Genomic DNA, 72,089 nt, shown 5'->3' with positions numbered 1-72,089 from the left:
TCTCTCAGACTGTGTTAAGTATATAAATGTTGAATAGTCTAGTATTATGAAAGAACCATGACACACTCATATTTGAACCTTTTTAAGGCTCAAAACTTTATTCATAACACAGAGGACAAGAGTAATTTTGATTCTTCATTCATTAACATGTTCCCTATCTCCACCCTCCTTACCTCCTTACCTTCCCCATTATTCTCATGTACATCATGCCATATAGCCCTATCATATTAAGAAAAGGACATAGAGTAAAAGTATAAATTAAACTAAAGTGCATATTGAAGACATTGGTTTCTTATAGTTCTCTGTATTTTGTTAACAATTAGAGATCTTATTACATATCGTGAACAATGTCTTTCTCTGTGACCCACATATGTGTACTTTCTAAAACAATTTTAGCCAAAGCAAGACTACACCATGTTCCCTCAGACAGTATTTTACTGCCTTCTAATGTTCCCTGGTTATTTTAATCTATGTTATAGAAATGCATACAACAAATATAGTTGTCCTGCTATACTTCAATGGAGCATACACTAATTTATGCAAAATAAAAATAAAAATGCTGCCTTTATATTGTTTACTGGTAAAATAAATGAAAACGCCTTTAGCAATGATGTAAACCACGCAATTTCTTGGTTAAGCAAATGTAGAGCCTCATTTTTTGTCTTATTCCTTAATTATGAAATGCTAGGAGGAGATACTTCCATTCTGGCAAATTAATTTTATTTGCAATCCACCAATTTTGGCCAATATTTAACAGATTGCTTTTTAACGGCAACCCTGTCAGATTCCATAGGGATTCATTTGTTTTGCATTTGAATGAAAATCTCATGCATGTGTAAAACAAAGAGCTTCCACAAGACAGGCGAGGTAAGCGCGGTGGATATCCTATCTCTGCTCTTTGCCCCTCCCGCACCCTGGGCCAGCATGAAAAGGGGTCAGAGAAAGAAATGGAGGCTTAAATACATTATGTCTCACATTTACATCTCCATTTCTGCTCCACCCCATTTAAAATGAGCCTGTGTGCCTCAGAGTGCAGGAATGCAGACAACTTTACCTGATACTCAGGAACAGTCTGTGGCACATCACTTGCCATGTAGAATTGAATGAGTAGGCAATTATAAAATGAGGATATCAAAATTCTCAACAGAGGCACCCTAAACTCATTGGAAAATACTGAAAGTGATCTTGTAGCAGCAGAGGGTCTGCCAATTGTTTTACATTGTTTTAAGGTAAGGGTGAAACTATATTATTTTTTATGTTCTCCATTTATGTTTCAACACAAAAAATAAAGCAAATAATGTTAAAATACCCAAAAACTAGGAAAAACCATAAAACAAATATTTTACTCCACAAAAGGTCACTGAGATTATGTTAATAATAATGTTTGTAATAATACCCCATTTTTATACTTCATGCTGTATTGCTGCCACTTATGAGTGGCAGCAATACAGCATTCAAGCAGTGTGTGCAAGCTGCCTGCCTACATCCTGCTCTGTCATAGGATGGGCTGCTGCTTACTTCAACCAACGACGGACTGGGAGGCCTCCTCTCCTTAGTCCATTGATCTTCGTGTTGCTCCAGTCCTTTCTACAATTGCTGTGTGCGAGGATCTGCTGCCTTGCACCTCGTTCCATTTCATTAATGCCTTTCACACAGACTCCCTGACGGATGCTGGGCTGCTGAAGCCCCCTGGTGCAGGTAGGTGCCATTATCCACGCACCCCTGTACTTTCCACGAATTGTGAATGCATTTCCGAATTTCTTTTTTAAAGAAGAAATAATTTTTCGTTTTTGGTGCCGGAAGGCAGAATTTACAGCGCTTGACAGTGTGCTACTGTGCATTTGTTGGCAAAACATCCTGCTGCCTGCCACCTCTCAATTTGTTGATGTTTCTTTGATTTTGGTCAACACTAATAGTCACCATGTGGTGCATCCATCATGGCCGCCTGAGCACAAAATCTACATTGAGGCAGTGTGTGCAAGCTGCCTGCCTACATCCTGCTCTGTCATAGGCTGGGCTGCTGCTTACTTCAACAAATGAGGTAGCGAAGGGCGAGAGCCGGCCCCTGTTCCAAGGACCACTTTTAAGGGCCCTGTGAGCTTCACTGTCTGCTTACCGGGACGCATGATGCTGCTACTACACCAGCCTGACCCTTTCCCGGTGCTGCCATTTTTCTCAGCGATATAACTGGACTACCAAGACACTCCTACCTTCCTCTCCTGGGCTCAGCTCCCTCTTCCTTCTGCCTAATCTTTCCCTTCCCTTCCTGAACCTCCACTCTCCCCTCTTCAACCTTTCTATATGCTCTGCTCTTTAATGCTCTCATTCCAACACTCTCCTCTACTCTTACATCATTTCACTTACCTTTGTCACCCCAGCCTATGCCATTGAAAGTCCATTCTGCGTGTGTTTTTTTAAGCAAATGTGGGTGCGTTTAAAAGTCAAATCTGGGTGTGTTTTTGTAAGCAAATGTGGGTGCATTTAAAAGTCAAATCTGGGTGTGATTTTGTAAGCAAATGTGGGTGGGTGCATTTAAAAGTCAAATCTGGGTGTGTTTTTGTAAGCAAATTTGGGTGCATTTAAAAGTCAAATCTGTGTGTGTTTTTGTAAGCAAATTTGGGTGCATTTAAAAGTCAAATCTGGGTATGTTTTTGTAAGCAAATGTGGGTGCATTTAAAAGTCAAATCTGGGTGTGTTTTTGTAAGCAAATGTGGGTGCATTTAAAAGTCAAATCTGGGTGTGTTTTTGTAAGCAAATTTGGGTGCATTTAAAAGGTCACATCTGGGTGTTTTTTGTAAGCAAATTTGGGTGTGTTTAAAAAGTCAAATCTGGGTGTGTTTTTGTAAGCACATTTGGGTGTGTTTAAAAGTCAAATCTGGGTGTGTTTTTGTAAGCAATTTGGTGTTTTAATTTTTGTTTAATCTCATTTTGGACCTAAACTGTAACCTGCTAGCCCAGTGACTGTTCCCCACCGCTGTACTTGCATTTCTCTCCCACTGCACCCTCTCTACCTGACCATGGCACTATCTGTCTCTCCTATCTACTCAAACTGCTACATTATCAACTATCCTTCCCATCTCACTAAATCTGGTAAGAAGAACTTCAAAAAGGATATCCTGGCCTCCAACCCCGGACTCCCCATTGCTGATAACTATTCCAGCGCTTCTGCCAGACAAACATTTACCGACATCCTCTTTGTAGTTCCCTCGCCAGATCTATGGACCCCTCATCTGATCTCTTTGCTCTGTCCTGTCTCCTCCTCTATCATTAATGGTGGCACCCGCTGGGAAGTGCGTATGGATTCCTTCGACTCCTCCAGAGTCATTATAAATGTCTACATAAATGGCACTGTCATGGTGCAAGGCCCTCAGGCCAACTCCGTATCTTTGAGAGGCAGTTCCCTCGCCTCATTAACTTCATCACATTTCCTGCTGTACCCTACTCCTCTCCCTTGGCTACCGTGCCCTTTTCTCCTTCATCCTTTGCCCCATCTCATACTTCTTCCACACCTCCGCAGAGCATACCTCTAATATGTACTCCTCCCTGGAAGTTCTTTAAAGCTGGCAACCTTCTTCATCTTGCCACCCTCAATCCTCGCTCCACTGTCAAACACTCATCTGACATCTGCCACCTCCTTGAAGAACTTGACGTTCTTACCGAGGCATGGTTCACGGCCAGCTCTGTCACAGGTTTTGACACCCTCCTCCCAGATGGCTTCAAGATCCTCTCTGCCCCCAGTTCCACTCGGCCTGGAGGTGGTGTAGCCCTGGTCTTCCCTGAGTGGATTCCTGCCTCTATCATCCCCACTCAGACTTACTCCTCTTTCGAATGCCTTGTTTGTAGGCTCTCCTGTAAAGGACCGGTAGGGGGTGTCTGTACTTCTGCACTCTACATGGTAGAAGAGAGGCACAGAAGACCCCAGCCAAGATTCTCTATTACGGTAGCAATGGACGAGCAATCAAGGCCTAGCTTCTCAGGAGGTGATGCAGGCTGGTTCTTAAGTATAGTGTAGTCCCCAAGCCCCCACAAAGGAATGTCCACACACTGTATTGGTTAGAACACAGTCTTTATATAATCAATATTCAAGGTTATGTACACTTATCATAATAACTCACTTTGTACTTAGGAAAATCAACAATGGCAAATATATACAATTCTAAAGTGGTACCACCCTTTGTATTAGATCTCATTAAAGTGCATCAACAATACTGTAGCAATGTCACACAGATCAATAGAGTGAAACCAGCAATAGAGAGAGGAGAGAAAATAAGATGGTTGAGCAATAGGCAGAATACTGGCCCCTATCACTAGACACAGTTCTGTGTGGAGATCCCCCCACCTGGGCAACCTGTAAAATAAAGGTATAGCACAAGCCCAGTCCATATATTGTTCTGCAAGTCTTATTCCCTCCTATAATGTTTTTACCCCCCCAATGTACCTGGTGGAGTCGAGTTCTTCGAAGAGGCATCGACAGATCCTTCTTGAGCGACCCCCTTTCAAGCGGGAGTCACGGATCGTCGAGAGGCATCGAGAAGCGTCGAGGAACTCGGCGTTCGGCGGCGGGGAATCGACGGCCCTTCTTGAATGCCTTCCCTTTCAAGCGGGAGACACGGGGCGTCGAACGTCCGTCGACAAACAGGGTAGAACGGCGTCGATGAGGCGGCAGCTTCGTCCGAGCGGTGCTCGTCGGCGTCGGAGCGTCGGCGTCCTGCAAGGCAGAGACGTGCGGGGCACCTCTTTGACAATAGTTCTGGACCGCAAAGATTGTGGAGACAGAGGCCAAGCAAGGGCGTCGAGTCGTTCGAGTCTTTGTGGTCTTCGGGTGGCGGGAAACCCACCGGCAGGTTTCTCCTCGGCGCGTTGGTCGTCCTCGACTTTCTCTGGCAGGATAAAGCGGTCGACGGTGCGGACGAGGGAGTCCTTCGATTCGAATGTTCTTAGGCAAGGAGCGGACGGCTCCGGTCGTCGGCGGCACGGCGTCGAGTGGTTCCCACGGCTGGGCAACACAACTTCGACGAGCCTCCAGCGGTTACACAAACCTGCGAACCCTGCTCGACGGCGATGGACTTCGACGGCGGCGATGGACTTCGACGGCGGCGATGTCCGGGTGCTTCACTTCGATCTCCTCGGCGGTCCCATCTCGGGTCGGCAGCCTTTCGAGGGTCTGTCTTCCAGGGCGCTTCGGCGAAGATGGAGCAGTGCTCGATGGTCCCTCGGAGCACGGGAAGAGGCCGCCTTACCAGGTCCTCTCTCGGGTCAGTCTTCGACGATTTCGGCAGCCTTCGGATCGGTCGAAGCAAATGCAACAGCAAGTCTTCTTCTTCCAGCTGGACGTCGAGGATCAGCAGTTCCAGTTACTCTTAGAGTGAAGACTCAGCTTCTGAACGCTTCTGAACAATTACCAGTGGTGAGAGGTCCCCAGATATACTATTCTGTCTCTCATCCACACTGCTGGCACACACTCAGCAGCCAATCATACAGAAGGGCATTCATGCAGTCAGTCAGCCAATCAGGCACACAGTGCATTCAGGCCACACTACTCCCTTTCAGACACTCACAACAAGGAATGTGGATTGGGACAAGTACCCAGCCATTCAACACTACACACTGCATTCAGGCCAGTTTCGGGCAGGGCTGTCTCAGTCTTTGTCTCTCATGCCAGAAACCAGACAACCACAACAAGGAGTGTATATTGGTCACACACTCCATTCACCCAGGGCCCACCCACAGGAGGTACCCACAACATACAGTCACTGGGAAGGCTCCAGTCAGTCTAGCTGGGCCTTCACAACCACACCATATATGGAACTTCCACCCAACAGCCAGTCAGGGGGAAGGGACAGAGTCAGGGCTTCCCAGGACTTTGGGAAAACAAGATAACAGGCAATAGAAATCAAGAGGCCACAGGGGCCATCTTGTTTCCTATCAGGAATCAACTGATCCCAATGGCAGGGCCTGGGTATCCCAAAATGGAGGACACCCAGAGCACCTGTCAAATTCAGCATGGAGCTGCCACCAGCCCATACCCTGCTCTGTGGGCCACCCACAGGTGCCCAAAAACATACACTAGGGGTACAGGGTTGTACCCATACCCATGGGTGCCATAAGGGTATCCCATGGGTCTGTTCACCAAACCAAAAGAGAGAGCTGCACTGCCAGGAGTCCCACATGGACTCCTGGGCAGAAAACATGACAGAACACACGATAAAAAGCAGTAAAGGACAAGGATTCAGAGGCCCTGTCCTTCTGATGCATTTCCAGCATCACAGTCGCCCCCCCCAGACTGAGGTGGAGGGTGTCTAATCTCCCACGGGATAGACACCCTCATTCAGACGGTCAACATACCTTCTGGAAAGGCCATCTGCATTATCGTGACTCTTCCCTGGTCTGTGCTCTATGGTGAAGTCTAGCCTTTGCAGGCTAATGGACCACCTGAGCAATTTCGGATTCTCACCCTTCATCTGCATAAGCCATGTCAGGGGCTTATGATCTGTTTGGACCTTGAAGGTAGACCCCGTAAGGTAGGGCCTAAACGCCTAAGGCTCCAAACTATGCTAAAACACTCCTTTTCAACAGTAGCCCACCTAAGTTCTTTACCCTTGAGTTGTCTACTGATGAATATGATAGGATATTCTCTCCCTTTGTCATCTAACTGGGACAAGACAGCTCCAATTCCGGTGTCGCAGGCATCCGTCTGGACGATAAAGGGTCGGCTGTAGTCAGGCGCATACAACACAGGTGCCCTACACAGACTTTCTTTCAAGCCATCAAAGGCCCTCTGACAGTCCTCGGTCCAATTAACCTTCCTAGGCTGTTTGGGTGAAGTTAGAGCTGTCAGGGGTGCAGTTATGGTTCCATAGTCTGCCATGAAATTGCGATAGTACCCAGTGAGGCCCAAAAAGGCTCTCACCTGGGTTTGAGTAGTGGGAGTCTCCCAGTTCTGTACATCCTGTACTTTACTCGAGAGAGGTTGGATTTGACCACCTCCTACCTCATGACCAAGATAGGTAACTTTCCCCTGAGCTATCTGGCACTTGGTGGCCTGGATAGTGAGGTTAGCCCTTTTCAAGGCCTGCAACACCTTATCCAGATGGGCCAAATGCTCTTCCCAGGTGGAACTGTAGACGGCAATGTTGTCTAAGTAAGCCACACAAAAGGCTTCCAGCCCACTGAGCGCATGGTTGACCAATCTCTGGAAGGTGGCAGGGGCATTCTTCAACCCAAAAGGCATGACCCTAAACTGGTAGAGTCCCTCAGGTGTTGAGAAGGCCGTCTCTTCCTTGGCATGGTCCGTCAGAGCTATTTGCCAATAGCCTGAGGTAAGGTCAAAGGTGCTCACAAATTTGGCAGCACCTATGGTGTCCACGAGCTCATCAGCCCTGGGCAATGGGTGTGCGTCAGTTTTGGTGACGGCATTGACTCCTCGGTAGTCCACACAGAACCTCCAATCCTTGGTACCTGCCTGGGAACTTGCCTTGGGGACAAGGACCACTGGACTGGACCAGGGACTGGTTGAGGGTTCAATAACACCCAGATCCAACATCTTGGCGACCTCAGCCTGGATGTGGTTCTTGACGGTATCTGACATACGGTAGCACCTGCTTTTGACAGGCACACTGTCACCAGTGTCAATTTCATGCATACACCACGGTGTAAGGCCTGGCGTCAGTGAAAATAGAGAGGCATACTGTTGGAGTAAAGCCCTGCAGGCCCTCTGTTGCTCTGTTGTCAAATCCGGAGAGAGGTGTACTCCCTTCACTGAGCCATCCTGAGGGTTGCTATGCAGCAAATCAGGAAGGGGCTCACTCTCATCCTCTTCTTGCCCTGAAGCTAGCAAGAGACATGAGACTTCTGCTCGCCGGTGGAAAGGCTTGAGCCTGTTGACTTGGAATATCTGAGGGGCTACCCCAGAGGCTCCCATGTCAACCAGATAATTGACTTCGCCCATCTTGGAGATGATCCTGGAGGGTCCAGTCCACTTGTCTGCCAAAGCTCTAGGCTTGGTAGGCTCCATCACAAGGATTTCCTGTCCCGGAGTCCAATCCACTTGCGAGGCTTTAAGGTCATGCCAGTACTTATTCAATTCCTGGCGGGCCTTGAGATTTGCTGTTGCCTGGCCCATCATCTGTGTCATCCTCCGTCTGAGGCCTAACACATAGTCCCCCACTTGCTTGGCGGTACCTGGAGGGGTGGCTTCCAAGCCTTCTCTGATCAAGGCGAGGGGCCCCCTCACGGGATGTCCAAAGAGTAACTCAAAGGGGCTGAAACCAACACCCTCTTGAGGTACCTCTCTGTAAGCAAACAGCAGGCATGGCAAGAGGAGATCCCATTTCCTCCGTAGGGGTTCTTCCAAAGCCCCTAGCATGCCCTTGAGAGTTTTATTAAATCTCTCAACCAGACCATTGGTCTGGGGGTGGTAAGAGGTGGAGAACTTGTAGGTTACCCCGCACTCTTTCCACATGGTTTTCATGTAACTAGACATGAAGTTGGTTCCTCTGTCAGAGACAACCTCCTTGGGGAATCCAACACGGGTGAAAATGCCCAGGAGAGCCCTGGCAACCACCTTGGCAGTAACAGTCCGAAGGCGTATTGCCTCAGGGTACCTGGTGGCATGATCTACCAAGACCAGGATGAACCGATGTCCACCTGAAGTGGGAGGGTCAAGGGGACCGACGATGTCGATGCCCACCCTCTGAAATGGTGTGCCAACCACTGGCAATGGCTGCAGTGGGGCAATGACACTACCTCCAGTCTTGCCAGACAACTGACAAGTTGGGCAGGTCCTGCAGTGGGACTCCACCTCTACTCCCATCCGTGGCCAGTAGAAATGGGCAGAGAGCCTCTGCTTAGTCTTCTTGGTCCCAAGATGACCAGCCAAGGGCACCTCATGCGCCAACTGCAGTAGGAAGGGCCTGTAAACCTGGGGTACCACCAACCTCTTGAGGGCACCAGGTTCAGGCTTAGTGGGCTCACTTACAAGGAGCTCACCCTCCCAATAAATCCGGAATGTCCTAGGCACTTCTCCTTGTGCCTGGGACAGGGCCTGTTTCCTCAGTCCCTCGAGAGAGTGGCACTCTCTCTGTCCCTTACAGAAGTCTGCCCGGGAGGGTCCCCCTTCAGCTAACAAGCATTGAAGGTCGGGATGATCCTCCGGGTTGAGAACCTCTCCCACAGGAGAGTCTTCTGTCTCTTCTCCCACAGGAGTTGAGTTTGGGTTTTCCACTGGACCCAGCGCGTCCGGAGCATGGATCCCAATGGGTGCTGTCGGAACAGCAGGAAGAAAAGGTGTTCCCTCCACAGAGGTGGCCTTCTTGGTCTTCCTTCTTCTTGCCTTCGGCCTCGCCTTTGGCTTGGGTACCTGACCCACAGCCAGACCCGGTGTCACCTGTGACCTAGTGACTGCAGCAGCAGTCATGGGAAGACCATCCGAGATCAACCCCAACTGTACTAAATCATTTCCTAACAGAATGTTAGCAGGGACATTGTCCTGAACCAGGACAGGAAGCTTTGCTGTCTTGTCTCCAATCATGAGTGTGACTAAGGCTACAGGTGATAATTTGGGAGGCCCACCAGCTAACCTGGTGGTTCTCAGAGGAGCACCTACATAGTCCTCTAGCTTGAGCAGGGTCCTGTCCACCACTGTCATGCTTGCCCCAGTGTCTCTCAAACCAGTAGAAGGCTGGCCATTCAAGAGGACACTTCTCAAAAACCTACGGGTGTTCTGTGGGATAGTCGCCAGTACTTCTGCATACTGGTCCCAGGCCCCAAGGGACACTAAGGAAATCTCTACCGGAGCACCAAATGTGATCCCGGTAGAGGAGGGGAGGACAGTGGCCTCCACCTCAGACACGGGGTAAGGGTAGGTCAGGCTGACAGCCTGTACTCCAAGTGCCTTACCTTTACACTTGGAGTCACCCCTTTTGTGATCCAGAGCCCCACAATCCCAACAAGCGCCAGGAGTGCGGGGTACGGTACTGGAACCACTGGGAGCCTGCTTTGCAGCAGGTGGACCACTACTCTTATTCCCACCCACAGATGACTTATCCCCACTAGATTTTTGGGTCTTGGGAGAGGAAGGTTTAGGTTTACCCGACTGTGACTGCTTGTGGGACTCCTCAGCTTTCTGAGAGGCCCCCTTTTCTTTGTCCTTGTCCTTCCCACTGGAGTCCTTAGGGGACACCCGGTGGGAGACCCACTTGTCAGCCAATCTAGCCAGCTTAAAGGGGTCCAAAATGTTCTGGTCAGCCACATACTGACGCAGCTCTGGTGAACAGGCTTCAGAAAAATGCTCAAAAAACAAGAGGTGGGACAATTCAACAAAAGTCTTAACCTTGTATCCATCGATCCACCCCATCATGTTCATGTGCGCAGCACTCACCCAGTCAACCCAAGACACATTCTCTCTTTTCTTAAAATCCCTGAACCTTCTAAGGTATTGGGTAGGTGTCTTGCCAAACTTGGCAATCAAAGCAGACTTCATACACTCATACTGACCCCTTTCTTCCGCACTCAGCTTCAGAATACAGTCATATCCAGTTTGAGGCACTCTGCTTAACAAACACTTAGCCCAATCTCTTTTATCAACATCATGAATCGCACAAGCCATTTCAAACGCTTCAATCCATTGGAGGATATCTGAACCCTCCACAAATACACCAACCAAATCTTTCATATACTTGGTGGCTGGGGACCTGACACTCTCACTGGTTTTAGCTGAAGTCTCCACTCTAGCTTTCTCTAGCTGGATTCTCTGACATTCAGTGTCCTGGCTCTTGAGTTCAAGGTCCTTATTTCTGAGTTCAAGATCCCTATACTTGAGCTCCACTTGTTGAGCCAACTCCTCTTTCCTAAGTTCAGCATCTATTTCCAACTTGCGGTATTCAAAGGCCAATTTCATCCTTAATAACTCAAGCTCCAAGGAATTGCTGGGGTTTGGAACAGAGGCAGCAGGAATGGCGGCATTCCCAGAAACAGATTAAGCAGAAACCCCAGTGGCAGAGTCCTCATTGGTTGCATTCTCCCCCTCATCAAGAGTTTCACCAGCAGTCTGGTAGTCCACCAGGGCAGCTATCAGCTCAGCCCTAGACGTATCCACAAAGTCTAACTCCCTGGCTTCACAAGCACTCTGGAGAGCCTCCAAGCTCATCCGAGTCGATTTGCCATTTGCAATAGACTCCATTGTTTGTAATGCAGTTATCTTGTACACAACTAAACCTTAATTTAATAAAGTGCAGATATCTTTTGTAAGTGGCACGGTTATACACTGATTCTTAAAACCATAAGCATCCCACCGCTGCCACCAGTGTAAAGGACCGGTAGGGGGTGTCTGTACTTCTGCTCTCTATATGGTAGAAGAGAGGCACAGAAGACCCCAGCCAAGATTCTCTATTACGGTAGCAATGGACGAGCAATCAAGGCCTAGCTTCTCAGGAGGTGATGCAGGCTGGTTCTTAAGTACAGTGTAGTCCCCAAGCCCCCACAAAGGAATGTCCACACACTGTATTGGTTAGAACACAGTCTTTATATAATCAATATTCAAGGTTATGTACACTTATCATAATAACTCACTTTGTACTTAGGAAAATCAACAATGGCAAATATATACAATTCTAAAGTGGTACCACCCTTTGTATTAGATCTCATTAAAGTGCATCAACAATACTGTAACAATGTCACACAGATCAATAGAGTGAAACCAGCAATAGAGAGAGGAGAGAAAATAAGATGGTTGAGCAATAGGCAGAATACTGGCCCCTATCACTAGACACAGTTCTGTGTGGAGATCCCCCCACCTGGGCAACCTGTAAAATAAAGGTATAGCACAAGCCCAGTCCATATATTGTTCTGCAAGTCTTATTCCCTCCTATAATGTTTTTACCCCCCCAATGTACCTGGTGGAGTCGAGTTCTTCGAAGAGGCGTCGACAGATCCTTCTTGAGCGACCCCCTTTCAAGCGGGAGTCACGGATCGTCGAGAGGCGTCGAGAAGCGTCGAGGAACTCGGCGTTCGGCGGCGGGGAATCGATGGCCCTTCTTGAATGCCTTCCCTTTCAAGCGGGAGACACGGGGCGTCGAACGTCCGTCGACAAACAGGGGAGAACGGCGTCGATGAGGCGGCAGCTTCGTCCGAGCGGTGCTCATAGCCTCGGAGCATCGGCGTCCTGCAAGGCAGAGGCGTGCGGGGCACCTCGGTGACAATAGTTCTGGACCGCAAAGATTGTGGGGACAGAGGCCCAGCAAGGGCTTCGAGTCGTTCGAGTCTTTGTGGTCTTCGGGTGGCGGGAAACCCACCGGCAGGTTTCTCCTCGGCGCGTTGGTCGTCCTCGACTTTCTCCGGCAGGATAAAGCGGTCAACGGTGCGGATGAGGGAGTCCTTCAATTCGAATGTTCTTAGGCAAGGAGCGGACGGCTCCGGTCGTCGGCGGCACGGTGTCGAGTGGTTCCCACGGCTGGGCAACACAACGTCGACGGGCCTCCAGCGGTTACACAAATCTGCGAACCCTGGTCGACGGCGATGGACTTCGACGGCGGCGATGTACGGGTGCTTCACTTCGATCTCCTCAGCGGTCCCGTCTCGGGTCGGCAGCCTTTCGAGGGTCTGTCTTCCAGGGCGCTTCGGCGAAGATGGAGCAGTGCTCGATGGTCCCTCAGAGCACGGGAAGAGGGCGCCTTACCAGGTCCTCTCTCGGGTCAGTCTTCGACGATTTCGGCAGCCTTCGGATCGGTCAAAGCAAATGCAACAGCAAGTCTTCTTCTTCCAGCTGGATGTCGAGGATCAGCAGTTCCAGTTACTCTTAGAGTGAAGACTCAGCTTCTGAACGCTTCTGAACAATTACCAGTGGTGAGAGGTCCCCAGATATACTATTCTGTCTCTCATCCACACTGCTGGCACACACTCAGCAGCCAATCATACAGAAGGGCATTCATGCAGTAAGTCAGCCAATCAGGCACACAGTGCATTCAGGCCACACTCCTCCCTTTCAGACACTCACAACAAGGAATGTGGATTGGGACAAGTACCCAGCCATTCAACACTACACACTGCATTCAGGCCAGTTTCGGGCAGGGCTGTCTCAGTCTTTGTCTCTCATGCCAGAAACCAGACAACCACAACAAGGAGTGTATATTGGTCACACACTCCATTCACCCAGGTCCCACCCACAGGAGGTACCCACAACATACAGTCACTGGGAAGGCTCCAGTCAGTCTAGCTGGGCCTTCACAACCACACCATATATGGAACTTCCACCCAACAGCCAGTCAGGGGGAAGGGACAGAGTCAGGGCTTCCCAGGACTTTGGGAAAACAGGATAACAGGCAATAGAAAGCAAGAGGCCACATGGGCCATCTTGTTTCCTATCAGGAATCAACTAATCCCAATGGCAGGGCCTGAGTATCCCAAAATGGAGGACACCCAGAGCACCTGTCAAATTCAGCATGGAGCTGCCACCAGCCCATACCCTGCTCTGTGGGCCACCCACAGGTGCCCAAAACATACACTAGGGGTACAGGGTTGTACCCCTATCCATGGGTGCCATAAGGGTATCCCATGGGTCTGTTCACCAAACCAAAAGAGAGAGCTGCACTGCCAGGAGTCCCACATGGACTCCTGGGCAGAAAACATGACAGAACACACGATAAAAAGCAGTAAAGGACAAGGATTCAGAGGCCCTGTCCCTCTGATGCATTTCCAGCATCACATCTCCCTCTCTCTGAGCCACTCCCTTACTGTTGCTACACTCTACCGGCCACCTGGTCAATTCACCTCTTTTCTTAACCTTGACCTTAACATCCATCTTGATTCTCCCTGTTCCTCATCTGTGCTCTTTCCCGACCTCTGCGATTCACTATCACTTTCTATCGTCCCCTCCGGCCCGACTCACTCTGCTGGCCACACACTGGATGTCATGATTTCCTCTGGGCTCCCCTTATCGCCCCCCCTCACCACTCCTCTTTCCTGGAGCGATCACTGCCTCCTATCCTCTAATCTTCCCAACTCCTCCCCTCAAGCCAAGCCTACCCCAAGACTGCCACCCACCTTCTTGGATATCCGGCCCATGAAACGTGTGTCAGTCAAAGCTCCGGCCCATGAAACGTGTGTCAGTCAAGGCTTTCACTGCCACCTTCTCACCCCTTCCTCCACTCCTGGCTGACTCACACCCTGACACAGCCCTATCTCTCCTCCACTCCTCTATTTCTGATGCTCTTGATGCTCTTGCCCCTGTCATGAGGATCCTTTTGAAGCCCAAAACCAAGTGTAATTCTTGGTTTGACTCCAACCTAGCTACACTCAAAAGTAAGTGGAGGGCGGCCGAGAGGAAATGGAGGGCCTCTTGCTCATCCTCTGACAAACTGGCCTGCCGCCTATTCCAACGGCAATACTGTCTCTCTGTATGTACCAAGAAGTGAGTCCATATTTAAGCCCGTATCTTTGCGGCATCTAACAACTCGGGCGAACTCTTTAAAATCTGCAAGGAGCTGGCCAACCCTGATGCAGTATCCACCGCTCCTCTCGCCTCTCAGGCCCTTTGCAATGACCTTGCCTCACACTTTATCTCTAAAACCCAGGACATCTTGTCCTCACTCTCCTCCTCTCCCACTCCTCTCCCCTCTCTGCTTGTTGACCCACTCTCAGCTACCCCTCCTCCCTCTTTCTCTGCCTTTCCTCTTTTCTCCCCCGATGAGGTTGCTAGACAAGTCCGATCTATGAAAGCCTCCTCAAGACAGGTCCATCCCTGCTCCTCCAAAACTATTAAGGACCATATCGATACCCTTGCTCCAGCCCTTGCCGACTTCCTCAACCTCTCCTTTGCCTCTGTATCTTCCCCCTCCCCTCTGAAGCACTCCCTTGTGCATCCTCTCCTCAAGAAACCCACAGCTGATCCCTCTTGTCCGGCTATCGCCCAATTTCCATTACTCCCTTTTTGGGTAAACTCCTGGAAAAGCTTGCTATCTCTCAGCTTAACCTTCACTCTGACTCAGTTGGCTCTCTCCATGACCACCAATCTGGCTTCAGAGCTCCCAGAAGTACGGAAAATGCTCCCCTGAACATCCGTGAGGTCCTGCTCTCCAACCTTGACTCTAACATTCCTCTGTACTCATCCTACTTGATCTCCCCTCTGCTTTTGACTAGGGCTGTACCGAATAGCATATTTAGTATTCGTCCGGATACCAAATAGTTTGTCAACTATCTGGCCGGAGCCGAATAGTGAGCCGAATAGTTGTGCCGAATAATTATTGCGGTGAGACCACAGGGGTGCAGGGCACCCCCGCAGCCTCACCGTGATGAGAGGGCATGGGGGGGCACATTTGAAATCGAGGCCGCCGGGGTCGGCAAAGTGCCCCGGCAGCCTCATGACTCTGGGGGGGGGTGCTAGGAGAGGCCCCCCAATGCAATACAATGTCGGGCCACCGGCTTTGCACCGGTGGCCCGAAAAACAACAATATAACTGCGGTGAGGCTGCGGGGGTGCAGGGCACCCCCCGCGGCCTCACCGTGATGAGGGGCATGGGGACTCATCACTTACCTGGTGATCTCTCCGGGTCTGGGTGCTGGCATCTGCTGGAGCCCGTCCTTTGGCATAGGAAGCAAGGGAAGGGAAGAACTGTTCCCTTCCCTCGCTTCCTATTTCAACACGTTAGGCTGGTTCCTCTGTGGTCAGGCTGCAGAATCCAATAGGCAAACAGCTTGTTTGGCTTCTGCAACCTGAACACTGTCAAACTTTCTATGATTGGATGTCATCTCCCAAACAGGGAGAGGGCAGCTAATCATAGAAAGTGGACTTCGGCTTTGAGTCCCTAAACAGAAACTATTCTGCCAAAGCCGGATAGCTGTATTTCAGCCGAACTTCGGCAGAATAGGGACTTGAAGCCGAAGTTCGGTACAGCCCTACTTTTGACACGGTCAACCATACCACCCTGCTAAATCGTCTCTGTGACAACCTGGGTATCACTGATCATGCTCGGGCCTGGCTGACCTCTTTTCTCTCTGATCGACCCTCCCAGGTATAACTTGGGTCCTTCCTATCCTCTATTTCCCTTTCTAGCTGTGGTGTTCCCCAGGTATCTAACCTTTCACCCTGGCTTTTCAATCAATATCTGGAAACTCTCTCCTACTGCATTTCCATTTTCTGCTCAAATTGCCAGTGCTATGCTGAAGACACCCAACTCATTTTCAGGCTTCGCTCGGCCACCTCCTCTCCTTCCCTCATCACTGACTGCCTAATCGCCATACAAAATTGGTGAGCTGCAAATGATCTTTGTTAAAACACCAACAAGACTGAGATCCTCCTCATTGGTACACCCCTCCATCCTTTCCCCTCACTCTCTGGCCGGCCTCCCTTGTCCCTCCTCCTGCCCCTACCAGCGAAGCTAAGAACCTTGGGGTCATCTTTGACTCCACACTTTCCTTCTCCGCACACATCTCTGATGTCTTCAAAAAGTCTAACTTCTTACTGCACCCCCTTAAAGGCACTCTTCCTTTCCTCTCCTTCCCTCAGAAGCTCCTTTTCTCCCAAGCTCTGATTCTCTATAGGTTGGACCACTGTAACAGCCTCTTTCTAAATCTACCTGCCTCCACTCTCCGCCCTTTACAACTAATCCAGAACAGGACTGCAAGACTTGTCCTTGGCCTCAGGCCCTGGGATCATATATCTCCAGCTTTGAAATCCCTTAATTGGCTCCCTGTGGTTGCAAGGATTACATTTAAAACCCTTTGCATTGTCCACAAGGCTTTCTAGGGCCTGGGTCCAAATTACCTTCAACTATCCCTCCGTAAATACCTCTCCTCTAGAGCCCTTCGCTCCTCTACCTCCTACTCAAAGAAACAAGCTGGTGGTAGATCTTTGTCTTCTGTGGGGGCCTCCTCCTGGAACTGCCTACCTGCTACCTTGATACTTGAGGAGAACCACCTACGGCTCCGGAAGCTCCTCAAGACCTTCCTCTTCGCCTCTGCCTTTCCCCCTCTTCTCCCCTGCTGATCTGCTTTCTCTCTCAGCAATGCTGCACCTGGCCACCGTATGCCCTTTGGGCCCAGGTACCTGCTCACCCTGTCACCCTCCTGCACTGCCCCCTGGCCACCCCTTGCACTGGGGCCTGTATTTACCCATACAGCCCCCCCACTCTTTGTCTGCACTGATCAGATACTCCCTATCTGACTAACCTTGCACTTCGCCCGCACAGGCTGCACTACCACTGTTTCTGATCACCGTATTTATTTATTGATTTTACTTATTCTTTATCTTGTCCTCTCTTATGCTCTGCACTTTCCAATTTCTCCCCCATCCCATGCACTTCCCCCTTTTTCCCTTCCCCATGCACTTGCGCGTTCTTAAGTCACTGGGCCTATTAAGATTGTTGTGTTTGTTCTCTCCACTGTTCCCCTCCCTTTGCCTGGTCGCACTCTGAAACACCTGTGTATGAGCTCGATATAAATATAAATAAAATATCATATCATATCATATGAGGGATATAAATAAGTAGGTGTTGTAATTATCAATATCATGGAAATTGATGTCAAAGAGATGATGTGCCAGGTCATGAAGACTAGTGTTAGATGTGATTGCAGATGCAATTGCTTATGTTCCTGAAGTATCTTATTCTAAATTACATTTATTTTTTCCATCATATACCTGAGATGCAGGCAGGCCTTTTAGGGAAGATCTTTCAAGTGCAGTGCAGTGCTGTATGCTCTGATATCTTTATTTATTTTTGAATTTGACATTTGTATGGCGCCTATACACAAGTGTTTCCATTCGCCACAAGACACATTGTGGAGGGGAACAAAGGAAGAAAAAGAAAACAATTGTTAAATTGGCCCAGTGGCAACACAGCCATACAAGTGAAGAATGAGATTATAGGTGCAGGGTGGGGGGAAAAGGGAGAAGTGTAGGAGTGAGGTGCCCAAGGGAGGGGGGTTTGGATGGTAAGTGCTAGAATGAGCAATAAGGCAAGTACAGGGGGAGCCAAGAAGGCTAGTGCAAGGGCGAAAGGGGGTGAGAAGGGAGGGTCAGTGCAGAGGACAGGGTGCATCAGTTTGGGGCTAGTCCTGGAAAGAGAGCCCGAAGGCAGTGCTGGCAAGAGATGCTGAGGGGACTGGTGGGGGGGTTGTGGTCTGGTCCTGTATAACTCTTGGGGATGTTAGCATGGGAGGGCGAGAGTGAAAGAAGAGGAGGTGGAGCTAGAAGTTGGACTTCTTGCTGAGGTCCGTGATGTGTGGAGCGAAAGAGAGAGAGGAGTCAAAGGTGAGATTTTTTGCCTCTCAAGTGGGTGAAGGGAGGAGACCCAACAAGGCTGACCAGAGGGTGGGGTGGAAGTAAGGGGCAGGTGTACTAATAAGAAGGATCTCTGTCTTACTGGTGTTATGGCTTAGATCATGGGCAGAGTACCATGCATGAATAGCAGTCAAGCAGTCAGGTATGTGAGAGGAGGAGGAGGAGGAGGTAGATGATGGCAGCTTGAAGGAGAGTCGTGTGTCATCTGCGTAACACTAAAAATGAGGGGAGAAGGTGGCGATCAAGTTTGCCAGGGAGGCCAAGTAGATATTCAAGAGCCATGGAGATAGGATAGCGCCCTCAGGAACACCACAGGTAGAGAGTGAGGAGGAAATAAAAGACCGATTTGCACTTGGGAGGATCTGTTTGAGAAGAAGAAGGTCAACCACACCATTATCCGATCTGTGATGCCAATCACATAGACGGTTTATGAGGATGGAGTGTTTGACTGTGTCAAAGGCAGAATACAAATCAAGGAAGATCAGAACAGAGGGTGTGTTTGAGTCCAGGTTAGAGAGCAGGTCTTCACAGGTATTCAGGAGAGCAGTTTCCATGGCTCTGGATGCCCTGAAACCAGATTGTTGGTCATGGAGGCAGCCAACCAGTGCTGTGTGGAGGGTCAGTTGGGGGATGACCAGCTTCTCCATGGGTTTGAACAAGAAAGGGGTGATAGTTAGCGGGGCAGCAAGGGTCTGCTGACAGCCTTTTTAGGAGAGACTGCACAAGAAAGTGCTTAAGGGATTGTGTGAAGGAGCCATTGATGAAGAAGCGGTTGCAGAGGTCAGTCAAGGCTGGAGAGAGAAAGGCAATGTTGTCCTTGATGGTTCTGGAGCAGGCATCAGAGCACCTATTTAGAGGAGACTTCATAGAGGAGACAACTTTAGAGATCACGTCTGGTGCAATGGGAGAGAAGGAGGAGAGTATGGGGGAGGGAACGACGTAATAGGAGGCAAAAGAAGGGAGGGTGGATTGAGGGGGAGGAGAGGTCAAAGAGAACAGGATTTCCAGACATTTGGAGGAGAAGTGGGAGGCCAGTGCAGAGCAGAGGGCATGAAAGGGAGTAGGGGAGGAGGAGACTGCGGTAGGATTGTTAAGTTCCTTGCAGATTTTAAAATGTTCAGCTGTGTAATTGGAGGGTCCAGATATGCAGGCTTGGAAATGAGCCCTCTTTTTGGAGCAGATGGTGAGACAACATTGCCTTTGGAGTAGGCGGCAGGCCAGTTTGTCAGAGGATGCATTAGATGACCGCCACGTACGTTCTGCAGCCTTGCGCTTGCGTTTCAAAGCTGCTAGGTCAGAATCAACCAAAAGTTGCATTTGGCTGCAGGCTTCACGCAGATCTTCATTACAGGGGCAAGGATATCCAGGGTATTGGAGATAGAGAGATGGAGTTTAGCCAGAACAGTGTAAGACAGAAAGTTAAAAGGCAAATGCAGCAAGTGATACATGCCTCATTGGTCGAATGATGGAGAAGGAGACTGGCAGTCCAGCTGTAGGTACCGTTAAAAGACAGGGGACGTTAAAGCAGGAAGAGAGGAGAAAGTGCTCAGACCAGGAGAGAGGGATAGTATGAGGGTTGGAGAGGGGGATGTTTCATGAGATGGGAGCATTCATGGTGTGCCCAGCAGAGTGGGTAGGGCCAGAGAGAAGGATAGTGAGGGAAAGAGTGTCACAGAGGTCACAAAAGAGAACAGAAGCCACATCAGGAGAGTCAAGATGAATGTTAAAGTCCACAAGGAAGATAGGTTTGGAGGAGGAGGCAAGAAGAGTGGAGTCCAGGTCGGCCCATTGTGAGAGGAAGACAGAGTAGGTCCTGGGGGCCTGTAGATTGTAGCAAGAGTAAGAGAGAAGGGAAGCAAGACAGACAGCCTGAGGCCATGGTTTCAAAGGAATAATAGGTTTGAGGTGGATGATGGAGGCAGGAAACCAATAAGGGAAGATCAGATCCAATCCACCACCAGGCCGGGAGGGCCTGGAATTGGACAGGATATTGTAGCCCTCGGGAAAGAGAGTGTCAAAAGCATTGATGGAGCTGGCCTTGAACCACGTCTCAGTGAGAGCAAGGATGTTGAGGTCAAGGTCTTCAAGGAGGTGACATATGTCTTCAAGAAGGTGACATATGTCTGAAGAGGGTTTGATAGTAGAGCAAGAATTTCGAGTGGCTAAGTGAAGCTGGTTTCCCCTTTTAAACGATTTGTAAGGGGGAAAAGAGGTGGGATGTCACAACTGGGGGATGGGATGGAGGAGTGGCAGGAGACTGGGGGAAGTTTAAGAGGGTACACCAAAACCTGCAAAGAAGGAGGAGGTTGGGCTCAGAGCAGGGGAGAGGGTCAGAAGCACTTTGCAACAGTAGAATCTCACCAGGTGGTCAGGCAGACAATAACAATGAACACCTGGAAATGCCCAGATTTATATATCATTAAGAAATTGGAAAGCACACCTAAATCAGAAATATGCCAGAAAGCACTAAAATCAGTTTTAAAAAAAAGGTAGATGCACAGTTGGAAGCAAAAACAATTTCGAATTATGCCAGAAAACACCAAAAGCAGTACAAAAAATGTCGATGCGCAGTTTGAACAATATCAGAGAGCAGTAGAGTTTTAAATTAATGATTAATTCCAGTAGATTTATGGAACAGTCCAGTTCAGATTATCCAAATAACTTACAGTGGCACAATAGGTTTAATGGGGTTTAGAGCAAACCAGGCTGAGGTTGCATTTCAAAACAAACAGCAAAATGCAGTGCAATTGAGGTATGGCCGGACAGATAGCGAAAAAGGAATGCATATTATGTATGGGGAAAATATGCGCAGGAAGTCCGGTGAGATACTTAGCTGTCTAAAGGTGGGCAGTGGACGGTTTCAGAAGAAGGATTGTGGTTCCCTTCAGGGGAACCGTCCACAGATGGCGCGACAGTCTGGAGATTACTGAGACAAAAATAGGCCTTGGAAAGTTGTACAAAGTTTCCAGATCAACTGAGGATGGCTCTATGAGCTCTGGAAGGGTACACTTTAAACCTGAATCATATTATATTAGCCAAAAAATGCACTTTTGAACTGTCCACCGTGACGGACGCCGTCCATGCACACGCCATCATGCCAAACTTGTGAAGTCACATGATGATGTCCCACTGCGATGGTGGATGTCCGCAGACACACATCGGGCATGAGCCGCAGTGCCCATGCGCATGGATTTCCGCAAACGGGCACGCAATTAAAAGTGCATCATGCCAGAACGGACATGACTGGACATGGTGCGATGTGCGGGGATATCCCATTGAGTAAACGGCCACCCAAAACAGTCATATAGAACATGGATTAATAATTGTGTTCTTTTTTAAAAAATGATGTCATAACAATGTACAAGATATTCATTTTTTTTATTTATGAAAGGGATGGAGAGTATCGGAATGGGAAAAATAAATGGGAATATTTTAATTTCTATACAATGATTATGAGGCCAGGGAGGAAGAGAAGTTTCATCAAAGCGTCTTTCGTTTATATTTTGGGAATTTGATGGGGATGATTGCTGGGGGCAAGGGGAAAAGGTACAAGAAGGACAGTGATAATCAACATTTCTAATAACATGATTTTCAATCTAATTTAAAACGTTCCTTAAAGTCCTTACTAAGTTCATCCAATTTTGCAGACAAGATCATGATTTTATTATGTAACGTTGGGGGCAGAGATTGTATTTGTGACTCTTGGGATTCTCCATAGTTAAATTGGGCTGTTGTTTTGTAATGATTATTAATAATAGAGAATTAAATACAGTGTACTTAATATTTGGTGAGAGGTGTTCTGGAATGTGCGCCTGGTGTATGTGAGTCTGTATCAAGAGTTGTACTGAAGTGATAATATGAGGTGTACAGTTATGGTTTGTGCTTGGTACCTTGCATTAAATTGTGTGCTAAATGAAAACATTATCTGTACTTTTTCAAATGATGATTCTGTATTAAAAGGCATATTTGGGTATAGTAAATATTAATGTTGTTTTATGTACATGAATTTGGTGGTTGAAGGGTAGAACAGTTTTTGATGTCCCCTGTGCTTCTGGGCTTTGTGAATGATACCTGATGTCCACAGACTTTCGTACTGTCTGCGTCCTCTACATCTGTTACATTGGGGTCAGTATAATATAAGGAACCTGCAGCAAATTAAGGGTGCCCTGGTAAAAAACTATGAAATTCAGTGAAAAACTTGGTTAAAGACATGTTATGGTTAAGTTGCACTGATACAAACTTATGAAATTCAATGTAAAAATGTTTGTTAAAGGGACATTATGCCTAAGTTGCACTGATAAAAACCTATGAAATTCAGCGAAAAAACACTGTTAAAGGGACGTTATTGTTACAAGTAAAACCAAAAAAACACATATATTCACCAGTGATGGTAAGCTAAGCAACCATAACTTGGGCCACCCCTGTGCACTGCTAAGACTAATACCCAGGACATCAAAGATGACATCACAAATGTTAGGAAAGCATTCTAAATAGTACCAAGGTTACTACAAATTGTGTGTCCCTAATGCTCAGCACCATACAGGGCAGCCTGTCTCACTTGAGTTTTAAGCACCTGTAGGAATGGGCCCATCACCCCATCCCCATATTCATATGAGAATTTGGTGATGGCTGCACAGTATCTGTAGAGCGTTCCTATGTCTCTGATCATGTGTTGGTCACATTAACAAGAGACAGCACACCTTACTCCCATATAATCATAGGAGCTCACTTGCACTTGTTCAATGCTTTTGTTGCCCCTTGTTAACTTGCAAGAGATTTGTTTCCTTTTCTTTTTAAACTCTATATTTAGTTTTACTAATGCTAATTGACAATCCCTTTTTGTTACAAAACTGCAAATAACTCATTTGTGAGAAAATAAATTGCATCATCTGCAAATAATAAAACTGGATATTTATCCAACAAGCAGGGAAAGGGCATCTGTTGGTGTGGTCAACATTGTATTCATTGGCCCACTAATATAGAGCAAAAAAAAAGGGTTGGGGCCAACACACAACTCTGACACACACCTTTCTGGATTGAGATGGGATTTGTGCCCGCCCCCAAACCTCACCTACCAAATAGCTTAAATATCCTCGTATAGTATTAGTATGACTAAGAGCAGGGTTTGTGGGATGCCATAGATTCTCATGGCTTCCCAGATTGTTTGCGTGGCGTACAGTGTCACATCCTGTGCGTAAACTGACAAACAAGGCAAAAATATGTACTTTTCTTAGCCTGACATATTTTTCTATAATTAATGTTCATCTAAAACATTGATCTATGGTACTAATGCCCTCTCTGAATCTTGCTTGTTGGTGGTCAATATGCTCAAGAATAGAGACCCAGATGTTCTGACGGCCTAGAACTACCTTCACAAAATGACATCGACTTTGCACCAAAATTGCTACTCCCTTCTTCTTTTTATCACCCGAGGCAAAGTATACTCTTTCTATACCAGCTCCCTTCGAGGACGTTTCCCGACCCCTTATCACATGAGTTTCATGTAAGCATAACACATGTAACCTCCTTAAATTCTCTATTACGCAAAGACCACTTAGTGGGTGAGTTCAAACCTCCAACGTCGATTGTACCTAAATGAAGGTCTTGCATCCTTCCTGTCATTACTGGATGAAAGTTAGTGCCTTAACGCACCTCAATATTCCCCTCTTAACATAGCAACTATTGGAATGCATGTCCTGTTTACCAAAAACAGTGGCATTAAGGAAAAATGTGCGTTGACTCTCCCAGGAGCCAGAGTCAACCAACCAGCACCTCCCTCCTTGTCCCAGTACAACCTAACAACACATACATCAAATACAATGCCCACGTACATTACTACCAAAAACCAGAACCCAAACCAAAGCAACAGAGCCACAACCCCAGACCTTTACAACTGTACCTATCAGAGAATAGACAAATTCTCCCCTTCATTAAAACCAAAAACCTTCCCTTTGGCTAGGTGTGGGCAACTTAGAATCTACCATACTAAATCACCATCAATTAGTCTGCAAATCCTTTCCATCAGTCCTATACTCTGCACCAGAGCCGAATCCTTCATGTTCCATAGCAACTTTCGAATTTACTGATTATTTAACCTCTTAAATTTCTTCGCCCCCAACACTTTTCTTCATCCCTGGCTCTTTTCCAGTTCGTCGCGACTGGCATTCGATGGAGGAACCAAACTCCTCACAGCATCATCACTAACAATCAAGTCTTCCATCACACTGTCTATGGTCACTGTGACTGCCTCTTCATTACCCATCAAAGTACTCACTATGTCCTGAACCACTTTCTCAACAGTCTTGGGTAATTCATAATCTTTCTCATCCACCTTTAGCTGCATATATCCTCCTCACAGTTAGTTCAGATATCGAAACATCCATCTTCTGAGTCTTGAGAACATCAAAAGTGGTTTGATTTGCCACTAGAGTTTGAAGTTGTTCCCTCCATATACTGCACCTTCTTATGTATTCCATCCTGTCATAGACTTATAGCCGCTCAAATTCCTCTCAGGTTTTCTAGTACTGGCAGTATATTGCTCTTAGTTGAGCCGTGATCCCACAGAATGTGGAAGTTGTGCTGACTAGTTGCGCAAAATCCACGTCCACTTACTGAGTGCATTGTCTTTTAAATTGCTGTAGGGCACATTCCAACTCATCCAGGCCAAGGTTCCTTCAGTGTAAAGAGGACCACATAATAGTCTACACACTTACTACAGTCTAAAATGTACATCCACATATATACCTCTCAGCTCAACAAGCATTGCTAACATAGCACTGTATAGCACTGTTAGTTGCATCCTCATTTCCTCACTCATAGAATTTTTGCTGACCTGAGCATCGACTGCAATCCACGTCCTGAATGGATTGTCTCTTAAGTTACTGTAGGGCGCTGTTCCAAACCATCTGGGTTCACATGGGTTAATGGTTCTTCCATATAAAGGTCTACATAGTAGTCCCCTGCCGGGTCCTGAAGCGCCCCTATGGTTCCGCCAGTACAGGTACATTGTCACTTAACAGTATGATATAGAGATTATGCCATTACAGAGAGATAACAATTATATAGGCTTACGTCTCGTCCACGGGTATCAACACATCCAATTCACAAAGTTCACTGCTGCATCTCAAATTGAGCATCCGACAGGTATGCTCGGAGCACACTTCCCCTGGTTTCGCAAAGCTGTACATAAAAATTGCTAATAACACATCTATATGTGTTACCAGCACTGTTTACCATCAGAGACATTTCATAGGGCTGCCAAGCCCAAACATCTTAAACAGCGCGCAGAGTTCTTCGCGCGACCGATGCAATTATCTCCATTGCCTCCAAGATGGAGGTCTGGGCACCGCTCCTCCTCACAACCCTCTCCAAATTGTGTGGTCTTTGGCCTCTACATGCACAAAAGCAATCAGATAAGCCGCTTAGCCGCACTCTCAACACACTCTCACTGCACTACAACCCTGCCTCCAGTAGTGAGAAAAGTGATGGTCTTTGATGGGAAAATAATTACCTTCGTGTGAAAGTGCCTCTTGCAGCAGTTCCAGGAGTTCTGGAGCAGGGAATCCATGAAGCCATCATGACGATGAGGAAGAGGTACAGGGTTGAAGAAATGTATGAAGACAGGATTTGCCAGCAGTGGCAGAGAGTCAGGTGAGTAACAGCCTTGGACTGAAAGAGCAGTCCAGCAGGATGTGGTTGTCAGTTAACATTGACGGTTGCTGTGCACATTGTTCAGTGACCACTACGGACTGCAACAGTAACACACCAGTAGAGGAGTGAACCAAAAACCCTTGTGGAGAGTGATTATTCTTGATCCAATGATGCCCAGGACAGGGGTTAGTTCCAGAAAATTGGAAATGGGAGTCAACTGCAGTTGGCAGTATTTGTCAATGCAGAGCTCCCACGTCATCCTTGGGCAGAGGCTACATTTTTTGAGGATGGGATCAGCTTGGGTAGACCCCAAGGAAGAGCAAATATTGAAAAAAGTTTTAAAAAGTCACACTAGAGAGGAGCCAGTGACAGAAGAAGGGCCAGGAATGTGAGCCTGGTCGTGCTGTTGCAGGATTAGAGGAGGCAAAGGCCTCTGGAGCATCTCGGGTGGGTGAAGGGAACTTGGGTGCTTTCCTAATGTCCTGGAATGAAGATACTCTTTTCAGTTCAGTCCAGAGAGTCGTCACAGTCCTGGTAGTAAAGGGCCACATGCTCTTGTGTCCAGCAAAAAACAATTGTAAGCAGCGAGATGAGGCCTTTAATCAGGATCTGTGATTCAATTGTCCTCATTGGAAGAGGGGAAAGGTGCGGGTTCATTCCCATCATCTCAGGGAGGCACAGTTTTAATTTCAGATTATTCATAGCATCAAATGATGCTGGAGCAGAGCTTTGATCCTTCCTCGAGCAGCAGTTTTTCCATAGTGCAGGTTCAGATTTCCATCTGTTAAAGACGTGAGTGGGCAAGGGGGTCTCCTTTTATGCATGTCAGGAAGCAGTGAGTGAACCCAGCACCCAATCAAACACCAAACATCATTCAGAGTGCTGATCAGCCAATGGCAGCCATTCCTTTAAGCACACCCATGGGAACAGCGCTCTCACCAATAAAACAGTGAATAAAGTTAAACTCAATGTGCATATCGCACAGAGCAATCCACAGCTAGGATGCAGAATTCCTAAATGAGAAAATGTTGTTTACCACCCAACAAGACCACCCAGATTGAGCAGCAACATTCGCCTGGAACCAAAACCGTACAACAAAAGATAATTCTGAGGATCATCTTTCTCTCACCTGGCACCAATAACCTGGAAGGAGCTACCAAAAAACATACGTAACGCAAAGGATCAACTTGGCTCTCTGCTCCTGAACCAGAAGGAAATGACTAGGAAGTATATACACAGTGGCAAACAGAATCCCATACAGGGAGCCCATCATCCATAACTTAATCTTTCCTAACCAGAGGGTGGGGTGGGGGACGCCATTACTGAATGCCCTAGCCAACAGAGAAAAAATGGGTGGCTCAGAACATCACTTGGAAGTGGGCAGGGACGGAGGAGGTGGGCAGGGGGGTGGACGCCATGTCCACATGCAGCTGGTCCATGGAGGAAACATGGGTGGGTGGCGACCACCCACATGGGAAAGGTTACAATTTCAAAAACGCAGGATGGCCACAGATGTGGAGCAAGGAAGGGCGGGGACCCAGAGGTAAAAAAATAATAATAATATACAAACCACTAACCCAACTAGATAACCTCATCTTTCCACATACAGCTCTCACACAGAAACCCACACAACCATTTCTCCTCACAGCAACATGCACGCACTTCACCACACTTAACAACAGACAAACAAACCGTAACCCATATAAACAGCACATGGGATCTTGCATCAACCCGATAAACACACTCAAGCTCAGCGGACGGTGCAAACCAAACTGAAGCTGTCAACAGGACATCACAGCTCTCTCTATTCTCTTCCCACTGCACCCAACTAACTCACCACCCCTCCACCACTCCTTTTCAGATACCCCAGAGAGCCTGGGGATCACTTTGGTGGTGACGATCCGCGATACATATGCCATTAACATTAACATTAAAAAAGGAATGAATCCACATTATGCCGGACAGGCATCTGCAGTCGGAAATGGTTTCTGACTGACCATAACCCTCATCCTAGGATTCACCCATTCCGTGGCCAAGGATGGCCAACTCCTCCTACATAAACCAAAAGGGACACAGTATAGTCATGTGAACCGCCACCCCACAGCTCACTTGGTCTTTGAGGCAAACAAAGACAATCTCCATTTTGACTAATGGATGAAGGTGGATTACAGACTGTGGAACCATTTAACACTTGTGGAATATCCCAAACCAGCCTAGTCGAATGACTAACAGAGAGAACATACTCTTTCTGGGAGACCTATGAGTTCATTTGGGGCACCCCTGCCTTAGAAGTCACGCTAAGACAAATCACATACAACACAGAGCCAGTCAGTCTTTGGATTTAGCTTGGCTGGGAGAGAAACACAGTAAAAAAAACAAGGCTCCTGTAACAATAGGAAGGGACACTCCATGTAAAGCAAATAACCCCAAACTTTTACTTTGGCATAACACCAACCTGCTGTTTCTAAAACTGAGTTTCAGTAATAGGATCTGTACCAGGATAGCCATCTGGTTGGGATTACACTGCTTGGCGGTGGGAAGGGCATACTAGCCTTTATAAGATAAAAGGGCAATGTATTGCTTAATACTGGAATGTGAACTGTATCACTTACAGTTAGGAAGAGCACTGAGTTTCTTAGGTGTGAATCTGGGGGACGCACAGCTTCAATGTTGGATTTTTCAGAGCATAAAATGATGCTGGAGCAGAGTTTTGATCCTTCCTCGAGCAGCAGTTTTTCCATGGAGCAGGTTCAGAGTCCCATCTGTTAAAGAGGTGAGTGGGCAAAGGGGTCTGCTTTTATCCCTGTCAGGAATCAGTGAGTGAACACATCACCCAATTAAACACCAAACATCATTCAAACAGAGTGCTGGTGAGCCAATGGCAGCCATTCCTTCAAGCACACCCATGGACAAAGCGCTCTCACCAATAAAACACAACCACTACTCTGCACAGCAATCTGCCCGCAATTCACCACACTGCAACACCAGACAAACAACACATAACCTGGATAATCAGCACATGGGATCTCACATCAACCCGATAACAGCACTCAAGCTCAGCGGACGGTGCAAACCCGAACTGAATCTGTCAACAGGACATCACAGCTCTCACTATACTATTCCCACTGCACCCTAATACCCCCTACTCTTTTTCAGATCTGCCAGAGCACGGGGGACCACTTCAGTGGTGACGGTGTGCGATACAAATACCTTTAACATTAACATTAACAAAGGAATTAATCCACATTATGCTAGACAGTAATCTACATTTGCTAGTCGGAAACATTTTCTGACTGCCGATATCCCTTGTCCTAGGATTCACGCACTCAGTGGCCAAGGATGGCCAACTCCTCCTGTATAAACAAAAGGGGACACAGTATAGTCATGTGACACATTCCCCTCCCCCCCGCCTCCCCAGCCCACTAGGTCTTTAAGGCAAACAAATACAACCTCTTTTTGACTATTGGATCAAGAGGTCAAAAAGAACCACAACATGTTAAATTCATTGCATACTGTGGACCATTTAACACTTGTGGAATATCCCCAACCAGTCTAACAAAATGACTAACAGAGATAATATAATATTTTTTCTTGGAGATTTATGGGTTGCTTTGGGGCACCGCTGCCTTAGATGTCACACTAAGACAAAGCACATAAAACACAGAACCACACGCGCTATCAGTCTTTGGAATTAGCATGGCTGGGAGAGAAAAGGGAGATACAAAACAAGGCCCCTGTACAAGGATAAAGGGACACTTGATGTAAAGCAAAATAACCCCAACACTTTTATTTTGGCCCAACAACAACCTGCTGTTTCCAAAACTGAGATTCATTAATAGGATCTGTACCAGGATGGCCATCTGGTTGGGATTACACTGCTAGGTGGTGGGAAGGGTATAATAGCCTTTATAAGTGAAAAGGGTATTTTATTGCTTTATACTGGAAAGTGAACTATATCGGTTACAGCAAGGAAGGGCACTGAGTTCCTTGGGTGTGAATTGGAGCACGTAAGCCTACTATCAGGAAGAAGTGGGTGAGGCATTATCCAGCTGGCTGGATTACAAATTGCAAGCTTGCTGCTAAATCTCTGTTAGGACAACATGTGCAAATTAGCAGAGGTGCTATTTCCCTGCTACTAGAATCTAAGCAAAGACGTACTTATGTGCTATATCGATGTGGCAGTGAGTTTGATCCAAGAAGCAGCTATAGTAGGGCAAGCTTGGACCAATATTTCAGATGTAATGTAGAAAACACATCAACACATATTTCAGCTGAATATAGCACATTTCTATTTACATTGCTATACAATAGATTAAAATGGCAAGCATGGGTCATTAGAGGGAATATATAAAGTAATTGATGCAAAATAAAACATTTTGCCTTCATAACATTTACTGATAATAAGAAAATGCATGCAGCTTTAGAATTGGTTTATCCCATGACATTTCTAGGTTATGTGGGTCACTCACTAATGTAATGTAGAACACCAATCTTCATTATTTGTTTTATAGTCCTTTATCATCATGAAATGTGTACATTATCCCTGGATTATGTAATTCCATTTTGTTAAATAAATTCTGTCTGCAATTCACCAATTTGGGCCAATATTTAACAGATTGTTCTTTTAAATCCTAAATGCATCATTACACGGTTTAATCTAGGTTGAGCCAGTGCATCTTGAAGCTCCTCAAGAGAACCCACTTTCCCTCCATGGAAAATCATTTATAAAGTATCATTCTCATTAATCTGCACACGTTTGGCATTTATTCATGTAAATGCTATACGTTGAAAAATATTTTCCAAGGCTGGGAAGTATAATCTCACATAAAATAATGAGCAATATTTCAAAATTATGAAAAGTGACAAATATATTTGACACATGTTTAATCGGATGCCCATATAGTTTGAGTTTATTAAATAAAATATCTGTTGGCATGTCAGATTCAGTTTAGGAGCTTATGATCACATCACTTCATTTACACTGAACTACCCAGTAGTAATCCGGAATGCTGGGTAGTGCCCAGCCACCTTTAATTTTAGGGCAACATCATTTCCCTCATGTTGCTTAACTATTCATGATTTTTTAATTCAGCTATCGTTTTTATCTTTATCCTTGATATTTTCTCTATTAAAAGTCGTGCTTTCATAATTCCAAGAGTGCAGGAATTCTTCCCAGTTTCTTAAAAGTTGAACAGACCAGCTTCCAATCTCCATCGTGAATCCTCACTAAGCATTATTTTACATTGCAATGTCCTTCTTTGTTTTTCAAGAGGCAAATGTCTGGGGTAAACAATAACATAAAATAGAGCTGACTGCTTTTGGCCAATTTTCCACTTCCTCCATACCACCCATACCTTCCCGCATTTAGGCATTCCCTGCTCTCTAAGAAATGTGATAAAATCTTCTGCCTGGTTCTGAGCACATATGGTGGGATGACAAAGGGGAAGGTACCACGCCAAGCTAGCAGATGACGGCAGGGGTGATATCCAGGGGATCCACCAGTTACCCCGACTTAGTCATAATCTGAGGGCAGGGAATAGTCATATTGCTATGAGAGCCATTCCTGTCCATTTGTGAAATGAGGAATGGCAGGCTCACAGAGCCAGCAGCGACTATATGCTGGGCGTTTCTCAAGCGTGTACAGAATTTGTTCCTAAAGCTACCAGAAGCCTGAGAGGGATCTGAGCTAGTCCATGATCTGATATGCAGGCAGACAGGTCCTCACAAACAGCCATCACTCTCATACTGCTACAAAATGATAAACTAAGGAAATGTACACTGAGGCCAGGGTCAGAGTGGGACAACCAGAGAGACAACCCCCAATGGAAGCAAAGAGTCATACCCAAGTTCCATTCCCATTCCCAGGGGTGCAGCCCAAAAACCCATCCCACCCCAGTTAAATTATGTGAATCCACGTACACCAGAATGATGCTGCAAGGTGGGGACAAAGCCCATAAAATTCTCAAAATCTCAAACTGGCCATGTGGGTGTTTGGAGCCGAAGCTGACAGAAGTTTGGAGAAATCTGGAGACTAGAGCAGAAGTCAAGAATCTTCAAGAAACAGGTTCAAGAGGCAAAAACGGGACTGGGGCCTATACTCAATGAGGACAGAGGCCTGGATCAGGAGCAACAACCAAGTCTGGATTTGAAGTACATCCACGACCCAGAGAGTAGAGAGTAGAGGAGTGACCCAGAAGATTGGCAGAGAAAGTAATCCAGTTGATACCAGAGGTAAGTGGGTAGAGAGTGGAGGCCAATGGAAACAAAACTATCAAGTGGTTAAAGGAGTCACACATCATGATGAGGTGGGAGTAAGTAACCCACAGAAAGGGGTAAGAGTATGTGAATACTAGGATATTGTAGCAGAAAGGGGAGACTGCAAGGTGATAGCAGAAAAGGAACCCCATGAGGAGGTAGTAGAAGGTGAACATCTGAGAGTGTTTATTTTATTTATTGTATTTTTATATGCCGCTTATACACAGGTGCAGTGCTTCAAAGCGCTTCAAGTCGGGAAGTTAAAAAGGGAATACAGTAATCAAACTAGCCCTGATGACATTTCTCCTAGTTCAAGTGCATGAAGTGGTACAGTTGAGACCAAGCTCGGGAGGGATGATGGAAAACAGTGGGGGTAGGGGGTAGGACAGACAAGCTAACTGGTCCTAGTGCATTTATGTCATGCATATGTACAGACGGAGGGACAGAGACGGGGGGAGAGTAGGGGGAACAAAGAGTCCAGTTCAGCAGGGCCCTGGGTTAAGTGCCAAAAGGTTGCCGCGCTCAGGGAGCGTAAGCTGAACGTGCAGTAATGTTGAAAAAAGTGCAGCAGCTTGTAGGTAAGTGCAAAAAACTGGCAGGTTAGTAGAAGTCAACACCAGTAGTTGGTAGCAGACATGATTTTTTTGTTTTTCTGGTGGGCACCCAGAAAAATGCCAGAGACTATGATTCAAAACTTTCTAGCCATCACCTTTCTGTTTTCCTGAAATCACCGCTAGTGGGATCAGTATGCCCAGACTTGGGTCCTAACATTGCTGTGCCTAGTGCCTGTAAGTAACTCCAATCAAGCAATCCCACTAAGTCAGTGCATTGTCTGGGATGCCCAAGGGAAGCCCTTATTTATATATTCTTATGGCAAGTTATAATCTGGATGATGAACCCTTGTATAACACCCCTCTCTTAGAATCCCCCTGACCCCACAGAGCCAAGAAGTAGATTTGTTTTGCAAATGTAAAAGGTTTATTTGAAAAATTAAAAAATATATATATATATCACACTTTTCTAATAAATTAATAATTGATATCACACTTATGAATATAATGTTGATCAACAATGGGTAACCTGACACTAGCACACTTCTTTACAATCAATGAGGAGTTGGTGTAGGATGGATAAGGCAGCGAAAATACTTTTATGGTTTCAAGGGAAAAGCAATGAGGAATAAAATGCAGTACGGAAATAACTTGATATAATTTTAGCAAAAGATAATATAATCACTTTTTCTCTGGCAATTCACCCCCCCCATGCAATGTAAGAAATGGAAGGAGAGCACACAGTCTTCAAGAATCCCAACAAAATGCAATACGAAATGCAGTTCCCCCCTAGCAAGCTTATAGAAAAACAGGTATTATTTTAAAACACAGGCCCAAAATGCTTGAATGTGATGACAATGAAGTGAGAAATGTGCTAAAAAGGCTTTTAATTCCCTCTAGAGATTCAGGGTGGGTGATATCTAGTTTATGTTAGTTCAGGCTCACTTTAGCAATGCTCTATGAGTAACTAGCAGGTTAAAACGAATTTTAGCAAAGGAAAGCAAGAAGCTGCTGATTTTTATACGTGGCTGAAATTGTGCAAGTCGGTTCTAGGTTCGTTGGAAAGCCTAGAATCTTAGCTTTAAGATAAAAGTTAAATGTCGCTCCTAGCACAAACGGTTCCAGAGATACGGCCGATTTAGTCAAGGTAGTTTTTCGGATTTGAAATTTTAAAGCTCAGAATGACAGATGACAGTTTTCAGTTTTAAAGATGACAGAATGACACGATTCTAGGAGGCAGTTCTAAAAGGCTAAAATAGTTTGGATTAGATTATTTTAAACTACGAAATTGGTTTTGGCACAGTAAGTACTCACACTATATTTTGAAATAAGCCGTCAAGGTCTGGTCAGGTTGGACGGGACTTCTGGCGGGTGGTTCTGAACAGCGGTCTGGTCTCTGGTTCTGCTCTCAGCACTGCACAGTTCTGGTCTCTCTGGATCTCTGGTCTCTCTGGATCTCTGGTCTCTCTGGATCTCCGGTCTCTGGAGGTTGATGGATTTGAAGTCTGGAGTCTCCCGGCAAAGCGTCCCGCAAGAAAGTGGAAAGTGAATGTCCCTACCTGGGTTTCAATGTTCCTTTAATGTGTTGAGAAAGTGGGTGTGTGCGTGGCATAACTGAGCCTGCCCCTCTCTACTTGTCATTGGCCCAATTCTCCCCTCTCCCTTGATTGGGGGAAGGAAATGGATTGTCATCATGATGAGGTCTGTTTATGGGTCAGAGGATCCTCCCCTGGTCAATTTGCCCACAAATCTATATTTGATTCAAATACATATTTCCCAGATACACAAGTGGTTGACATTACATGTACATATTACAGATGAATTAAGACAGGTCTCTGTTCAAGCCCCATGTTCCTGCGAGCTGGGATTCAGAAATGACAACATTTTGCGCTTTTTGGTCAGTTTACCAATATCGGACATTTACCAAAAATGACACAAATGTGCGCAAGGAGTATGGACATTAATTGATGAAGTGTCAGATTTTTAACATGCAGACATTCGGATTAAGACCCTATTTTCCACTAGCAACCCCCCAGAATACACCACAGGGTCCTAACACCTCTTAAAATGTGCACGGAAAAATCCCAAGAATAATGATATTATTTATATAATTTTGACCAGTCCGCACTAGGAGTTATCTATCTTTTTAAAATTATGCCCTGGTCAAAAAGGGGTGTGGCATCCCACATCACATGGTGGAATAACTGGTTTATCCACTTCCCCCAAGCTCAGCTTGCTAGCAGAGGCACTGCCCCTCCCAGTTTCCCCCAAGAGGAAGCCATTTTACGACCCCCCCAATATAACATTTGCCTGAGCCCAGGACAGGGCTTTGTTCAACCTCCTGCAGTCTGCAGGTACCCCTCCCTTAATTCAATCAGAGAGGTGTCATCCCCTTTTGGCAGGGGCAGCAGGATGCAGCTAGGCTTGGGAAGAGTGGCTTCGCAGGTTTCTCCTGTCGGGGGAAGTTGTCAGGAAGAATTCAGCTAAATGTCACTTTAGTTCCCAGTTTAAGTCAAACTTACAATTTTTACATATACATTAAATAATTACTTCCTTCAAGTCATTTCAGAATATAGCTTTACATTGTATCCACCTCTTAGCAAGTATTTCCTTGGCCTGGTTTGGGTGCATCTGTTCAGTTTTACACAAAAGTCTGGTGGTTTTAAAACGCTGGCTTTCTGATAGTGGTGAGTACCGGTATTGCATCCATTTTTGACATTAAGAAAATGAATTCCCCACAGTTCTGGGTAGCTTTTGGCAATCAGCATTGCCATTCCCAATGGTTTCAGGCTACTGTGTGTGTAGCCCAATGGTGGTTTTAGGCAATGCCCTCCTGTGCTCACAACATAGGCAAAAATGGGTGGCAGTCTATTCTTCATGTTTACCCTGTGCACTCTCTGGGGAGTTCTGGCCATCATGATGTTTTCAATGCCAGTAACGCACAGTTTTATGGTAGGGCTTGGATGCATGGGTAAAAACATCCCACAAGCCCCCCCTCTTGTGATGGCCATTCTGACCTTTCACTGATGGAACTCGCAAGATCTGGGATGTTCGCCTCATCTTCTTCCAATTCCGTAGATGGCACAGTTCAGCATCTTTTCCTCCCTCCAGTCGATCAATCAGTTCTCCTTGCTGGTCCTGATGGGAGGATTGGGCGGTACCCCGGGCCCCTCGGATCTTTGCTCCCGGCCCCTGGGTCGTTCTCCTTGGTCAGTCTCCATGGTTTCATCTCTCCTAGGATGATAAAGCAAAGCGGCAATACACATTCCTAGACATTTTTCCACCACTATTAATGGTGTGGCGAACATATACATTTTATAAATCAGAAGATATGAACATATACATTTTATTTTTTAAATTAGGAGACAAGAACATATACATTCCAGAATCACAGAATTTTATATGCTATATGTGGAATATTTTAGGGTTGAAACTGAATTACTCTTTTGCGGCCTCTCTGGGATTCCAGTGGATTCCTCCAGTTGTTGCAGAGTGTGCTTGGGATGGCAACACTTCAGCTGATTAATATGGACCCACTTATCTTCCCCTTCCGCCAGACTACCTTTGGGGATGCAGATCTTATACGCTACAGGGGAGATCTTGTCTATAATTTCAAACAGTCCCTTCCATGTAGGCAACATTTTTCGCTGTTCGGCCTGGTTCCTTTGGAAATTGTATAGATAGACCCGGTCCCCCACCTCGTATACCTTCTGGGTGGTTTTCAAGTCGTAGTTGGTTTTCATGCTATCAGCTGATCTTTCTAGGTTCCGCTGAGCATAGGCAAAAGCATGTTGAAGGTGTTTCCTTAAATTCTGAGTTGTGGAGGCATTTATCAACGTCTGCTCTTGGGTCGTGTAGAGCAAATGCTGGGGAAGCACCATCTTGCGTCCGGTCATCAACTCAAATGGTGACATTTTAGTATCAGATGAAGGGGTAGATCTGATGGCCATTAGGACCAGAGGTAATCGGATATCCCAACTTGGCCCAGAATCTGCCACAAACTTTTTTAAGATGCTCACAATGGTTCGGTTGTAGCGTTCTACTGCCCCAGAAGAAGCTGGCCGGTAAGCAATATGTAGCTTCCTTTTAGCCCCCAGTATCTCCCACATCTTTGTCATTACTTCACTGGTGAAGTGGCTACCCCTGCCCGACTCAATCCTTTGAGGTAGACCAAAACGGGAAAAGATGGGGTTAATCATCAGGGCAGCTGCTGTTTCTGCCTTGCAGTTTGGGGCTGGGAGACATTCCATCCACTTGGTAAACAAGCATGTGGCGGTCAACATGTACTTGTTTCATCTAGAAGAGCGAATCACAGGGCCTACAAAGTCGATTTGCAAATCTGACCATGGCAGTGTCATCCCCCTCTTTTGGAGAGGTGCACGGTGCGTGAGGGATGATGGATGAAATTGTGCACACACAAGACAGCCCTTCAAGAATTGGTCGAGGTCCTGCCCCATGTGTGGCCAGTATGCAATCTCTTTTAAGATCTCAAGTGTTGTGTGAAATCCCCTATGACCGGCGGTGGCCGCATCATGGGCGTGACTTAACATCAAGCTCCGGAATGAGGTAGGAACCACCCACTGATCATGGCCATCTTGGGATTTCCTTACCAACAAACCGTCTTGGATTCGGAACATTTTTGGACATTTCATCAACACTCTTAGGTCCTCTTTCCCAATGTAATCGGTATCCGTCAGGGGAAAGTTCTCAGGGTCCTCAAGGTGTTGGTAAAACTTACCAATTATTGGATCCCCCTTCTGAGCTGTAATTAAATCAGCATCAGGGGTCTCCTTACTCCATTGGGCAGTTGAAAGATCATTGTGAGCATTTGTCTGGGACCTAGTGATAGCAGTGACCTGGATTTCCCCCAACAGGGACTCTATTTCTATTAGATCCCCTTGGATGGCCCTGGTTTTGGCCAGCTGATCAGCTAAGTCATTTCCAGTTTTGTCTGGTCCCTCTACTTTGGAATGACCCTTGATCCTTTTCCAGTAGATGGTCATCCCATTCGATGTGACCAGATCATCAATATTTTGGATTAGCTTCCCATGTTTCCGGGGTTTGTTATTAGCAGATAACATGCCTCTGGTCAGACATTCCAGGATTTTGCGGCATGAAATGGCAAAGTTTGCGGCAAGAAATGGCAAATTTTGCAGCACAAACCTTTATTTATTGCGGCATTTTTGCAGGACATTTTGTATTAACTGGAGGGTGTAAGATTGCCACATTGCAGGAAATAGGCAGAGTGCAAGGCTAGAAGAGAGCCAGGGTATCATTATTATGTATCTTTTGTATTAATTTAATAGGAAGAGTCCCAGATGTCTCTGGCTTGGCAGAACAGTGTTTGCTTTGGCTACATTTCTGGTTTAATGTTCATGCCTATTTAATAGTATTAACTAAATTGACCATTATCAATTGTAATGCTGAAAATATTCCCCTTCTATGTTCTCCAATCCCCCAAACACCCACACACCTCTCTCACCAACACACATCTCACCAACTCTCCATCACAACTTCCATTCCTTATCCTCTCACTCTGTCATACAAATACTCACGTGCTATGTCACACTGTCAAGTCACAATTTGCACTGCCCAGCCACTGCCACACTCCAAATCATACTCCCAACTCACACCTTACGCTCTACAATTCCTCCCTCAATATACAGTCCTTCATTCTTTTGTGCTGCTTCTGCATCTTGCATCTTTTCTCCGATTCTATCGCATTCTTCCCTCATCCTTTTTCCCAATCTGCAGCTCACTGCCTATTTCTGGCCAACCGCTTCCTCTCTGCTTTCTGGCTCACTGACCACACGCTACCTCTACTTTCTGTACCTCTGCTCGCTCTCAGATTTCTGGCCCACTGCATCACTGCTTCCTCTGCTCTCTTGTGCAGCACTTCCTCCTCTGACCCACTGCTCTCCCTCTGCTTTCTTGCCTATCACTTCACATCTCACCCATCACTCTCCCCCTCTCTCATAGTGTAACCATTTTTTTATTTTTTTTAAATGTAGATTTTGACCCAGTTCCTCAAATAATGGGGCATTTAAAAAAAGAACGGAGGATATGCTATTTTTAGACAACCCATTTTTGGAAATGAGCAGGTCACCTTATTCTCAAAGGTGACTGGCGCATTTCCACAGGCTTGAGTTGTAGCGCAAATTGTGTGCTGGCAGCTGCCTTGAATGGTGTTCTGGGTTGTTTGACCGAAGTGTAATTATTTGCGGCGGAATTGACCGTAGTCAATTTTGCTGTGAATTGATTTGCACTTCAGCCAAACAACCCAATATGTACCTTTCACCACCACCCGACCCCCTCCCCTACTTAATTTCTTGGTCGCTGCCGCTTCCCCTGCAACCCTGCGGTGCCAGATCCATCCCTCTAACGCGGGTCGGATCCGACTCCGCAGGATCCCTTTTTCGTTATTTTCATTTTTTCTGTCCCCGCGCCCAATTTTGAGGAAAAAGGGGAAACACTTCTGCAACCACCCTAGACCAAAAATACTGAACATGTGGAGCGGGTGACACCCCCGCAACACATGTTCAGTATTTATAAAAATCGATCGAATAGTACTGGACGAAATTGGTCAAATTGTAACATTCGATCGATTTTTGTCATCAAAAGGGACAGTACTTTGCATAGAATCGCTCTCCCGACAGTTTTCTGCAAGCTCCCAGCGCCTTTCACAGGGACAGGCACTCCAGGTGCCTGCCGCTGTAAAATGCGACCCAAAAAATGCATTTTTATCCTGTTTGAGGAACAGAAATGCAAGTGACTCAGCAGCGGTTCATACCTTAAAAGAAATGCATGACAGGGTCAGGAAAGACCCTGTCGTGCAGTGGCAGCCCCACATCCCGTGCGCGTAGGGTTGCCTACAATTTCTGCACATTTAAAAGTGCATCTTGCTTGGAAATGAGGGATGCGCTTTTAAATTGACAGAAACACCACTTTATTTGATCAAGGAGGAGAAAAAGGCCATCTGAATGGGCGCACATATAAAATGTGCCCATTCATGTGTCCCTTGTGGATTGGGCTGCACTTTTTTGGGGCGCAAGTAATTTCATTTCTTGTGTAAAAAAAAAAAAAAAAAAGTTGAGGACCTGGCACCCTGAGGATTTGTTTTCTCAAAACAGTAATTTTTGCAGATTACTTTAAAAAAAACATTTTTTTTTTTTAAAAGATGCTATTTTTGAACAAAACGGCCATTTTTGCGGCATTTTTCGCAAAACGGCCGTTTTTGCAGCATTTTGCGGGATCGCAAAATCGCTATGAGCTGGAGGGTCTGTCTGATTTTCCAATTGACCAGGTGCTCCACGAACCCGTTCCGTACATAATCCGAATCTGTGATTATGAACAGTTTGTGGAGTTGATGTTGGACAGCAGTGAGGATGGCCTGATGCACAGCCATCAATTCTGCCACCTGACTACTTCGGGGACCAATTTTGTATCCAGCGGAGGGTTCTGGAAACTCCTTCACCCATGCATTCTCTACGCCGGCCACCAGTTCTTTCTCCCCGTTGTTGTCAACATGGTAAGAGCATCCATCCACATAGACAGTGGGCATTCCCTCACACTTGTCTTCTTCAAAGACTTTGTGTGGGGAATTAAGGTATGCTTCCATGTTGTCATTGATTTTTAGACTTTCGTCCTCGAGACAGTTTTCTCTGGCACAATCATGCAAGTCAGCCAGACCTTGCACGAGGGGACTCTTCTTGTTTTGGCCATATCTGACCTCCACAGGAAAGCCTTGCATTGACAGAATCCAGGAAGTAATTTGGGAATTACTCACATTTCCGGCCCAGATTCTGTCACTTTGGAGATATTGCAGAGGCTGGTGTGGAGTCTCCACTATGATGTGTTCCCCCTGGATAAACGGGCGATAATTCTTCAATGCCCACACCGTTGCCAGGAGTGCCTTCTCACAATCGTAGAATTTTTCCTCCACAGAGGATAAAGTTTTGCTCGCATACGAGATTACTTTATTGACCTTGTCATGCTTTTGGTATAATACTGCCGTCAAGCACGTATTAGAGAACCCTGTCTCCAGGAAAAACTCCTTGTTTCTGACAGGGTAAGCTAGGCAAGGCGCTTGTGAGAGGCTCCTCTTGAGTTGTCTTATTGCCTCGGATTGTCCTGGACCCCATTCCCACTTGACCCCACTTCAAGATATGAATCAGGGGTCTAGTGATCTCTGCGTAGCCTTCAATGAACTTTCTGCTGTAATTAGTCAGTCCAAGGAGGCTCCTTAGTTCCCGCAGAGTATTGGGATCCTTCAGTTTCTGAAGTGCTTCCACTTTCTTTTCTTGGGGACAGAGACCATGAGGAGTAATCTCATGCCCCAAGAAATTAACAATGGTTCTACACCACTGTGCTTTCTGAAAGGAAAGTTTCGCTCCGCTGGCCCTCAACTGTGTCAGAACATAACGGATTTCCGCTATGTGTTCTTCCACAGATGAACATTTGATGAGGACATCATCTACATAAGCCAGGTTCCCCTCGCACCCAGGTCGGGCATGACCTTATGTAGGAAAATGTTGAATTCATTGCCGGAGTTGAGGTATCCGAAGGGAGTCCGGGTCCATGTGTACTGCTGGCCCCCAAAAGTAAAAGCCAGTTTGTATTGGTCCTCCCTACTGACAGGCACGGTCCAGTATCCATTGGTCAGGTCTATTGCTGTGAATACCTCTGACCCCTAAATCTGGGCCAGCCCTTGGTCAATGTAGGGCAGAGGCCATCGGGAAGTATGGACCCGTTTGTTGAGCTCCCTAAGGTCAGCGCAGAGTCTCCACTGGCCGTTTGTCTTCAATATTCCCAGCACCGGATTATTGAAGGTGCTGTGTACTGGACGGATTATTCCCCAGCACTCAAGGTTCTTAATTATTTCAGTAAGGGACTCCATGGATGCGAGAGGCAAACTATATTGCTTCACAAAGACTGGAGTCATTCCAGGGTCCGTGGGAATTGTTGTGGTGTGGATGTCGGTGCGACCACAGTCATATGAGTCTACCGCAAAGAGATCTTGGAAATCCAAGAAAACTTGTTTCAACTTTTGCTTCTGTTCCAGAGTCACACAGGCATCAGCTAGGTTGACTCTCTCTTCCACCATCTGCCTGAAGCCTGGAAAGACTTCTGGTTTGGCTATCTCAGCGGCCTCCTCCAGCTGTGTGGAGAAGTCCCTGGTCAGAGTGCTGATTTGGACTGGAGGCTTCAGGTGGGAAAGGCAGCCCTCATGGACCTGGAAAATCACCTCGTCCCCTCTGAAGTCACAAGTCACATCTTCCTTAACATAAGGGCAAGAAGTGTACACCAGGAAGTTCCCCCCATGCCGGGTGAAAATCCTGTCTGGTGTTGTATTGTCCTCACTGTCACTGTCAAAACAGTCCTTGGGGTTCGGTCCTAACAGTTCATTTCCTAAATCAATGGAGAAATGTCGGCCATCAACCGCCATTCCAATAATGGTGCCTGCGGCTAGAGCGGCTAGAGTAACACTCTGTAAGTCACTGTTATCCACCTCTATTGGAATGGTGTCATGTTCTATGTTGACTAATGGTGTTGGGTTTACCCCCAACCCTTGCTGTTGGAGAGAAGCATTTAGATGAATATAAGCATCAGGGTTTTTCAATTTTTGTCCTCTTTTAACTTTCACTTCCAGGGAGAATTGTCTGGTCCTTTCTGGGATGGTGACTTCCTCTTTAATCTGAATTTCAACTGCATAAGGTAGCAATTGAGCTGACCTAAATGCTTTTTCTGAATCATCAAAGCCCATGGGATTATCCGCTAATCGGGACCAAGCTTTGAAGTTTATTAGGTCCAAACTAATGGCAAAGCGATTGAGAATTTCACTGCCTAAGTAAAAGGCGGCAGTGAAGTCTCGCACAACCCAACAATTATGGACTATGCTCTTGTTGCCAATGGAGATTTTGAGCATACACCTGCTTGGCAGGAGATGTTTGGAATTGGTTGCTTCCAGGTCCATTTCCCATTTGTCTATCAGTTTGAATGTGGGAATGGCTGGATCTTTTGGGAGATGGCGGAACATGGCTTCGCTGGTGAAGCTCTTACCGTTGTTCACACACACTCGAGCGAGAACAGAGTCCTTCCCATCATTTAACTGAACAGGGATGAACAACTGCTCTCCAATTTGCTGAATATCAGCCAGGCTCTGAGCTGATTTCACATCTTTTTGGACTATAGGAGTGGGAGTGTCTGATTGTGGATTGGTAAAGAATTTCAGAGTGTTTCCCTCCAGTGTTGAATACCACCTTAAACTGGAAGGAAGGTTGATTTTCAGAAATAGAGAGGACCCCCCATCACCAGTCTGTAGTCCTACTGCTATTACTGTCACGTCTGGAATTTGGTTGTTCTGGAAGTGAAATTCTACTTGGTCATATTTTTGTTCAACCATGTGGCAGGTGCCATTTAAACTAACATGGTTGACACTCTGTTTTAATTTTATTGGTCGGCTAGTCTGGGTCCAGAGGACCTTGTTTACACAATCTATTAGGGGTGACAACCTTCTCAGGAGGTCGTTCCCTAGTAAACAAGGGGTGCCCTCTGAAGTCACTACTATGACCGGGTGTTTCAACCTGTGACGCCCAATTTTAATGTCCAAATCTGACGTCCCCTCGACGGGAATTTCCTTCCCATCAAAGTTCTGCAGTTGTCCAGGAAAAGAGGTGAGAGGAATACAGTAATTCTCCCCCCTTCCTGTATTTAGTTCATCAAAGGCCCTTTTGGACAGAAGGGTAGCTTGGGATCCAGTGTCCACCAGTGCCGAAATTGTACCCTGCCCCTGTACTTGTACTGGGGCATAATATCTTCCCTCCTTCTCCTCAAGGGGGCACAGATAATGCACATTTTCGGACAACTGGTGGACTAATTTTCTGGTTTTGGACATTGCTAGCAAAGAGATTTGGGCAGAATTCTGTTGAGAGCCTTGGGAATCTAAAAGAAAAAGTTGGCAACTGGAGATCAGAGCCATTGTGGGTTCCCCTGGTTCCGGTTCTGGGCCGCCCCCCCTTTTTGGAGGCAGTCACCAGGATGGGTTTGAACCAGGGGATTTTGGTATTGTGAGTTCTGGGATGAAATGATGGGCGGCGGTAGCTCAGTCTCCATATCTCCCCAGTCTGGATTGGAATCCCTTGGGACCCATTTTTCTTTGGGAGGAGTTCCCCCATCTCTAAAGGAGAAGATCCTTTTCCCAGGATCCTCTGAGGATCCCTCTCCCTCGAATTGGAAGATCTGCACATCCTCCACAAACTGGGCCTGTTTGGGTCTTTTGTTTCTCCTACCTCCTCTCTGCTCCTTGGGTGGCAGACTTTCAGGGGTAGGAGATTTTGTTTCCGGTTCCTGGTTTTCCAGGGGCTGTTTACAAGTGAGGAAGGAAGCTTCCTCCAAGGCTTTACACCCACCTTCCCCTTGTGCCTCCTCCCTGGTAACCGGTGAGTTATCGGGGTGCTTCCCCCGTCATTGTTCTGGAGCACCAGGCCCAGAGTTTGGGGCATTCTGCGGTGGCATGCTCATCTGAGGGTTCTGTTGAGCCCTCAGTATGTGACCCAGATCCCGTGCCATATTTTGGACCTGGCGCTCAAGTTGTGAAACCCGCTCAGGCTGATACGGGGCTCTATTTTCTCCCCGGGGCTGATCCCAGGAAGGGTGTAGCTATCTCTTCTCTGGTAATACCCCGTATTGGGAAGATTTGGGTACCCCTCTACCCTTGGCCTCACCTCTCCCGGATTAGGTTGTCTGGGCACAGGGAATTGGGGAAAGAAGGATGGATGAGTTTGGGGCTGGAAATTGGGTGGATACCTGGGAAAAAAGTTCTGCCCAGGATTTGGTGAATTTCTGCCCTCCTGGGGGAAGTTAGGAGGGAAATTCCCTGGGTCAGGTGCTTGGCTGCATCTCCCCCCTTGGGCTGGAGGAGTCCACACATAACCCAGGATGGGTCGGTATCCCTTGTAACGGGGACTTACATAATCAGGGGAGCGGGGGACCCCATTTGTGGGACTACCTCCTCCACTCCCTGTCTGTGACTGGCCCGAGGGCCTTCTGAGCTGTGAATTATTTGGTGCAGGCAGGTTTTTAGGCCCCCCCATCTCCAAATCTAAAACGGGGCAACCTTTACCTCCGCCACCTTGGCAGCAGCGGGGGTGCTGTTGGTTTTGGGGTGTTTTTCTGCACATTAATTTTATTTTCTATGGGCTTCTGCACCTCATAGATCCGGGTAGCCTATTCAATGACCCAGTCTAGTGACCTCTTCTCGTGAAAATCTCTCACTAGCTGGGTCATGATGTATTTGGGCAAGGCATGGAAAAAAGTATTGACAAATTCTCTGCTGTCTGTGCGCACCCTTCTGGTGGTCTGCGCAAAGGCACGCTTCAATTCTTGCACAAATTCTTGTGGGGCCTGATCCTCCCCACATTGCAAATTGTAGGCTGCCTTGCAAGCCTCTTGAGGATTTCTATGAACAGAAAAATGTTTCAAGATGGCCGCCCTATATGCGGAACATCTTGAATGGTTTTAGTCCTCCAGCCTTGCAAAGAAACTGGAGTATTCTGGGGGGAATGTCCATTTGACGTACTGGATGCAGCTACTGCTGTCCTTCAAATGGAAAGTCTCCATCATTTGCTCATAGAGCTCCATATGTTCCCAAACAGAATACTTGGCGTTCTTATGATAAGGCGTGATGACACTCCTTATTGCCTTTATTTGTTTCAATGGGTCCTTAAGCAAGGCCCTTTTTGACTTATTGGCCTTTTTGGTTCGGGTAACCCTGGTCCATTCATCCTCTGACTCCGAAGCACTGCTCCCAGAGGTGCCCGTCTGATCTTCCAGGTTTTCCCAGATTCTGCGAGCCTGGGAATAGCTGGCAGAATGTGGGGACCTGGTCTCCTGTGTCCTGTGACGCTCAGAGGAGTCTTCAGATCCCTCCTTGCTGCCAGGATTTGATTGGTACCCCCCCCACTGACCTAACTGGGCAGAGGTTTTCAGGATGCCCTTAGTGGGCCTACTCTCCTGGGGTTCCCCACTAAATTTCACTGTGCTTGGGTGCCCATACCCGGATGCCCGCCCCTCCATTCCTGGGTGGTACTGGCCTATGAGCCCCATACTTTTAGCTGGATAAGAATCTGCCATCCCTGTGGCCCCGTGCTCATGTGCGCCAGGGAACATGGGGGTGGCAGAGTCCAGGGACTGGTAGAGATGAAGGCCTCTGTTACTAGGGCTCCTGAGGTTAGGCTCAGGCGTTTCCCTTTCCCAGCGAACTTCATCTCTATCAGCCCCTGCTCCCTTTTGCAATGCAAGAGCCTGGGTTTTCAGCTCCTCAACCAAGTCCTTACTCCACTCTATCGATCTCTCCTGCATGGCTACCTGTTGCTGGAGCCTATCATTGTGCTGGCAGAGAGCCTCATTCTCTCTCTGTGCCTCCTGATTGGTCCTGGAGTACTGGGCCGGTCTTTGCTGCAGGAGGGTTACCTCCTGCGTCCCATTCCTACTGGCCTGCTCCTTTCTTGCCAGAGCCTCTTCCACCCTCCTGGTGTGCTCTAACAGGTTCTGATGCTCTTTTTGGAGGTCACCCAGCCCCTGGAGGGCCAAGTGATTTTCTTCAGTTTTTCTTTTTAAATGGCAGAGTTCCTGGCCTAAGGTGTCCCTTTCCTGACTAAGAGTCTGCATCTGTGCCGCCAGGTCGTCCCTTTGCCTTTGAAGGGCACCAGCTTTCTGGCGCTCCTGATCAAACTCTGCCTGGGTATTCAGGTCTTTCATGATCAGTTTATTGCTCTCTGCCTTTTCCCTATCTAGGTGGCTTTGCAGGGTGACTACCTGCTCAGCACATGCCCTATTGAAATCTAATTGTTGCTCCAGCTTTTTCTGGCTCTGCAGTAGGGAGTCCAAACCCTCTTGGTACTCCTTCTGCAAGGCAGAAATCTGGTATCCTGGTCAGACTTTTCCTGTTGCAGGATACACATGTCCTCTTTGATTTTATTGAGATACTGTCTGCTCTCATTTTCTGACTCCTGGCTTCTGTGCATCCTCTGCTCAGAAGAGACCAGGTCAGATTGGGCCTTCTCTAACGCGATCTGTTGCCTATTTGCCAGATCTTGGCCTTCAGCACATTTGTCCTGCATGGCTCCCATATATAGATACAAATATGCAGCTATCCTAACCATCTTGTCGTGTTCATCTTTAGCTTTAGGAGCCATGTATAATTCACTCAGGGCCACATGTAAGGGACCCTGATCTCTCCAGATATCTAACCCAGTTGCAGTGACCTGTCGTGTGATTGCCTGCAACCATGCATCCTGGCCCTGCTCAGTCCATTCACCTCTCACAAATAGCTTATGTAAGAAGTGCTCTCTGGCTATTTTGATGTCTACCAGTGTCGTCATTCTGGAATTTGAGTTCCTTCCTGACTTACAGAAGTTTGTATTTTATTTTGCGAAACAGACCGTTTCCTTAGACCGTTCCTTTGAGGAGTGCTTTACAGCATACCACAGCCTGGTGATCCGACCGGATGTATGTATCCCGTCAGTTAGCACACTGTATTAAGCTGCACAAGTGGTAAATCTAACCCAGAAGGTCCCGGCTACGAGCACCCACTCTGTAAGTAACTCCAATCAAGCAATCCCACTAAGTCAGTGCCTTGTCTGGGATGCCCAAGGGAAGCCCTTATTTATATATTTTTATGGCAAGTCATAATCTGGATGATGAACCCTTGTATAACACCCCTCTCTTAGAATCCTCCTGACCCCACTGAGCCAAGAAGTAGATTTGTTTTGCAAATGTAAAAGGTTTATTTGAAAAATTAAACAATATATATATATATCACACTTTTATAATAAATTAATAATTGATATCACACTTATGAATATAATGTTGATCAACAATGGGTAACCTGACACTAGCACACTTCTTTACAATCAATGAGGAGTTGGTATAGGATGGATAAGGCAGCGAAAATACTTTTATGGTTTCAAGGGAAAAGCAATGAGGAATAAAATGCAGTACGGAAATAACTTGATATGATTTTAGCAAAAGATAATATAATCACTTTTTCTCTGGCAATTCACCCCCCCCATGCAATGTAAGAAATGGAAGGAGAGCACACAGTCTTCAAGAATCCCAACAAAATGCAATACGAAATGCAGTTCCCCCCTAGCAAGCTTATAGAAAAACAGGTATGATTTTAAAATACAGGCCCAAAATGCTTGAATGTGATGACAATGAAGTGAGAAATGTGCTAAAAAGGCTTTTAATTCCCTCTAGAGGTTCAGGGTGGGTGATATCTAGTTTATGTTAGTTCAGGCTCACTTTAGCAATGCTCTATGAGTAACTAGCAGGTTAAAACGAATTTTAGCAAAGGAAAGCAAGAAGCTGCTGATTTTTACACGTGGCTGAAATTGTGCAAGTCGGTTCTAGGTTCGTTGGAAAGCCTAGAATCTTAGCTTTAAGATAAAAGTTACATTTCGCTCCTAGCACAAGCGGTTCCGGAGATACGGCCGATTTAGTCAAGGTAGTTTTTCGGATTTGAAATTTTAAAGCTCAGAATGACAGATGACAGTTTTCACTTTTAAAGATGACAGAATGACACGATTCTAGGAGGCAGTTCTAATAGGCTAAAATAGTTTGGATTAGATTATTTTAAACTACGAAATTGGTTTTGGCACAGTAAGTACTCACGCTATATTTTGAAATAAGCCGTCAAGGTCTGGTCAGGTTGGACGGGACTTCTGGCGGGTGGTTCTGAACAGCGGTCTGGTCTCTGGTTCTGCTCTCAGCACTGCACAGTTCTGGTCTCTCTGGATCTCTGATCTCTCTGGATCTCTGGTCTCTCTGGATCTCCGGTCTGTGGAGGTTGATGGATTTGAAGTCTGGAGTCTCCCGGCAAAGCGTCCCGCAAGAAAGTGGAAAGTGAATGTCCCTACCTGGGTTTCAATGTTCCTTTTATGTGTTGAGAAAGTGGGTGTGTGCGTGGCATAACTGAGCCTGCCCCTCTCTACTTGTCATTGGCCCAATTCTCCCCTCTCCCTTGATTGAGGGAAGGAAATGGATTGTCATCATGATGAGGTCTGTTTATGGGTCAGAGGATCCTCCCCTGGTCAATTTGCCCACAAATCTATATTTGATTCAAATACATATTTCCCAGATACACAAGTGGTTGACATTACATGTACATATTACAGATGAATTAAGACAGGTCTCTGTTCAAGCCCCATGTTCCTGCGAGCTGGGATTCAGAAATGACAACATTTTGCGCTTCTTGGTTGGTTTACCAATATCTGACATTTACCAAAAATTACACAAATGTGTGCAAGGAGTATGGACATTAATTGATGAAGTGTCAGATTTTTAACATGCAGACATTTGGAGTAAGACCCTATTTTCCACTAGCAACCCCCCAGAATACACCACAGGGTCCTAACACCTCTTAAAATGTGCACGGAAAAATCCCAAGAATAATGATATTATTTATATAATTTTGACCAGTCCGCACTATGAGTTATCTATCTTTTTAAAATTATGACCTGGTCAAAAAGGGGTGTGGCTTCCCACATCACATGGTGGAATAACTGGTTTATCCACTTCCCCCAAGCTCAGCTTGCTAGCAGAGGCACTGCCCCTCCCAGTTTCCCCCAAGAGGAAGCCATTTAACGACCCCCCCAATATAACATTTGCCTGAGCCCAGGACAGGGCTTTGTTCAACCTCCTGCAGTCTGCAGGTACCCCTCCCTTAATTCAATCAGAGAGGTGTCATCTCCTTTTGGCAGGGGCAGCAGGATGCAGCTAGGCCTGGGAAGAGTGGCTGAGCAGGTTTCTCCTGTCGGGGGTAGTTGTCAGGCAGAATTCAGCAAAATGTCACTTTAGTTCCCAGTTTAAGTCAAACTTACAATTTTTACATATACATTAAATAATTACTTCCTTCAAGTCATTTCAGAATATAGTTTTACATTGTATCCACCTCTTAGCAAGTCTTTCCTTGGCCTGGTTTGGGTTCATCTTTTCAGTTTTACACAAAAGTCTGGTGGTTTTAAAACGCCGGCTTTCTGATAGTGGTGAGTACCGGTATTGCATCCATTTTTGACATTAAGAAAATTAATTCCCCACAGTTCTGGGTTGCTTTTGGCAATCAGCATTGCCATTCCCAATGGTTTCAGGCTACTGTGTGTGTAGCCCAATGGTGGTTTTAGGCAGTGCCCGCCTGTGCTCACAACATAGGAAAAAGTGGGTGGCAGCCTATTCTTCATGTTTTCCCTGTGCACTCTCTGGGGAGTTCTGGCCATCATGATGTTTTCAATGCTTGGATATAGTTCACAACAGTGACAGTTTCACAATGGTAGGCCAGCTTTCCTAGGTTGCAGAGACCCTACTTGGCCTTTGGGCAGAGTCAGGAATCAGACATTGCCACAGTAACGCATAAAGTACCTAGTGCAAAGCAGGCAGTGTTAAAGCAGACACACAAAACAGCCAGCAGCTACAACCATGGAAACAATGTAATTCTCGGAAGAAGTGCTGTTAAAATTAAGTCAAACCACAGCCTACACAAGGAGACAGTTTTAATCCGTTTTAATCACAGGCTCTTTATCAGCCTCTCGCACTGTTCAACTAGTAGTCCCTCATGTTTTCGCGCAGCTCTAGGAAAAGTGAGGCCACACAAATTGGCAGAAGGGAGTTATAAAAGACTACTGCCATTGGCTTGCATCACATACTGAAGCATACATGGAAATGTTTTAGTTAGCACAGCTATCCACCAAATTGCATGCACTGCACCCTATTTGGTCAGGCTTTAGACAGCATAGCTATACCCCTAAATCACACATAACAACCTGTACGTGGTCAAGCTTTAGATATGAGAACGTTCCCCCTAAATCTTACGCCCTGCACTATTCATGGTAAGTCTTTAGAGTACAGAGCCACCCCCATGTTGCACGTCCACCACTGTACATGGTCATGCTTTATACAGCAGAGGTATTCCCATTAAATTGCACATATATTACCATTCATGGTTGTAACTATCGACCAAAATGCATACTTATGTATTTATTTTAATTCAGTTCAAAAGGAACTTTAATCAAACCGTCAACTATTTTAACAACAGTATTACATTTACAATTACTATAAAATATACTAATTCTTTAAAAGAAAAGAAAGATAAATCATATCCAATAGCTAAATAAATAATCAATCCCTCCAATCCATAGAACTGAGCACAGAATAATCAGAGTTCACAAATTGGAAGTAATCACTCCCAGTTTCGAACTTGCACACAACCATTCACTATAAAGCGTGAATTGCAGTGCTCCACTTTTTTAATTTAAGCAATAGCTCCAAAAATCATTGCTTTTTATCAAATCGTAGAAATGGATAAAATTCCCATGAATTGGTCATATAAATCACACCCATCTCAGGACATTCAGTTCATTCAACCCACTAACCAATTCCAAATCTATGCATACCTAATTCATCAAAAATCCACACAACTATCTCTTGCCCAGCAAACTGCACGCACTTCACCACACTGCAACAACAACAAAAAAACAACACATAAACAGCACCAACAGCACACAAGGTCTCGCCCCAGTCCGATACTCACACCAAAGCTCAGCGCACGGTGGAAACCGAACTGAAGCCGCCAACAGCACACCACTGCTCTCACTCTCCTACTCCCTCTTCACCCGACTAACCTAACCTGCCTTCCTTCTTGTTTTACAGATCCACCTGAGCGCCTGAGGACCAACTCCGTTGGTGATGGTGCGCGATGTAAATACCTTTAACATTTAACATTTACCATTTAACATTTAACATAACATGCTTGTTAGTTTCGGAAATATCGCTCAGCTTACATATCCAGCAAAATCTCCTTATCGGCCGAAACACCATTTCTTGAGGCATCATTACTAAGTAAGGGAAACTGTCTAGTTAAAAGAGCAGTAGGAAGTGTCATAACGTAGAACAGGTACAAATGAGAAAATACTTTTGCAGGGACACACATGGGCGTAATTTTAGAGGGGGTGGGGGTGTGTGTCCCCCCCAACTTTCATGGCACACCATTTTGGCCCCATTCATTTGGCTGGGGCAACTTTTCCTCAGATGTCATGTCCCCCCCAACTTTTTCAGCAAAGTTACTCCACTGGGGACACATATCTGTGCTGAAGATTCTTGATGTCAGCAAAGTGTTTCAACCTACTTAAATGTGAATAATCCAATACTATTTAGTAAGTTTTTTCTTTCAAACACCAAGCATCACAGGTAAGTCTGAGTCCCCACATGGGGTCCAACCAACCATATCAAACAATCTGAGACAGTGTTCAAAGAAAGAAATCTATCCAGCCTCTCTTGGCCCTCTTCGTGCTGCCACTTGTGGGGCTAAGAACCTTGATGTCATCTTCGACTCCACACGTTCCTTCTCTCCTCACATCTCTGCCGTCTGTAAGAAGTCAAACTACCTGCTGCCCCTCCTCTGAGGTATTCTTCCTTCCCCCAGAAGCTCGCTGTATCCAGAGCTCTGGTTCTCTCTAGGCTGGACTACTGCAACACCCTCTTTGTAAATCTGCCTGCCTCTGCTCTCTGCCCTCTGCAACTCATCCAAAACAGGACTGCAAGACTTGTCTTTGGCCTCAAGCCCAGGGATTGTATCTCTCCAGGACTGAAATCTCTGCACTGCATCCCAGTGGCGGCGAGGATTAAGTTCAAAACCCTTTGCATTGTCCACAAGTCCTTTTGGGGCCTGGGACCTCAATACCTTCAACTCTCTCTTCCTAAATATCTTCCCAGTCGAGCTCTTTGCTCATCCGCCTCCAACTCCCTCAGGGTTAGTCGCTTCTCCAAGCAGCGAGTTGGTGGTAGATCTCTTTCTTCTGCTAGGGCCTCCCTCCACTCTGAAACAGCCTCCTTGCCTCTCTGAAACTTGAGGAGAAGCATCTACGGTTCCGGAAGCACCTCAAGACCTTCCTCTTTGCTTCTGCTTTCTCTACTCCTCTCCCCTGCTGATCTCCTGGCTAAATCTGAAATTGCACTGGTTTACCAGGCTACCCTCTGATCTCGGGCCAAGGTCTCCCCCCGTCAGTTGCACACCTGCACTGCATCCCTGGCATCCTTTGCACTATGGGACTTTTTCTGTATTCCTACAGCCCCTACGAGCACTTGACACCTGATGGCTGCACTTACCCTTGCACTTGCCACTAACTGGCTGCACTTATTATTATCTTATTTATTTTACTGTCATCCTATAAACTGCACCACCCCCTCCCTTTTGCCCCTGTACTTTTCCCTTTCCCCCCTGCCCTGCACTTGCACGATCTCACCTGTCCTAATAGGATCGTTGTCTCTGTCTTCCCTCTGTTTCTCCTCCCTTGCCTCGTCGCGCCTTGAAAAACTTGTGTATAGGCACATTATAAATGCCATATCATATCCCCACCACAATTATTCAAGTCAATAAGCGTTCCAATAAGATTCAGTATAGGACATATCAGCTCCTTTATGGCCTTAATAAACAAGGACCCTTTTTTCAAAAGCAGCTGCCCACCAAAGAGGGAAACCAAGGAAGTGCCAGAATTCGATGCCAAAATGTGCCCTCCAATATGCTAAGCCACTTCCAATTATTAATGGTTATGGCTTCTAAGCCATTAAGAACTGCAGGGCAATAGCAGTGTCCCTACAAGCTTCAGTCCCCCACTCACGGAGCGGGCAGGAGCCTCCAGCACCCCCACCTCATGCACAAGCACAATTACAGATGCCATTGTGAGCCCGTGGAGTGGGCCGCCGGATTTCCCCATCCTCCTTCATCAAACGACGTCTGCCACCAGACCTGCAGCCAACAGAACCTGATTTGTTGGAAATTGGGTGAGATTCTAGCTTTCGCAGCAAATCAGCACATCCCCATCAGCTGTTCCTCTTTGTATTATTGTTTTCGCTCTATCTCGCATGCCTGCACCTTAGATGGCCGCCCCCGGAGCGTTGTCTAGTTGCTAGGAGACACATTATACTTAATCACTGAGTATCCTCCGGCGAGGTGGAAGCTGCCCTTCGTCAGAGAAGGCCCATGTAAAAAAAGGCCCTGTTCTGCGCCTGTTCACGCACTGGTTGCGCTGGTGCGAAAGACTTCTATGATACTAGACACCACCACTCTGATTCTATATCTGTGGTCCCATAGCCTGTGGACTATTGCAACATTATCCACACTCCATCGGGTCATCTAGGCCCTGGTATCGCTTTGAACACACTATTGGTGAAGTATATCGAACTACTGCAAAGCAAAGTATGCCCGCAGCTCTTTACATTACTGAGCATGTCTTCAGTCACAAATAATCAATTGTTGTTGCTCCAGCGAACTCTTGCTATTCTTGGTCGTGTACACATTTAAGCTTTTCACGGGTGGGCAGCTCGCCCCACAGTCTAATTCCTTGTTGCCCCTGGTATGCTATCTGGTGCTTTTATTGCACCTTGGCATTCGCAATGTTGTCTGGGTCTAGTTATTGATAGCTGCTGCTAACCTAAGGGTAGCTATACTCATATAGCTAGACCTACGTGGCGTATTTGTTGCCACTGAGGAATGTCTGCCTAACGCTGTATAGCTGTCACAAGCCTCTCTAAAACTTTCTTGTGTACATCTACCGCCATTTTGATTGACATAGATTGGATTTACCTGCACTACAGAATCTCTTTGCCTACATTTACCAGTTTTTTATAGAATGTTTGTGTTTGCATTCACCTGCATTACGAAACCAATCTGTCTACATTTACCAGTTATACCGAACTACTGTGTTGCATTTTTGTACCAAAACTGAGTCTGCATTTTCGTGCTAAAACTGACAATTGCTTATAGGCTACTAGGACTTGTGTTATCCGCCACTTTGCAATTTAACACCTTATATGTGTAGGTAGTGTATGCCACTCTATGCTCTTACCATAACACTGGACTATGCACGAATATACAACTTTTTTGTCACCTTGCAACTAAAATCCTATTCTAGTTTCATATATCACCAGTACTATTTCTACTCATGGCAAATGTACTATGCGCCACTTTACGAAAGTATTGAACTATTTGCAAGTTGTTAGTATCTCGCTACATTGATATGTAACGCAATGTGCCAAATCATCACCTCTAATCAGTTTACTCAGGCATATTACCATGAAGTTTCATAGAAACTAACATTCACACCTCTCAGTTACTTGCCCTTCAAGCCACCATGCACAAGCTCCTGACACGCCTCATTCCCATTCTGCTCCTTATTATAAGGCACATCTCTGTGTCCACCTTCAACATTAGGACTTACATATTGCACTCCTATTTGGACCTCCTGCTTAAGGCACATCACAACTCTGTCAGTTCGTCTTACACTCCCAACTTCACAACTCCCCATCACTGGCCTCTTTTTTCATTAGCTATCTCTACCTCGCATAGCCTCGCATAGCCTCAATACCACAGTCACCATGTCTTGCATCAACCCCTACCTAAACGACCCTGCCCTTTGGCTTCAACAATTCGCCACCAAACTTAAACCTAACCAACCGTGCAATACCCATCTCAGAAATCTGAGATTAGGTTCTAAACTCAGTCCAAAAATTCCTTGCCCACATCCCTGGATTATCAGCAAAAAATCTATGCACCAGGACAACTCCAAAATTGATACTAATCAGTCTAAACCAACGCCTAACCAATTTAGTATTACCTACCACAGAAATCTGAGATTAGGATCAAGACTTAGCCAAGAAACTCCTCACCCACACTCTCACACGAATACAAACCTCCCATGCAACAGGTCACTCCTATGACTGTCACCAGTAATACTGGCACTACAACTGTAACCAAAAATAATGCCGCAACCCACCTGGATAACAGCAAGCCCAGTGCTAAAGACACTATGATCAAAGGTGCCCTCATTAATGCCAGATCCCTCCCTGCTCATGCACTAGATATTGCTGATTGTATAATAACTGAAGACCTTGACTTCCTTGCCATCACGGAAACGTGGTTACATGCAGCAGCTGGTCCATCACTGTCCCTTGCTATTCCAGATAACTACACCATCATTCGATGTGATAGGAATACCAACCAAGCTAAAGGTGGCGGCATTGCCTTCTTCTTTAAGAGTTCTCTCGAATTTAGAACTATCCCTAATCTGCAGATCCCCTCTGCTGAATTATTATTTATCAAACTGCCTTTATCACCAAACCAAACCGCCACAGTGCATCTTATCTATCGACCACGAGGACCCATTTTCACCTTCTCAGAGGACATCTCATCACTCCTCGCAGCTAACACAAAGCCCAATTCTCAAAGCATAATACTTGGAGATTTCAATCTTGGCTTCCAAGACCAGAACAACATCAAAGCCCTTGATTTAGCCAGTCCATTATCGGATCTCGGATTTACTCACCACACCCAGGAGCCTAACTCACATCAAAGGGAAAACCATTGACTGGCTTGTGGATCTGAATTGCACGATTAACCTGATGTCGTCCCATCATGTATCTGGTCTGATCATCATAAAATAACTTTCTAAATTAAATCCACCCCACACAGCCCTAAACCGAACATTGCACCCTCCATCCTTAGCATAAACAAGAAGGACATCTTGAAGGAGAAACTTCTCCCTCTAATCCTTCCCCTTCTCAATAACACATCATCCTCTTACTCTGACCGTACAGTTCTAGTGGATATATACAATCACGCCATTCTAAAAGCATTAAACACTATCGCTCCATTAAAACTGTGCAAACCCAAACCACGCCCCCACCTCAACTCGTGGTTCACACCACATCTAACAGATCTTCGCAAAGCGAAAAGAAATGCATAGGCACATTGGAAAAGTCTCCCCATCAGAAGCCAATAAAAGTATTTTGACTATTGCCTCCTCCAACTACAAAGAAGCTGTATTTCTAGCAAAAAAGCCACCTAGAATAAACAAATTGTACAAGCTGAATCTAACACAAAAGAGTTTTTCAAGATCCTTTAAGAACGTGAGTCTCCCATAGCCCCCCAAGACAAGTGTATCACTGACACCTCTTGGCACACTAACATCCAAAAGGCACTCCTTGATCAAATATCCATGCTGCAAACTAAAATCAACACCCAAAAATGCATCTTACTCTCAGATCCAGAATCTAAATCTACCACCTATAATATCACTGCCCAGAGCACTCATTCAAACCTTTCAGTTTTTCACCTATGTCTGCATGGGAAGTTGAAAACATGATTAAGAAACTTAAACCTTCCAACTACAAAGGTGACTTATGCCCTGCACCTGCCATTAAGGCGACTGCGCACAACCTCGCTCCCTTCATTACCACCTTCATAAATGCATCCTTTAAATCAGGGTCTGTCCCTGATAACCTTAATGATGCGTGGGTCATCCCCTTAATCAAAAAACCTACCCTCGACCCTGGTAACCCTTCTAACTACAGACATATTACTACAGTGCCCTTTCTTTAAACAATCTTGGACCGTGCAGCCTACTTACAAATCCAGGACTACCTAGAGTCTAACAAACTCCTGGGCCTTCGGCAATCAGGCTTCCGCCCTAGACATGGTACGGAAACTGCCCTTATTGACCTAATAACGCAAATTGAAGACATAAAAGACAAGGGCAAACTATCCCTCTTACTTAGGCTTGACTTATCGTCAGATTTTGACTTGGTTAACCACCAAACTCTCTGCCACCACCTGAAACAGCTGCCCACTTCTCAGATGAAGCTATGTCCTGGATCAGATCCTTCTTGCCAAACAGAACTATGAGGGTCTTGTCACCTTCTGCTTCTGCTGAACCGTCCCCTGTGGGGTCCTGCAAGGGTCGTGTTTCTCCCCCACCCTATATAATGTGTTTACAAAGCCACTCTTTGACATTCTTGACTATCTGGGTGTCACCTACACGAATTATGCAGACGACACCCAGATACTCATCCCTATCACTGGTGACTACGCAACCAACACAAAAGCGATTAACAAAGTTTACACTGTCATTCAAGCTTGGATGGCGCATCATGGGCTCTGCATTAATGATGAAAAAACTGAGTTACGGATTCCCCGGCTCACACTTCAGACTTAACAAATTGGACACTTCCTTCAAATCTTTCATTATTAATGGAAACACCATCCAGGTCTCTAATGATACTAAAACGTTAGGTATCTACCTCGACTCATCATTGTCGCTCACGAGACAAACAAATGCTGTGGTAGCAGCCTCAGCCTATACCTGGAAAGGGATTACTGCATGTAGACCTTTCATGACTGCACCTAACTGCATTATCCCTGCTAAAACCCTTGTTATGGCCAAAATCGCCTACTGTAATGCCCTCTACTTTTTTTTTTTTTTAAACTTTGTTTATTGAGGGGTACAATTCACAGCAAGACAGTTCTCATAAACAGTACAGTATAGCATATGTATAATATCGACAGTGGCATATATCAATGGCAGTAAGACAGGTATCGTTACCTAAGGCGACGGGGTAGGTGTTACATCGGAATCGGGCATCAAATCACATAAATACAAACATAGTAGAGATCATATATCTTTAGGACGACAGGGTGTCAGGACTGATAAAACAAAGAGTTCCTCGTCATCGTTCACCATACACAAGTCTTTCAGGAAATTGGATCGGGTAGGCCCTGCAGTGGATTTCCAGCATTTGAGGATGTAGCGTTTGGCAATAATACATGAAATGTTAAATAGTATCCTCGTGGTCTCCTTCACCTTCCCAATGTCACCAAGCAGGTATATTTGGGGGGATAGGGCGGCTGAGATCGCCGTTATCTCCTCAAGGAGCTCAGCCACTTCTCGCCAAAAGTTTGCAATAACAGGGCACGACCAGTACATATGATATGCCCCAGCTCCAGGAGCACCACATTTCAAACATGTCCCTGCGCAACCCTCCACAAACTTAGCCAGTCTAGCCGGGGAGTAATGTAGCTGGTTCAGTATTTTAAATTGGATCAGTCGGAGTCCAGAGTTCATGGAGACCGATTTGGTGAGTTGACAATATCGGGCCCATCTCACGTCATCGATCTGAGTACCCACATCCCGCTCCCAGGTTTCTCTGATAGTGTTTCGTGAGGGGGAGTGTGATTGCACCAGGATGTATAGTGACGAGATTCCTTTGCCATGACCGTCCGTCGTCACCTTGGCTTGATACACTCATGTGCCTGGGGTTCCACCAGGAAGCAGGGCCATTTGGCGGCAAAAGCGGTTCTCATACGATAGTATTGGAGACGTTTAAGCTGACCCCCTCCAACCGCCCCCGTGAAATCTGCAAGTTCACAGAACGTGCCATCAGGGAACATATCTCGTAACCTGAAGAGTCTATTCGGGTCCCAGGTCCGCTGAAGGGCCCTGTCGAAGGTCGGGGAAACACTGGAGAAGTTCCACAGGGGTATTTCTGGGTGATAGGGGACTTCCAGGCCAATCCTTTTATAGACCCTGGACCACGCCCGTATAGGGAAGTATACCGGGTCAAAAGGGCAGTTGTTGCTATAGGTGGGGTTCAAAAGGATCGAACGTATATCATTAGGGCGGAATCTGTGCTTTTCGAGAAGAATGTGTGGGGCAGTGTCCTCGGGGTCAAACCAATGTTTTGCAAATTGTACCTGTGCTGCTATGCAATACAATTCAAAATCAGGGGCCGCAATACCACCCTGTGAGAATGGTTCCACCATTTTATCCCACCCCAACCTAGCAGTTTTACCGTTCCAGATAAAGGAAGATGCCAGTGACCTAAGTTTGACAAAAAAGGGTTTACCGGGCCATATCGGGATGTTATTGAAGAGGTACACAAGTTTAGGTAATACAAAAATTTTAAGTAGGGCCACTCGGCCGTATAGGGACAGAGGGAGGTTAGCCCATAGGTGGAGCTTGGTCGAAAGGGTGAGAAGCAGTTTGCGATGATTGTGTGAGTGCAGCAGCTGTCTATCTCTAGGCACCATTATGCCCAGGTATCTCACCAGCATAGGGGGCAGGCTTAAACCCTGTGATGCAAGATAGGTCACCCATATTAGGGGTCAAAGGAAAGATTTCCGATTTGGAGACATTGATTTTGTATCCCGAGTATTCCGAGAACTTGTGTATGTCAGCCATAATGTGTTGCACATTCTCATGTGGGTCCCGGACATACAACAGGGTATCGTCTGCATACAGAGATATGATCTGGGGAGGGCCAGTCATCCTGAGTCCTCTATGCGAGTGATGTTGACGTATATATTCCGCCATTGGTTCAATAGTGAGGGCAAACAGAATAGGGGAAAATGGGCAGCGCTGCCTGGTCCCCCTGTGTAGATGGAAAGAAGGGGACAGGGTGTTGTTGGTTAGGACCTTGGCAGATGGTTGAGTATATAGCAGCCAAACGCCTTTAATAAAATACGGCCCAAGTCCAAACCTCTCAAGTACAAGGAAGAGGTATGTCCAGGAGACGGAATCAAAGGCCTTTTCGGCATCGAGGGCCACTACGGCCGCCCTAGCCTCCGGGTCTATCTGCGCCTGCACATTGAACAGTCGTCGAAGGTTTAAAGCCGTGGATCTAGTTGGTAAGCCGGCCTGATCAGGGTGGACCAGGATCGGCATGTATGGAAGGAGCCTGGTGGCCGGTACTTTAGCGAAGATTTTTGCATCAGTATTGATGCAAAAGCCTGTAAGAGGCCCTCTCCTGTGCTGGTCTACGTGGCTTCAAAAGGACCGTAATAATTGCCTCACGCATCGAGCCTGGAAGGACACCACATTCATGGCCTCCTCCCATACTTTCAGTAACATTGGGGTCAATTTGCCTTGGAATTCCTTGTACAGTTCGGCAGTCAGACCATCCGAGCCAGGGGCACGGCCACCAGATAAAGATTTTATGGCCTCGTTTAGTTCTTCAATACTCATGGGTCGATCTAAAATGTTTCGCGTGGTTCCAGTGAGTGTTGGGAGATCGAGGGAGTCTAGATATCTGAACGTGTCTTCCCTAGTTTTAACATCGTGATCAGATTATAAAACGGAGTAAAAATCAGCAAAAGTAGCGTTGATATCGCATTCTTTATTGACCGTGACCCCAGCTGGATTCTGAATACTAGCGATTGGATTAGGGTGCCTATCTGTTTTAAGCATGTTGGCAAGAAATCTCCCCGCCTTATTGCTCTCGCCGTATCTGCGGGCCTTAGCCGGGGCAGCCATGTACAGAACTTCCCTATTGGCTAGTTTGTGAAAGTCCTTGAGGGAAGCGTGTATCTTAGACAGGGTTTCTTTGTTCAATGTGGCACTATATTCTGTCTGTAGCGCATCTATTGCGGCTTCAGTCGCACCCAGTTCCCTCCTCACTGCTCTCAGCATACCTGTAGATTTACCCAATATAGTACCCCGGACCCAAACCTTGAATGCCTCCCACAGGGTAGTATAGGTGCTCACAGAACCCTCGTTCAACTCCAAAAACTCCTCGATTTCAGTATGTAAAGCCTCACAGATATTGGGGTCCCTAAGGATTGCAGAGGGCACCCTCCACCTTCTAGCCAGAGGTGGGGAGTCACCCAGGCTGATGTTCAGTGTTATTGGCGAGTGTTCGAGAGCGTGCGGGGGTGTATTGCACAGTCATCGATCTCAGCGGAGAGGGACGAGCTAATGAACCAATAATCTATACGGGAGTGCGAGTCATGAACAGATGAGTAGAAAGTGAATTTTTTCTCAAGTGGATGTGGCGTGCGCCATGCGTCAATTATGTTGGTCTGTTCCATTATCTGTTTAACGGCGAGAGCCGCTTTGGACGGAGCCCTGGGGGACGTGGATGAGCGGTCCAAGGAGTGATCAAGGATCATATTGAAATCTCCGTCCCATATTATTTGCGCCTCAGTCGATGTGGATATCATGTCGAGGATTGTGCGATAAAATAGCGGGTCATCGATATTAGGACCATATGTATTTATCAACAGGATTTGCCATCCCGCCGCCTCCCCCCATACCAACACGTATCTACCCAAAGGGTCTATCTTACTAGCAAGATACCTGAAGCACATCTTGGAGTGTATAAGCGTCAGGACTCCCCTGGATTGTGTTGAATATTCTGTGAAGTACCTATGAGGGCCCCACCGTGGAAGGAATTTATTGTTGATGCTCCCCATCGCATGTGTCTCCTGTATCAGAAGGATATGGGGATCATGGCTTGTAATGTATGCAGCAATTTTCCTTGCCTTGACTGGGTTGTTGAGACCCCGAATGTTCCAAGAGAGTAGTCGAATGTTCAACCCACCTTTAGCCTGCGCCATAGCTGCCTATCAAAGAGGGCATTTGCCAAGCATGGCGCCACTGTCTCAAGTTTTGGAAGAGTCTCGCTGAAGAACAGTCCCCTGGTTTTAACTTTATAACATCCCCAACCATGCCCGGCAGAACACCAGGGCAAACTCTTACCCGTTTCCCTTTCCAACCCCCCACCCGTATCATCAACCCCAACCCGACGATGTATCCCATCAACCATAACTTGGGAAGTCTCCTGGGGGTGTGAGCTGTACTCACATGACCGAACACCATGTGGGGCGGCTCACGGCCCTACAACAATATATGGTGGACAGGGCCACCTCGCTGTCGACGGGTTATCGAACTTGTGGTAAGGCAGTGTAGAGCAAGTCCCTTCAGCCAGCATAGGTCCTCCTGTTCTGGCACCCGCCGGGCCGGCAGGTTGCGGTTAGCTTCCCGGTTCCCCGGGGGAAGGGGGATTGAGGCCTCGACATACATCATGGCCTCCGTAGGATTGTCGAAAAAGTGTGCGCGGCCTCCGTGTTGTATGCGCATTTTAGCCGGGAAGACAAGCGCATATGGGATCTGGCGTAGTCTCATCTGTCTCTTGACCGGTTAGTAGGATCTTCTCAATGTCTGCACATTGGTCGAAAAGTCCGGATATATGTGTATCCTGTTTTCTTCATAATACAGGGATTCTTTTTCTCTGGAAAGCCTCAGGATAGCGTCTCTATAATTTAGAAGTCGGGCAATGACCGTGCGGGCGGCGCTCCAGCCTTAGGAGGGGAGGCTAGGGTACGGTGGGCCCGCTCCACAAGGAAATGATCGGAGAAAGCATCGGGGCCCAGGAGGGATTTCAGGAGGTCTTCCACATGGCGTTACATGGATCCCTTACCAAAGGATTCGGCTACTCCTACCAGGCGGATATTGTTTCATCTGGAGCGAGATTCCAAGTCCTTGCACTTGTTCAGGGTTTTCTGCAGGTCTCCCTTCAACTGGGCAATATCACGCCCATGTTGTGCTATTGTGTCCTCATTAACTCCAATCCTGTTCTCCGCCTCCGTAGTGCGAGCACTTTCCTTATCAACCCTAGCATTCAAAGAGCTGATCGTGGCCCCTATGTCGTCCAGTTTGCTGTTCACCGCCAGGAATCCACTCTGGACCATCATTAGTAGTTTGTTCACTCTCACCTCCATTGGGGACTCCAGCTGGCTGCCCAAGGGCTCAGCGGGTGTCTCGGCAGGCCCATGCGGCTGGGAACTGGCAAAGGAGTCCATCGACCAGTTTTCTTGGAGCCCATACTTTTTTTCTCGCTGCGGCCCATGTGTCAGCTTTGTTGGGCTAGGTAGTGGTTGCCGATCGTTGGCTCTCAGGAGCGTGACGTACACCGCTGACGAAAGGCACCAGGGCACCCACCTTATGATGTTACCGGCAGGCCCCAGTGGGTGAACACAACTGGCCCACCGCCGTCGACAAGGCGGTCGGTCAAGGGTCAATCCGCAGGGCAGTATTGGAAAATGGGACAGGAAGACAATCCCGATGAAAAGGGTAATGTTCCGTCCAGACCAGGCGAGCGGTGTATATCCAGATGAAGGATCCAGGGCCAACAGGATATATTCAACGGCAACTCAGAAAGGCGCGGAGCGCGGCCCTTCCCCCTTCCGGCCTGCGCACGGGCCAGCACCCCCGGTCGTCGCGTGATTCCTTCTGGAGCTGTGGGCCGGATATGCCATCGCCGCGTTCACGGTATTAGTTATAAGTCTGCAGTCTGATTTCTCAGGATTGATCTGGCGTTCCTTCATGAAAATCAGTGGAGTGATGCTGCAGGCTCTCCACCGCCAAATGCAGGTGTTTATTGGCGTGTAGGCGGCCCCGAACAGGATTAATTTATAATAGGATATGTTAAGGGCCGGAGGTCTCCCCTCAGGCGGCCATATTCGTTGTGCGCAACAGCGCCCCCCTGTAATGCCCTCTACTTAAGGACTAGCCAAAGAAACATCAATAAGCCACAAGTAACCCAGAACAATGCCATCAAAGCTGCCTTTAACATTCTGAGGAAACTAAATATATCGGACACGAGATGACACCTACATTGGTTATCTGTTGAGCATAGAATATCCCTTAAAACCCGTGCATTGACTCACAAGGCCCAGGCGAACCTCACCCCGGTATACCTTACCAACTGGTTTACTGCCAACACTTCCACCAGAACCCTTAGATCTGCACAAGCCCATTCTCTAACTGTTCCCAGATTTAAGCTTCAGAAAGCTGAAGGATCCAGCTTCCCTGTTCTGGCTGCTAAACTGTGGAACACACTAACCAATACACTTAGATCTGAACACTCTTATTATCTATTCAAGAGTAAAACCAATCTCTGGCTTTATGGGCTTGACTAAGTTGATTCACGCACATAATGTATTATCCTTTTGTATTCGTGAATGTAGGGTCTCTCTTCTTCACCTCGCTCACCCTACTGTAACTACACTGACTGCAATTGTAAATTATGCACCATGGTGTAACCCATGCACCTGCTGAATATTGTGTATGTTTTTTTACCATGTACCTGTTTAAAAATGTTGTATGTCTCCTCTATATAACTTATGCACTCCTTAAGAAAGGCGCCCAGATGCCCCTGGGCCAGGTGCACAATACAAATAAAATAAATACAAATAAATGATACCATCAAAAGAATAACCAATGGACTGTTTTGCGAATCCATTAATTAAAGCTGTCAGCGAGGCTGCTTTTCTTTTCCGCTCAGCTATCAAAGATGGATATCCATTCCCAGTTTCTATTGTAACTCCCAAACAGGTGTACCTATTTGTAGACTCTACCTCATGCCCATGGAGAAAAAAGGAGAGTCGAGGAGTCTTCTTGCCACTAAAATGCATCACCTTTGTTTTGCTGATGTTGATGCTAAGATCATTCTCAGTAGCATATTTTGTTAGCATTTCCAGTGAGTGGGAGTGCCCTCCACAGGTATCATCCAAGACCACAATGTCATATTTAGTTCAGTTTAGTTTATTCATTTGTATTGCACACCCGACCCGAGGGTATGAGGGCGCATGAGCAGCATGGTTATTCAAAGCTTGCTTACAGACTGCTTGTACATTATATTACAGTATTGCAGTGTGACAATGAAGGACAATGTCTTCAGTTTTACAGAAGGATATAATACAATACAAATATTTATAAATTTACCGATAAACATACAATACAGGATTGCGGCAGCGTGGTATTAGAGGTTAGAAGTATTAGTGGTCCTTGTTCTTTATCCAGTGGATATAGTTGCGTCTAAAGTGTGTATAGGTTTGGGGTGTCCTGAGGGATGGTGGTAGGGCGTTCCAGTGTTGGGGTGCTTTCACCTGGAAGCTGTTGCCGCCCATTTTGGTGCATTTGAACCTGGGCACTATGAGCAGGTTTGCGTTGGAGGTTCTGGCGGGTCTGTTGGGGGTGCATTTGCATATTCTGTCTACCAGGTAGCGTGGGGCAGCGTTGTTCAGGCATTTGTGAGTTAGCGATGCTACTTTAAGCAGGATTTTGTTTGAGGTGTTGAGCCAGTTATGGGATTTCCTGATGTTGGAAATGTGTTCTCTCCTGAGAATGCTAAGCGCTGGTCTGAGAGCGTTGTTTTGTAGCATCTGAATTTTGTTGGTAATTTGCTTGCTGGCTCCTACATAGAGGGCATTACAGTAGTCCTGTTTGGATAATACCAGGCCTCTGGCTAGTGTAATGCAGCTCTGGGTGGATAAGAAGGGTTTGGCAGCTCTTATAAGCTTATATGTGTAGGCCGTGGAGGATGCCATAGAGCTAACCTGTTTGTGGAAGGTAAGGGAGGAGTCGAGATATATTCCTAGAGTTTTCACTTCTTTGGCTACCTTGATCGGGTTCCCATCTATGATGAAGTTGGTGTAGTTGTGGTCTAGTTTGGTTAGGTTTGAGGTGGAACCAAGGATGATGAGTTCAGTCTTGTCATCATGCAGGTATAGACTGTGCGAAGCCATCCATGCCTGAATGATGAGGTACACCTTGTTCACCAAGGCCAAATCCTGGTTGTAATCTCCCGTCAGCGGGATGAGGATCTGTGTATCATCAGCGTAATTGGTGTAGGTGATACCCAGGCCATCTAGATCATCAAACAGGGGCTTCGTGAATACGTTGTACAGAGTAAGGGAGACGCATGTGATGTGGATGGGGTCGACAGCGGCAGAGGTTTCCCATGTTGGGGTCTGAAGCCTGATTGTCGCATACCTAGGAGGTGGTTTATTTCAAGGTGTTTTTGGATTTGTTGGTATGCTGTCTTGTCTAGTATCTTGAGCAAGAAAGGGACGGTGGTAATGGGTCTGTAATTGGTCGGGATGGAAGGGTCAAGGGAAGGTTTTTTGAGGAGGGGGAGGACCCAAGACTCTTTGAGGTTACTGTGGACTGTTCCTGAGGAGAATGAGGCGTTGATGAGTCTGGTGATGAATGGCGAGAGGTCTTTTGAAGCATTTTTAATGATTTGTGGGGGGCAGAGGTCGACTTACAGTTCGATGGTTTAAGGCTGAGAATGATTTTTTCCACTCCTAGAGTAGAGACTTTGGAGAAGCTGAAGCGAGCAGTGTTGGGTGTTGGGTATGTGGGTGAAGGGCTCCGGGTGTGTTTGTGGGGTTGGTTGGTTTGGTGAGCAAATCTTTATTGTTTTTAATTTTGGTTTGAATACCTGTGACTTTGTTGTTTAGTGCATTTTGGACACTAGTGCACCATTGTTTGTTCTTCACACAGGTATCTGGAATTGGCACCGGTGTTTCCAGTTCTTTGATGATTGTAAACAACTCTTTGGTACTGGAGTTGGATTGTGCAATTCTCTGGTTATAGGATTCTTGTTTGGCAGCTATGATTTCTTTTTTGTAATTCGCCGTTATTTTATTGAGCAATATTTTGTTGTGGTCTGTAGGAGACTGTCTCCAGACTTGTTCCAATTTGCGTTTTTCCAATCTAAGTGCTTTAGGTGGCTGGAAAACCATTGGTTGAGGTGCTTTTTTGTGGTGCAATGGCGTCTAAGGTTGTGTGCATGGTGTTGTTATAGCCTTCTACGAGGTCGTAGGGGTTGGAAGGAGGGAGGTGGTTGAGCGTAGGAAGGATGAGAGGGGTCAGTTTTTCCACTGTAATGTTTTTCTTGCTTCTCGTGGGGATGGCTGCGGCTAGCGCCATGTTGGTTATGGGGCTCGAAGCTTCGAGGGGGAAGGAGCGGAGATGATGGTCAGACCAGGATTGAGGATATATTGGTGATAAATGCGGTGCAGTTGTGGTCTGCTATCCAGTCAAGGGTTCTCTCTTTGTTATGGGTAGGGCTGGATACTTTTTGTGTGAAGCCTAGTTCAGACAAAGTATTATTGATGAGGGTGGCCTGGTGGTCTTTGGGGTCTTTGTAGCCTAAGTTGAAGTCTCCTAGGAGGAGGCATTGTGAGGAGTTTTTTAGGTTGTCGGTAAGGATGGCACTTAGGTCTTCCTCGAAAGATCCCAGGCGTCCAGGCGGTCTGTAGAGTAGGTGAATGGATATCGTTTGGGAGTTAGCAGTGGGCAGCTTAGCTGTAAGTGATTCGCATGATGGGAGGTGTGTGGCGGAATCGAGTCTGATGCTAAGGTGAGTTTTGGCAATGATGGCCAGGCCTCCGCCTCTAGATTCAGTTCTATCCGCTCAGATGATGGTGTAGTCGTTGGGGATGGCTAGCAAGAGGGCTGGGCCTGAGGCTACATGGAGCCAGGACTCTGTTATGGCTAAAAAATCTAAGTCTTCAGCTAAAATGAGGTCTGCGATGTCCGTGGCATGGGCAATTATGGAACGTGCGTTAATGAGGGCCCCTTTTATGGGTGGGGCGGTGGTTTTGGTAGGGGTAGGGCTGGTCGCTGTATTGAGTGCTTTGTTTTTGGATGTCGTAGTATTGAAAGAGTTGGGTTTGAGTTTTTTTAACGTGAGGTTAGCGCAGGTCCTAATGGAAGTTCGGTTGGTTAGTTTGGATTGGGTGGAGTTCCTGGCTCGGGGCTCATGTAGTTTGGGTAGTCTGGAACGTAGTCTGGTAAGCCTGTCCGAGAGGCATGGAGGAGAGAGTTGGGGAAGCATGATTGTGATGCTAGGCTCTATGAGGAGGGGTGAAGTGGTGCCTAGGCTGGCCATGTTGAAGGCAGAACTAGGCGGGCATGCGGATTTGATAAAGTGGAGAATAATTCTCAATAGTATTGAGTAAATGCCTGGGAGGAACATTTTGTTGACTCGCTTAGGAGGTCATATAATGGGTATATGCAGTGTGTAGGTCGATAGTAGTAGCTAGTGCAGCCTACCTAGATTAAAGATTCTGCGATAGGGCAGAATACAGTGTGCAGGCAGATAGCAAATAGTGGCAGCTGGTGCAGCCTACCTAGATTCAAAATTCTAGCAAGAGGGCAAAATACAGAGTGCAGGCAGATAGCAAATAGTGGCAGCTGGTGCAGCCTTCCTAGATTCAAAATTCTAGCAATAGGGTAAAATACAGTGTGCAGCCAGATAGCAAATAGTGGCAGCTGGTGCAGCTTACCTGGATTCACAATTCTAGCAATAGGGCAAAATACAGAGTGCAGGCAGATAGCAAATAGTGGCAGCTGGTGCACCCTGCCTAGATTCAAATTCTAGCAATAGGGCAGAATAGCAAATGATGGCATCTAGTGCAGCCTACCTAGATTCAATATTCTAACAATAGGGCAAAATAGCAGATAGTGACAGCTAGTGCAGCCTGCCTAGATTTAGCACCTAAATTCAAAGTAGCGCAGGGTTGCAGATTAGCACCTAAATTCAAAATAGCACAGGGTTGCATATTAGCACCTAAATTCAAAATAGTACAAGGATGCAGATTAGCACCTACATTCAAAATAGTACAGGGATGCAGATTAGCACCTAAAATCAAAATAGCACAGGGTTGCAGATTAGCACCTAAAATCAAAATAGCACAGGGTTGCAGATTAGCACCTAAATGAGCAGTGCAGGTAATGCAGTAGGCAGTTTTTAAAGTCGCTAACACAATCAATGGCTATAGGATGGGGCTGGGTATGAGCAATGCAGAAAATGCTACAGGTGCTTACCGAGCAGGGAGTGAGTACAGGTAGAAATGTTGTAAACCGACGTGATTTCAGCCCGGAGGGGCCGGGGTCCTTGGGGGAGTGCCGGCGCTCTCTGATAGGGCACTGAAATACTGTAGTGGCCAATGGGTGTTGGCGGCATTAGGGGGCCTGGGGCCAGGCAAGTTAGCAGAGTATGGCGGCGGCCATCTTACAATAGTTAAAACCTCGTGGTTTGCTCTGCGATTCGATGAAGGATCAGTATTCTTTCCCTTAAATTAGGGTTAGGCGTTGAGCAGATATTTGGCATTATTCATAGCACGGAGCTGCGGGCTCGACGCGCGCAAGGACAAAGGGATGCAGGTATGCAGGAGGACGCCCATAATATTCCTCTGCCTTACCTTGGCATCATGGTGACCTGGAGGTTGTGAAGGGGGGCTCCTCTGCAAGGCTTACCGTAGTTGTGTTGGTCCAACATATGCATAAGATAGTGACATAGTATGGGTCTGATTAATGTGCATAGGGCCATTTGACACGCTCCTTAACATAACTGCTAAATCCAAGAGATATACATTGAAAAGCAGGGGGGCAACACACACTCCTCCTTAACCCCATGTCGGGTAACAAATGGGGCAGTGATGGTCCCCCACCATCCAACACTGTGCCACATATGGCCAGACATTAGACAACATGTCTATCCCCCTAAACTGCAAGGACTACATTAAATATGGTCAGTCGCAGTTAGGAGAGCTAGCACCCACTACATTGCACATGCTCTACTCACCATGGTGAGCCCATAAAATGTGCATATTACAATGTATTTGGACAGACTTCCCACAGCTGCACCATGCTGCTTAAAAGACTTTACTACACCCTACAGTGCTAGCCTTTAGATTGCAATCCCTTAAATTGTATGCATGGCACCTTACATGCTCAAACTTTAAACAGCAGAGCTATCCACATACATGAAGAACCAATGTACCCCAAGAAGGTAGACAATGACTAGACAACCAACTGGTGCCCACATGTGAACACTTGTGTACAGGCGCGTTATGAATGCCACATCATATCATATCATATCACGTGGCCAAAATACATGTTTTTTCATAGCATTTGGAACCAACCTCAAAACTGTGCAAGTACATTTTTCTGACATTCATCCTCAGAAAACATACCAATGCCTTTACTCCAGAAAGAACCCTCTTTCCCCTTTTCTCCCTTGTGTACTATACAAACATGTTCATTTGTTGATGTGGTACCTTCCTGGCTGTAGAAGTCCCACTGTGGGAACTTCTCAGCCATATGCATATGCTTATCCCTGACAGCCTCTCCTTACCCCTGGAAGGGCAGCCCTTAACATCTTGATAAATACAAATGCCTTATTTTGCTCTGGTTTCATTATATAGCTCCGGACCAAAGTTGTGTAAGGAACATTGGCAGGGATCCTTTGCTAGCCAGGGGCCAGAGTGAATGCAAACTCAAGATTGCAGAGTTACTGGACTTCCCTTCCTATCCCCCACCTAAACAGCATGTTCTTCACTTCAAGGATGATTCTTTTCACCTATCTACAGAGGGAGTACCCTCTTTAGTTAAGTAATTGCACACCCAGCATTGCGGGGAACGTTGAGGAATCCACAATCTACTGTATGTCTTTTCAGAGTTACAGATAAAGGTTTGTCACCAGACAAATAATTAGGGACAAAAGCTACCATTCCCTAGTTCACAAAGAACTTTCTGGTCTTGTAACAAATATGGATTTGAGATGGATTAATAAAAACACTTTACTCTGTAGACTTGGCGTCAAACGTTCCTGCTTAGCTAGCCACGATGGAATATTGATGGCAAGAGCAACCACTACCCTCAAATCTATTTCCACATTGAGATTGTTCAGTTAATGCATTCTTTTGAGTGATTAGAAACATAACTTGTGCTTTTTCCTCCAATTTCTAAACTTGTGAGCCACTCTGTTTTGATTTACAAAGAAGAATACAAACTTTATGAATGTCTGAATAATATTGTTCCATGATATGACTGTTTGCATTCTGGGAGAGAAGGATAAGTAGCATCCAATGAATCTATAGTTAGTGATTCACTCAACGATCTGGTGGCTAACCTCAACCAGGCCTTAGGGAGAACATCGGAACAAAGTAAGATTATTACAAAAAGAATGTTTGATGACAAACAATGTCACACATCTAGAACTCAACACACTGATGACTTGTCAACAGTGCAGTCACCTGGAGTCCCAAAGACCTGTGAATTTGCCAAATGATAAAATAAAGTTTCAAAGAGGTACATGACATTATCTTTCTAATAAGCTTCTCTGCTAAATGTGCCCTGTTATGCAGTTCTACCACACAATTCCTAATTACTAACATGTTCTGAAAATTGTGTATATGGTATTACATGCTGGGTTCTGCTGGGGAATTCTGGCTACACGTCACCATAAACCTGGTTTTGCAGCAATATTGAGCCTTGCACAAAAATCAGTACCCAATCACCTATCCACATTTTTGCTTTTTAGGTTTTGCATGTATCCCATCAATCATTCTAACGTCTCTTATCCTGTGTATGTGCATTAATTAAAACACAGGTTATTGTTGTTGTTCCCCATCTCTATTTTAATTGACCAGTTATTTTAAGTCTAGCTGCACACTATTATTGTTAAAAGTGTCATCAAAGCAGGAGTATTTCAAGGCTCCTGCATGTCCCCATCTCTATTCAATGCCTATATACAACCTCTCCTGAACAAGCTCGACCATCTCGGTGTCTGGTATACCAACTATGCGGCTGATACTCAGGTGGTCTTTGAGCTATCCGGGGATTTTGTACAGGACTCTGCAAGTATTAATGCAGTCTGTCTGGCCATTCAGTCATGGATGATAGCCAACTCGTTGGCTCTTAACGACACCAAAACAGAGCTACTTACAGTAGCTACTTCCCAACGACTAAATAAATTGGACTCCTCCTATGGTAGCTTTCATATTGCTGAATCTTCAATACCAGTGTCTACCAGCGTCAAAACACTGGGGGTCCATTTGGACTCGGAGATCAACATGAAAGCTCATGTGTCTCACACCCGAGCAGCCTGTGGGTATGTGATCAAATT

Source organism: Ambystoma mexicanum, chromosome 4p (genome assembly GCF_040938575.1).
Source record: "Ambystoma mexicanum isolate Mex_15411 chromosome 4p, UKY_AmexF1_1, whole genome shotgun sequence".
NCBI lineage: Eukaryota > Metazoa > Chordata > Amphibia > Caudata > Ambystomatidae > Ambystoma > Ambystoma mexicanum.
The sequence above is the reverse complement of the archived record's forward strand: the minus strand, read 5'-3'. Positions refer to the sequence as shown.